This window comes from Giraffa tippelskirchi, chromosome 5, assembly GCF_054371585.1.
Source record: "Giraffa tippelskirchi isolate mGirTip1 chromosome 5, T2T-mGirTip1v1.2.pri, whole genome shotgun sequence".
Classification (NCBI taxonomy): domain Eukaryota; kingdom Metazoa; phylum Chordata; class Mammalia; order Artiodactyla; family Giraffidae; genus Giraffa; species Giraffa tippelskirchi.
Window position 1 is genome coordinate 49379859 of NC_137279.1, and position 71162 is coordinate 49451020.

The 71162-nt window shown below is 46.4% G+C and overlaps 1 protein-coding gene across 4 annotated transcripts; it reads left to right on the forward strand.

Annotated features, from left to right (window-relative positions):
* Positions 1-16487: 16487 nt before the first annotated feature.
* On the forward strand, positions 16488-58082 carry PARP1 (poly(ADP-ribose) polymerase 1). 4 transcript variants are annotated; one of them, XM_081491468.1, is made up of 23 exons: positions 16488-16784; positions 22214-22379; positions 29261-29385; positions 30871-31085; positions 32561-32660; positions 34586-34702; positions 35300-35476; positions 38041-38185; positions 39989-40129; positions 40759-41001; positions 41266-41334; positions 41452-41584; positions 43752-43947; positions 47027-47155; positions 50005-50088; positions 51751-51873; positions 52426-52554; positions 53959-54057; positions 54563-54715; positions 55620-55747; positions 56513-56574; positions 57157-57271; positions 57550-58082. In XM_081491468.1, the coding sequence occupies exons 1-23, from the start codon at positions 16665-16667 to the stop codon at positions 57629-57631; spliced, it is 3051 nt and encodes a 1016-aa protein (XP_081347594.1). In that variant the 5' UTR covers positions 16488-16664; the 3' UTR covers positions 57632-58082. The 4 variants fall into 4 exon arrangements, with proteins under 4 accessions (XP_081347594.1, XP_081347595.1, XP_081347596.1 ...); XM_081491469.1 differs by having other exon boundaries at positions 29270-29385; XM_081491470.1 differs by lacking the exon at positions 16488-16784 and adding an exon at positions 16833-16995.
* Positions 58083-71162: the final 13080 nt, after the last annotated feature.

A 71162-nucleotide genomic window follows, 5' to 3' on the forward strand; every position in this document is an offset into this window, starting at 1 on the left:
TTCTGCTGTCTCCAGGAGGGGTGGGAACTCCTGCAGGCAGAAGACAACCTACCAGCACCCTCATTGCAGGAGCATGCACCCACTCTCACCTCCCTACCCTGCTCCCCACATACTAAATCACCAGTCATGGGCCACGAAAAACAAAACCAGAGATGAACATGTATATAATCTCTAATACACACATCAGCAGATGACCAAGAGCCACTAAAGGTTTGAAGACTGCCAACACTACAAAAGTCACACACAGTAAAACCCAGTGACAGCTCTGGTTCAGAGTTCAGGTAATTGGTTATAGCATGCTTCTTCCCCATGCTCAGTTCTCGAATAAGGGCAAGATAAATTTTATCTTTGGAGGAGATAGAGAGCGGGGCATATATAAAACTCTTTGGAGAAAACATAGGGGAAAATCTTCATGATGCTGGATTTTAACAGTGATTTTGTTTTTTATGTGACCAAAAGCACGGGCAACAAAAGTAAAAACAGATAAGTTAGACTACATCAAAATTAAAAACTTCTGTGGATTAGAGGACATATACAACAGAGTTGGAAATCTATAGAATGGGAGAAATATTTGCAAATCGTATATTTGATAAGGGGGATAATGTTAAAAATATATTTAGAAGTTCTACAACTCAAGAGTAAGAAAACAAACAACTCTACTACAAAATGGGCAAAGGACCTGAGTAGACATTTCTCCAGATGTACAAACACCGACAAGCATATTAAAAGATGCTCAACCTTACTAATCATTTAGAGAAATGCAAATCTAAACCATGTTGATCTCATGCCCATTAGAATGACTACTATAAAAAGAAAAGAAAACCACAGAAAATTACAAATGTTGGGGAATATGTGGAAAAATTGAAATCCTTAAGCAGTGTTGATGAGCATGTAAAATGTTACGGCTGCTATGAAAACCGATATGGTGATTTCTCAAAAATTTTCAAACAGAATTACCATATAATCCTGTAATTCCACTTCTGGGTATATACTCAACATAATTGAACATAGGACCTCAAGCAGAGCTGCATTACTCACAATAGCCAAAAGGAGGAATCAACCAAAGTGTCCATGGACAGATGAGTGGATAAAATGTGGTAGACACAAAAAATGGAATATTATTCAGTATTAAAAACAAAGGAAATTCTGATACATACTACATTATAACATGGTTGAAACTTAAGGACATTATGCTGAGTGAAATAAGCCAGATGCAAAAGGACAAATACTATATGATTCCACACTTACGTGAATACCTAGGACAAACCTCCAATTCATAGAGACAGAAAGCAGCAGGGTAGTTGCCAGGAGTTACAGGAAGAAAGAAATAGGGAGTTGTTTCCTAAGTATAGACTTTGAGTTTTACCAGATGAAGAGTTTTGGAAAGCGGTTGCACAACAGCATGGATGTATTTAACACTACTGTTGAATACATTCTCTTAGAAATGGTTCATACGCTTAAAAATGGTTAAGATTGTAAATGTTATGTGTATTTTATCATAATTAAAATAAAATTTAAAAAACAACTTTCGATTAGTTGATATTTTCTATTTTACTTTCATTCTTACTTCACTGATCACTGATTTCTGCTCTTATTTATTTTATTCTGTCTTTACACTTACTTTGAGTTTATTGTTTTTGTCACTTCCCCTTTTTTACCTATTTTTTTTTAAGTTGGAGTATAGCTGATTTATAATATTGTGTTAGCTTTGGTGTATGGTAAAGTGATTCATATATATATATTCTTTTTTCAATTAATTTCCATTACAGGTTATTATAAAATATTGAACCTAGTACCCTGTGCTATACAGTAAGCCCTTGTTGCTTATTATCACTTCTTTTTTTAAAAAAATTTTATTGGAGTATATTTGATTTACAATGTTGTGTTAGTTTCTGCTGTACAGCAAAGTGAATGAATTATATGTACACAAAACGATAAACCCACTTCTTTTTAGATTCTTTTCTCATATGGGTCATTACAGAGTATTGAGTAGAGTTCCCTGTGCTATACAATAGGTCCTTATTAGTTGTCTATTTTATATATAGTGGTGTGCATATGTCAATCCCAGTCTCCCAATTTATCCCTCCACCACCCACTTTCCCCACTGGTAACCGTAAGTTTGTTTTCTACATCTGTGACTCTATTTTTGTTTTGTAAATATGTTCATTTCCATCATTTTTTATTTTCACATATTAGTGATATCATATATTTTTCTTTGTCTGACATTTCACTTAGTATGATAATCTCTAGGTCCATCCATGTTGCTGCAAATGGCATTATTTCATTCATTTTTTATGGTTAAGTAATATTCCATTGTATATATATACCACATCTTCTTTATCCATTCGTTTGAACATTTATTATCACTTCTTAAATATGGGCATTAACTCATTTTGAAAAATGGACTTTCTTCTTTTTTTAATATAAGTAGTTAAGACTACAAATTGCCCTTAGAGGGCCAATCTTGCTGGATTCCACAACTTAAAAGCAAAATGTTTTCATTATCACTCAGTGCTGGGCATTTTAATTATTTTATTTTGTCCTTTTTAAAAGGAATAACCATTTTTTAAAAATCAAGGTATAATTTACACACAATAAAATACACAGATCTTAAGTATTCAGTTTGGTGAGTTTCAGCAATTGTAAACCCCTAAGTTATTAAAACTCAAAATAACATACAAAACATTTCTATTACCCCGTGCCTCTACCAGTCCATAGTCACCCACCCACACCTGCTGCAATTACTGTTCTGGTTTCTATCACCAGAATCATACAGCGTTAATATTCTGTAGTTGGCTTCTTTTGCTCAATGTGATGTTTTAATATTTATCTTTGTTATCAGTAGTTTATTCCTTTTTATTGCTGAGGCATAGTTCTTTGAAAGAATGTAGTATAATTGGTTATCTCTTATCCTATTGATGGATGTTTGGATTGTTTCTAGAGCTTGGCTATGTAAATAAAGTTGCTATGATTCTTTTCTTTTTACAGAATATGTTTTCATTATTCTTGAGTATCTAGGAATGAAATTCTTGGATCATGGCATAGATGTATACATAATTTTATGAGAAACTGCCAAAGAATTCTCCAAAGTAGTTGTTCCATTTACAATCCCACCAGCAGTGTGAAGGAACTCCACTTCCTCCACATTTTCACCAACACTTGTAATTGTCAGCCTTTTCAACTGTAGCTGTTCCATTGGGTATGAACTAGTATCTCATGGTTTTAATTTGTACTCCTGCTGACTTGCTCTTGAGTTCCTCACATGTGCTTATAAGCCATTTATATGTTTTCTTCCCTGAGATGTCTATTCAAGTCTTTTACATGTCTTTATTAGGTTGCTTTTTTGCTTAATATTAACATATATTGATTTCAAATTTTCTTCAGGTACACCTGTGCAAACGTAGTCTCAAATTCTATAGCTTGCTTATTTAGCATCTTCATAGTGTCACTTGAGAAGCTCAAGTTTTTCATTTTGATGAAGTTCAATTTATCACTGTTTTCTTTCATAGAAGCTCTCTTTGTCGTGGAGACTTATACTCAGCTTTTTAAAAGATAATGCACGTCTTTCTCTGCGTGCTTACGCCTTTGTGTTCAGACGGTCCCCAAACGCCACCTCAGATGTTTCGCCAAGTTGAAGCACTCTAAATTATGAGTGACTCCCTCAAATTGGTGCTTGCTTTACTAGCATGTGGGGTTTTTAATTATAATAGTATTAGCACAAGAGGAGTTCCTTTGTCAGGCCCATCAAGATGTTCAGTTTTCACTTGCGCTGATACCTCAACTTTCTCCCACTCTGTTCTTGCCTCCTCTATTGTATGTGATCAAAATCTGGAAGGCATTCTGAGACCTTGCCTGTTTTCTCTTTTAAGGCCTATTTTGTGTCTTTCTCTCTTAAGACCTAGGGGCCTTCCTGGTAGCTCAGTTGGTAAAGAATCTGGCTGCAATGCAGGACATTGTCTGCAATGCAGGAAACCTAGGTTAGATCCCTGGGTTGGGAAGATCCCCTGGAGAAGGAAATGGCAACCCACTCCAGTATTCTTTGTGTTAATTTGTTAGCTAACCTTGATGTCTTTAGCTTTTCCCATAAAACATATATTTCCCTCTGAAGTCTCTCTGATCAATACTACATGGTTTTGCTGTTGGAAAATCTGGTGGCAAATTGATTCTTGTTCTTTTGTGTGTTCCGTTCTTTCTTTATATAGTTTTTACCATTTTCTCTGTATTTTTGATATCCTTACACTTCTGTATGAGTCTACAGGTGGGTTGTTCCTTTTCTGTCTGGAATTCTATGGATCTTGCAACCAAAGGTTTTTCACGTGTTTTTTTTTTTTAATTTTGGGGAAATACCATCAGTATTTCTTGAAATAGTTCATTCTCCATTTCTATTCTTCTCTTTCTGGGATAGAGAAGAATAAGGATTCCTATTATTCAGATATTAGGATTTCTATTTCTTGTCTTCAGTTTGGTAAGTGGCAATGCCAGTATTCAAAACAATGCATCTTGGAGAAGGATCAGGGTTGTGCAGAAACCAGAAGAGTTTACGGTCTTTATTTTATTTGAAATTAGGTATTTATTTATTTATTTAAAATATATATTTGGCTGCATTGGCTCTTAGTTGCAGTACTTGGGATCTTTAGTTGCAACATGTGAACTCTCAGTTGTGGCATGTGGGATCTAGTTCCCTGACCAGGGATTGAACCAGGGCCCCCTGCACTGGGAGCACAGAGTCCTCACCACTGGCTAGTCAGAGAAGTTCCCTAAAGTATTTATTTTATTCTATTTTATTTTCTTGGCCACATGTGTGGCATGTGGGATCTTAGTTCCCCAATAAGGAATTGCAACCCTGCCCCCTGCATTGAAAACACAGAATCTTAACCACTGGATCGCTGGGGAAGTCTCTGCAATTAAAGTATATGAAAAGTAATAGTATAAACTTTTTCAAAGACAAAGAAAAGCACGATAAACATACAAAACCTGAAGAATATAGAAAAAAACATATTCAGGATAAAGTACATAGTCTTAAAATACATATTGGAAAACAATAAAAATCAGTAACAACTTAGGGAGACAAGAGGTTAGATTATGAAACTGAATTTTCATCTTTTGCCATGTACACATTTGTTTTCTCTAAATCAGCTCTGCCCAAAAGAAATATAATGCAAAACACTTATGTAATTTCAAATTTTAGCCGTTTAAAAAAAAGAAGCATAAAATTAATTTTAACAATATATTTTATTTAACGCAATATTTCAAAACAGTATCATTTCAACATATAATCAATATAAAAAAATTACCAGCGAGATATTTTACTTTAGTTTTTTCATACTAAGTCTCCAAAATCCATTGTGCATTTACACATACGGCACGTCTGAATTCAAACTCACTACATTTCAGGTGTTCTATAGTCACACATGGCAAGTGGTTGCTATATTGAACACAGCCCTCGTAGCTCAGTTGGTAAAGAATCTGTCTGCAGAGCAGGAGACCTGGGTTTGATCCCTGGGTCGGGAAGATCCCCTGGAAAAGGAAATGGCAACCCACTCCAGTATTCTTGCCTGAAGAATTCTGTGGACAGAGGAGCTGAGCAGGCTACAGTCCATATCTCAAGAGTCAGATACAACTTAGCAACTAAACCAGTAAACCTAAATATTTCACAAAATGGATGTGTTTGTGTGTCATGTGTGAAATATGAAAACTCAGTTGAGATAAACATAAATAACATTATCATCCCTCCAAACACACCAACAAAAGTACGATTCATCTATTTTATAAATTTGCAAGCAGCCGTTGAAAGGAATGGTGTCTCTTGGATATTAAAAAATGTAGGATACAATATGTATTCAACTCATACTGTGTGTGTAAAGAATCTCGCAGGTTATAGGCTGAACCATAAACAATGATGAGTAATGATCTCTGAGCTGTGGGAACAGGGAGGGATTGAAAGTAGAAAGGCTTTCATTCTTTATTCTATTTATACCTGTGTTGTTTAATTTATTGTTTGCTTTTGTTGTTGAGTTTTATTAAATATAAACCACAATACATCCCTTAAATTCAGTCTCTCTCACACACATACATCTCTCCCCAAAACAATAATATCTGGACTCTGGGGCTCCTCAGGCATCTCTGGAGGTCCTGAGAGATGGTGAGCAGGTGGGGACACAGTTGCCCCTGCTCGGTTGCCCATCCCCACATACACCAGGAATTGAGGTTACTTTGGAGCTAGCTATACAATAAAAAGAAAATTGAGAGTACTTGAAAAATATGGATTTGATTAAATAAACACTTTCTGAGGGCCAACTAAATGCCAGGCATCAAGCTGTCATACAGAAAAAAAGTTGAGCAAAAGAGAGTTTCTGCCCAAGGAAGAGCTGAAATCTAGTGAGGGGCCAGGTCTGGCCACAGCCGTCTTCAGTACAAGGAAGGGTCTAGGAGACACCGGAGCTTTCATCAGAGAGGGAAGGATGGAGGAGACAGTAGCGTAATCTGTAAACTGAGAGGGAAAGGCAGAGGCTCAGTTCTCTTCCTGGCTTTAATACCAGGTGACCTTGAGCCCGTCCATTCTTCTCTGCTTATCTCATTCTTCTCTGCTTATTTCATTATCTGAAATTAAAACAGCTCCTGGAAAGAATGTAACTTAAAAAGTGAACACAGAGTGTAGAGATTGAGTCTTCCCTGAGAAGAGAGGGCAGCTGCCATGCTGTAAGGGAGTCCAAATCGCAGAGAGGCCGTGTGGAGGGGTTTCAGCCTACAGCCCAGCCAAGAGCCAGCTGCAGCCACCAAAGGAAGCCTTCGAGTTGACTTCAGCCTCATGCCCCTCTGACTGTGACCACCTGAGACCCTCGGTGAGACCCATCTGGCTGAAACCAGCAAACCCCCAGAAACATGGCAGGTAGTGACCATTTGAAAAGATCTTGATGCTGGGAAAGATTGAAGGCAGGAGGAGAAGGGGACAACAGAGGATGAGATGGTTGGATGGCATCACCGACTCAATGGACTTGAGTTTGAGTAAACTCCGGGAGTCGGTGATGGACAGGAAGGCCTGGTGTGCTGCAGTCCATGGTGTTGCAAAGAGTCGGACACTACTGAGCTACTGAACTGACTGAACTGAATAACCATAAGTGACTTTATTGTTTTTCACCTCATAGTTTTGAGTGGTTGATTATGCAGCAATAGATAATAGGGAAGTAGCAAGAGGTAGCAACACCCATTCAGCTCCAGCCAATTTTTGCCACATGAGAATTTGAGGTCCAGGGTTCCCACATTTCAAGTTAAAACAGAAATCCAGGCTTTTATGAGAAACATTCAGGTTTTGAAATGTTAACAAACAGTTCAAAACCATCTTAAGCCTATTTAAGACAATGCTGTGAGACAAATGTGGCCTTCAGGCCACCAGCTGCCTGGGTCTGGTTGGGCAAAGTGAAGTAACTATTGTCTCCCTAGCCCCTTCTTTCTCTGGGGACCCCACCCCCACCCCATCTACACAGCTGCTGTAGAGAAGCTCCATGTTCTTATGTGACCAGACCTCTGAGTCCCTGTTGATTGGTTCAGGAATAGGCATATGACCCATACTGATTTCATCAGAATTCTCACCTGAAATGTCTTATGCAAAACAGAGGGGAAAAGACCCTCCCCCTAATGGTAAAGCACCTGCCTACAATGCAAGAGACCCGGGTTCAATCCCTGGATTGGGAAGATCTCCTGGAGAAGGAAATGGCAACCCACTCCAGTATCCTTGCCTGGAAAATCCCATGGATGGAGGAGCCTGGTAGACTACAGTCCATGGGGTCGCAAAGAGTTGGACACGACTAAGCAACTTCACTTTCACTTTCACCATCTAATGATACAAGCCATTAAAAAAGAGAGGTCAAGAGACATCAGGGGCCTTAATCTCTGCTATACGTAGCAGAAGCCATCTTCTATGAGAAACATGTTCTGGAGAAGTGGAGACAAGAAGCAGAGATAGTCCCAGAGGCATCTCAGTCTCTGGATCCCATCATCTCTACTGCCACCCACATTCAGTCCTTCCCAGGTTTGGTTGATTCTTCCATCTCTTCTTGTGGTTTCCCAGGTGGGAAGATGGTAATCTGCCTGCAATGCAGGAGACCCAGGTTCAATCCCTGGGTTGGGAAGATCCCCTGCAGGAGGAAATGACAACCCGTTATTCCAGTACTCTTGCCTAGAGAATTCCATGGACAGAGGAGCCTAGCAGGCTACAGTCCATGGGGTCACAAGAGTCAAACACAACTGAGCAACTAACTTTGACTTTCCTTCTCTTATACAGCTACTTCAGTATTCTCTCTCTAAATTGACCTTTTGATCCATCTTCTTTCTAGTCAGATTTCTGTCACATATAATCAAAAAGTTTTTTTTTTTTTAATTTCACTATTTATTTTTGGCTGTGTTGGGTCTTCATTGCTGTGCGCAGGCTTTCTCTAGCTGCAGTGCGCCAGCTTCTCATTGCAGTGGCTTCTCTTGTCATGGATCACAGGCTTATCTCCCCTGAGGTCTGTGGGATCTTCCAGGACTAGAGACAGAAACCATGTGCACCTCTTTGGCAGACAGATTCTTAACCACTGGACCACCAGGGAAGTCCTAGAGTAGAAAAAATAATTTTTTCCCTTTTTTTAAAAATGTATTTTTAATTGGAAGATAATTGCTTTACAATATTGTGTTGGCTGTTAACGTTTTGATACAGAAATTCAAGAGAGGGTTTTGAGCAGAGTAGACATCCTGATCAACTTTATTTAAAAAAAAATAACTTTGTTTTAAAAAATAAAAACTTTGGAGGTTGACAGAAAACAGCAAAATTCTGTAAAGCAATTATCCTTCAATAAAAAATAAATAAATTTAAAAAAAAAGAATGACAATCCAAAAAAAAAAAGAGGGAGGGGAGATATGTATAGCTACGGCTGATTCATATTGATGTTTGGCAGAAACCAACACAATTCTGTAAAGCCATTATCCTTCAATTAAAAATAAATCAATTAAAAAAAATAAAAAAGAATACTTTGGCAATGGATGTATTGGAAGAGGGTGGGCAGAATAACACTGAGGGGTGAAGTGGTAAAGATGATGGCAGAGGGAGGGAGAGGAAGGGCCAGGGAGGCAGCTGCTACTGCTGCTAAGTCGCTTCAGTCGTGTCCGACTCTGTGCGACCCCATAGACGGCAGCCCACCAGGCTCCGCCGTCCCTGGGATTCTTCAGGCAAGAATACTGGAGTGGGTTGCCATTTCCTTCTCCAGTGCATGAAAGGGAAAAGTGAAAGTGAAGTCGCTCAGTCATGTCCAACTCCTAGCGACCCCATGGACTGTAGCCTACCAGGCTCCTCCGTCCACGGGATTTTCCAGGCAAGAGTACTGGAGTGGGGTGCCATTGCCTTCTCCGAGGGAGGCAGCAGACAAGGCTTAAATGACCAAGAAATGAGCTGTTACTAGGCCTTTCAGGTTCATGCTCTTCTGTGAAAACTGGGATTCAGAAACACCTGGAGACACTGCTGAGGCAAGTGAGAGCGAGGGGCGCTGAGCAACTCTGTGCTTCCCTGAGGAAAAGTAACTAAACACCGGCAGGGCAGAGGAGGCCCTGAGAAGCCTGAGGTCAAATGTCGTCATAGGCTCTTTGCATAAACTTGCCAGAAGGAGCCCAGGAAAATCCACCCAGATGCCTCAATCATTCTCAAGATATTCTTTAAATGCTCAGAAAGGGGACTTCCCTGGCAGTCAACTGGTTAAGACTTTACATTCCAATGCAGGGGGTACAGGTTCTATCCCTGGTTGGGGAGCTTAAGATCCCACATAACTCATTGCCCAAGAAACATAAAACAGAAGCAATATTGTAACAAATTCAATAAAGATTTTAAAAATAGTCCACACCAAGAAAAAAAAAAATCTAAAAAACAAAATGCTCAGAAAGGTGGAAAGCCTTGTCTGATGAAGAGAAAGGAACATGTCAAGAGTGGACAAGGCCCCTTATAAAACAGATACAAAAACTTTTATTCCTCCCAAAATGGAAACAAAAAGAAGTTCAGGGCTTTCAACCACCCAAAAAGCCTCCTTTGGCTGGTTTTTTGTGTTTGGTGTATCACCCCAAAACCAAAGAAGATCCTGGCCTGTCTATTGGCAATGATGCAAAGAAACTGGCAGAGACGTGAGTGACAGCGCTGCAGATGGCAGGCAGCCTGAAAAGAAGGCTGTTCTGTGGAAGGAAAAGTACCAAAAGGATCTTGCTGCATCCTGAGCCAAAGGAAGGCTGATATGGCAAAAAAAAAAAAAAAAAAGGATGATGTCAAGGCTGATCCAAACAAGAAAAAAAAAAAAGATAGAGGAGAAAGACAAAAAGGGAGAGATAAATGAAGAGGAGGAAGATAAAGACAACAAAGTTGAAGATAATGATTAGTGATAAATGAAGTAGTTCTGCTGCTGCTGCTAAGTCGCTTCAGTAGTGTTCAACTCTGTGCGATCCTATAGACGGCAGCCCACCAGGCTCCCCCGTCCCTGGGATTCTCCAGGCTAGAACACTGGAGTGGGTTGCCATTTCCTTCTCCAATGCATGAAAGTGAAAAGTGAAAGTGAAGTCGCTCAGTCGTGTCCGGACCCCATGGACTGCAACCTACCAGGCTCCTCCATCCATGGGATTTTCCAGGCAAGAGTACTGGAGTGGGTTGCCATTGCCTTCTCCAATGAAGTAGTTCTAGGGCAGCATTTTTTTTTTCTTTCTTTCTTGTCTGTCAAGCATTTAACCTCCCTGGACACAATTCATTCCTTTTAAATGTATAAAAAAAAAACTGAAATGTAAAACTGTGTAAGATTTTCTTTTAAACTGCCCCTTTTGGGGTTGGGGGATTATTGTTAACATGAATTCCCAAATAATTTTTTTAGACAGCCCTGTACTGGTGACATTTTTCACAGCCACCAACCTCACCTGGTATCATTTTTGGTCGTAAATCAGCATGGGAATTCAAAGCAGCTTCATGTTGGCACACAGGACAAATTAATTATATAGGTGCATGGTCGTTTTTTCAGTTCTCTCTCATGCAGCTTATAGGAAATAATTGTTCTGTTACTGAATTGTCCCCTGTAATTGGAGGTAGGGGAAGTTATAACAGTTTCATGACAGTCTAAATGCTTCTAAGTAAATATAATAGTGTATTAGTTTAAAAAAAAAAACTTTTATGGCATTATCAGTTCAGCTCAGCCACTCAGTTGTGTCCGACTCTTTGCAACCCCATGGACTGCAGCACAACAGGCCTCCCTGTCCATTGCCAATTCCTGAAGTTTACTCAAACTCATGCTGGTGATGCCATCCAACCAATTCATCCTCTGTCGCCCCCTTCTCCTCCTGCCTTCAATCTTTCCCAGCATCAGGGTCTTTTCAAATGAGTCAGTTCTTCGCATCAGGTGGCCAATGTATTAGAGTTTCAGCTTTAGCATCAGTCCTTCCAATGAATATTCAGGACTGATTTCCTTTAGGATGGACTGGTTAGATCCCCTTGCAGTCCAAGGGACTCTCAAGAATTTTTTCCAACACTACAGTTCAAAAGCATCAATTCTTCGGTGCTCAGCTTTCTTTATGGTCCAATTCTCACATCCATACATGACTACTGGAAAAACCATAGCTTTGACTAGATGGACCTGAGAGACTCATTTCCTAGGCAGGTTGATAAGAAGTCTAGGGGTCCCCAAGGAGAGAGGGGTCTGGAGTTCTCAAGGAGGAAGAAAGGACAAATTCCTTAGGAGTATATAACAATAATGTATTCTGCCTGAGGACAGTCTCTGGATTAAACTTTCTGGCTAATCCTGTTATCTTAAAATGTAAATTATGGGAGTAGGTCTGTCTTTACAAGGATTATAACAATAATGTATCCTGCCTGAAGGACAGTCTCTGGATTAAACCTTCTGGCTAATCCTGTTATTTTAGAGTATATAACTCCACTGCTAACACTAGCAAGGGGGTACTCTTTTTGCCCCCTTCTGACGCCTATGTTAGAAGCTTTCTCTATCTCCTTTATACTTTAATAAAACTTTATTACACAAAAGCTCTGGGCAATCAAGCCTCGTCTCTGGCCCCGGATTGAATTCTTCTCCTCCGGAGGCCAAGAATCCCGACGTCTTTTCGTGATTCAGCAAACAACCTTTCAGACCTTTGCTGGCAAAGTAATGTCTCTGCTTTTTAATATGCTGTCTAGATTGGTCATAACTTTCCTTCTATGGAGTAAGCGTCTTTTAATTTCATGGCTGCATTCACCATCTGCAGTGATTTTGGAGCCCCCCCCCAAAATAAAGTCTGTCACTGTTTCCCTGTCTATTTGCCATGAAGTGATGGGACCAGATGCCATGATCTTAGTTTTCTGAATGTTGAGTTTTAAGCCAACTTTTTCACTCTCCTCTTTCACTTTCATCAAGAGGCTCTTTAGTTCTTTGCTTTCTGCCAATAAGGGTGGTGTCATCTGCATATCTGAGGTTATTGATATTTCTCCCGGCAATCTTGATTCCAGCTTGTGCTTCATCCAGCCCAGTGTTTCTCATGATGTACTCTGCATATAAGTTAAATAAGCAGGGTGACAATATACAGCCTTGACGTACTCCTTTCTCTATCTGGAACCAGTCTGTTGTTCCATGTCCAGTTCTAACTGTTGCTTCTTGACCTGCATACAGATTTCTCAAAAGGCAGGTGAAGTGGTCTGGTATTCATATCTCTTTAAGAGTATTTCACAGTTTGTTGTGATCCATACAGTCAAAGGCTTTGGCATAGTGAATAAAGCAGAAATAGATGTTTTTCTGGAACTCTCTTGCTTTTTCGATGATCCAGTGGATGTTGGCAATTTGATCTCTGGTTCCTCTGCCTTTTCTAAAACCAGCTTGAACATCTGAAAGTTCACAGTTCATATGGCATTATGATGAGGAGCAAAAAAATTATGTTTGGGAAGATGCTTTGTAAAACATGAAAATCTGTATAGATGTAAAGGAACATTATTATCAAACAGGTGGGCTGTGCAGAGGAAGTACCAAATGTGGATTCATTCATTCACTCAACCAATATTTTGAGTTCTTATCCATTCAGGATATTTCAACAGGCAAAACCCCTGCCCTAGTGGAGCTTATATTTTGGTAAAGGAGACAGACAATAAACATATACATGTATATGAAATATGCTTAGAAATAATAAGTGCAAAGAAGAACATAAGCAGGGCAAGAAGGTGAAGATGGCATACAGATGAAGCATCTTAGCTGGGGTAGTCACAGAGACGTGTGAGCAGAGGCTGAATGAAGAGAGGGAGTGAGGCTTGTGCTCACTGGTAAAGACTATTGGCTGGGTGGGGGGTGTAAATGCAAATCTCCAGGGTGGGAGTGGGCTTGAGGAACATGCAGGAAGCTAATGTGGCTGGGACAGCAGGAGCCCTCAGGAGATGATAGCAGCAAAGTCAGGGAAGCAGCCAGAGCTCAGATTCAGCCATAGGAAGAACTGGATTTTATTCCAAGTGTGATGAAAAGCCTTTAGGTTTTGGATGGGGAAGTAACACAGGTTGAGATCTAAAGTGACCTCACATGCTTTCATGGGGAGAAAAGAATGTAAAAGAGCCAGCATGGAAGGAGACTGTCCCGTAACTGCCAAACATACAGGCAGTCCCGAAACCAGTGCTATGTTAATGGGAAGATACTGAGAGACAGTGGAGGTCAGGAAGTCAGCATTCAGCGATGTATTAGATATGGAATAGAAAAAGAGTCAAGTCTGACTCCAAAGCATTTAGCCTAAGCAATGCAGAGAACCAGGGACCATTTGCTAAGTAGAAAGCACTGGGGGAGGTTTTGGACATTACTGGATGTCCATGTGAGCTATCCAAACAGAAATATCGAGTAGAGGGGTAGAATATACCTGGCTTTCCTTAGTGTTCCAGGGCAGGAATTCCCACCATCTTTTTTTTAATTGACCTATAGTTGATTTACAAGGTTGTGCTAATTTCTGCTGTACAGCAAAGTGATTCAGTTATACAATTTTTTTTCATATTCTTTTCCATTAGGGTTTATTACAGGATATTGAATATTGTTTGCTGAGCTATCGAATAAGATCTTGCTATTTATTCAATTTATATATAACAGTTTGCATTTGCAATCCAACCTCCCACTTGGCTATCACAATCCCCTCTCTATGTCTGTGAGTCTGTTTCACAGATAAGTTCATTTGCGTCATATGTTAAGATCCCACATGTAAGTGATATCATATGGTATTTGTCTCTCACTTCACTTAGTATAATAATCTCTAGGCCCATTCACGTAGCTGCAAATGGCATTATTTCATCCTTTTTTATGGCTTATACTCCATTCCATTCATCTGTCAATGGACATTTGGGTTGTTTCAACATCTTGACTATCATATACAGTTCTGCTATGAACATGGGAGTGCATGGATCTTTTCAAATTATAGTTTCGTTCAGATATATGTAGGGCAGGGATTCTTAACCTTTGTGTGTGCACCCAGGGCCCCTTTGTCAATCCAGTGAAGTCTATGAGCCTCTAATGCAATGGTAGCTTCCAGATATAATATCAGGCAAATTATCTGAGAAGTCACAAAACAGAAAGCTCCACAGACTAAGATGCTTGAATTGCAGGGCTTATTAAATCAATTTGAAACACCTGATTGACATCTCCTGCAGCAAGGAGAACAAAATGGGGTGGATAACATACCCAGGACAAGCTGGAGGAGAGGTGGAGCACAGCATCTAAACCTGGGGTCCTGCAATGTTCATTTGTTCTGTCTCTCTCTGAGACGGACAGTGGGGTTATGAAGACTGGAACTGAGGATGCTCAAAGTTGTTCAACAGAGAGTAAGTACCTGGAGCCAATTCACAGTCACCTATCAGAAAGACACAGGGGCAAGCACAGCTGGCCACAGATGTAGCTCGCCAATAACCTGCTGAACAGACGTGGGTTTTATCTGCAGTTCTTGAGCAGAGCACATGCAAGCCACAATGGGATCACAACATTATCACCAGTGAGTGGCTATTAGGGATGACACAGTTGTCAACCCAGAGGTCAAATGATGATGCCTGTTGATTTGGTTACCCTCCAAGTAAAATTCTTTTATTTGTTGCATCATATATTCCACTTACTCTATTCACATACAACATATCTAACAGGTCACTACTTAAGCTTCTCGCCTAGGTCTGTCTCACAACCTACTAGTCTACTCAACATCCACGTGTCAAAAACTTCTAGTTTTTTCCTTCTCTATGTTTAACAAGTTTTGTTTCATTCATCCTGTTTATTTTTCTTTTCCTCTATAGAATGGAATATTCTCAAATAGAGCATATTCCATTATAATCATGTTTTAGATGAATAAAATAAAATGCATAGAATTTAAAAAGAAACCAGGTATATTCAGTTCTACATTAAATAACAAGACCCAGGGCAGCAGGTCTTTCACTGATCGCAATATAAGTAGTGATGAGCTTAATACTGAGTTCTCCCTGTCGACTAAAAAAAGATGTACAACTTGAGAGTTGTAAGTTAATTTTTATTTGGGGCAAAATGAGGACTGCAGCCCAGTAGGCAGCATCTCAGATAGCTCTGAGAGACTGCTCCAAAGAGGCAGTAGGGGAAACTCAACATAAAAGGTTTTGGTGAAGGGGAGTTCACTGCCATGAAGCACTCATTTTACAACAGGTTTTTGTTAGTCATGAGGATCTGAGGTCACCATGAAGGGATTTAGTGCTTCTCTATATATGGGGAGATGCAAGGATTGAGATCATAAAATCTCTTCCTAAAAACATCCAACTACCTAAAGACGTGTCCCACCAGATTCCCTGGAGCACAGAGTGCCTCACTCCACCCTGAACTCTCTCAGGGATTGTTGAAGGTCAACAGCTATAGCAGCAACGAGTTCAATCTCTGTAGAGGCAGATGGCAAATGCCTTTGTTGTTGTCATTGGCAGTGCTCTTGGTAAGTGCCAATTTGTAGTTTACATCCCCAACAACTGTAAAGTGATATGAAAGTGCTGTGATAACTATTGCTGAGACTCCCAAAATTTGCATCCATGCATTAAAATTCATATGAAGGCGATGCTAGATTTCAGTTAGTATTAGGTCCCAATGGTCCGCGGACTGCAGTCAGAACCCCGGCCGAGGGCCTGCCCAGGTCCTTGGGCAGCCAAAGGACTTTCCCCAGCCAGTCCAGCCCCTTCCAGATCTGGCCGCCCTCAGGCGAGAGGGGACACATGCACTAAAAAGCGACAAGGGTGGAATCAGTTGTGAGAACACTTAAGCCTTCCTGGGGATAAACAGTTAAAGGGGACAAATGGTGAAAGGACTGGCACTCCGTCCTTCCCAGAACTGCAGGCGAGGGGGTCTGCCGGGCCTCTGCCCCCAGCATCCCGGAGGGAGGTCGCGCAGCCGCAGGCGCCGTGGAACTACCGCCCCCACCCCCGGCCGGCAGGGGGCGCGCGCGCGCCGGCGGCTCCGCCCCGTGCGCATGGGCGCCGGGGCGTGCCCGCCGCCAGGCATCAGCAATCTATCGGGAGCGGCGGGTGGCCTACGCGGCGTGTTCGGCGGCGGCGGCGGTTCTAGGCGCTTGGCCGCCTGCGGGTAGCGGATCGGTGCGTGAGGCGGCAGTTGCTGCAGAGGGTCTCCTGGTCGCGGCGTCGGGCTCCCGGAGCTGTAAGCGGCAAGAGAAGGATGGCGGAGTCTTCAGACAAGCTCTACCGGGTCGAATACGCCAAGAGCGGGCGCGCGTCTTGCAAGAAATGCAAAGAGAGCATCCCCAAGGACTCGATCCGGATGGCCTTCATGGTGCAGGTGCGGGCGGAGGGTGCGCTTTGTGCGCGGCCGGGCCTTCGCGCGGCCGAGGAGGGTGGGGGGAGGGCCAGCCCGGAGCCGTGGGCCTGGCCGACCGCTCCCAGCCAGCGCGGGGCCTGCGGGCGCAGCTGCTATCGCGGGACGAGCCCGCCGGGTGGACCCTTCTTCCGTCAGGTTTTGCTGATCTTGCAGGAAAAGCCCGGGAAATACGGTCTGGAGCCGGTGGGGCCTTTTACTTTGTGAAAATAGGGAGCTGCGTCTATCTTAGTTCTGGGTTTATTTTATTCCCATTCGCTTCGGGAAGGAAACTGACTCGTGGTCTTTTGAAGCTAATCTGGTTTTGACCTACCTTGTTTTGGAAGATATTTGTCCTACATTGACGGTAGCGACTGGCAAGTGACGATTTGGATTTTTTTTTTAAATCTATTTTTGGCTATCATTTCAACACCCGCTCACTCTCTCTTTTTTTTTTAATTATGCAAAACTATTCAAGTCGATGTCATTTCAGTACAGTGCTTTCACTTTTGGCTTACAATATGGTTTAACATTTTCCCCCAAACTTTCCAAGTTCACAGAACGTCGTCTTTGCAGCTATCTGGTTTGAGTAAGAGTGGTTCCTGGGGATTCTCATCTGGGCTTCTTAATAGAGTGAAGATTCCCTCCAGTGCCCCTGAGGCTTCCGAGCAGGCCAGAGGGGTGTTGGAGTGAGGTGGTGTGTCTGGAGATCCCTCCCAGGGCAGAGAGATTCCTGCCTCTTTCAGCTTCCAAAAGCTCTTGTCTGTAATTCTAGTTCCCACCTGCCCTGTCCTCCCCACCCCAAGGTAAAGCTTTTGTCCAGGCTTAGTGCTCATGGTCAAGATAGCTTGATTTTCCCTCCACCGGTGAGGTGATAGATATTTTAGGAATGACTAGGTGGTATTGCTGCATTTGCAGTAGTTAGGTGGTAGAGAGGAATGGGTACCAGTGTGTACTTAGGCTATCTCATTTCATAATATTGTTACTGAGTCCCAGCTCAATCTGCTTACTGCCCGACAGGCTAATTGAAGCAAGGAATACTAACGTTATTATTATTATTATTATTATTTTTAACTTTATTATTTGGAAAACCAACTAACCGAGAAAATGGCAGACTGTTGTCTTAAAATCAGCTGTCTTGTTGGGGTCTGGATGCCAGCTTCTTTTATAGGACACAGAGGGGAAGGAGTTGAGAAAATAAAGATCATTTTCTTGCAAATCTCTCCTGAAATGGCCAACCTTAGGGAGGGGAAAGAAAGAAACTGAAGTCGTTTAGTCGTGTCCAACTCTGCAACCCCATGGACTGTATCCTGCCAGGCTCCTCTGTCCATGGATTTTCCAAGCAAGAATACTGGAGTGGGTTGCCATTTCCTTCTCCAGGGGGATCTTCCTGACCCAGGGATGGAACCTGGGTCCCCCGCACTGCAGGGAGACTGCTCAGATTCTTTATCTTCTGAGCCACCAGGGAAGCCCTTAGAGAGGGAATGTGTGTGCTAATCTCTTTAGGCAGAGGGGCAGGGTGCAGGTTATTATATATGATTATAATAACAAGAGCAATGAAAAACAAAGGTTAAAGTCCAATAAACAGATCCTGGTTCATCTGGGAGTTAGAATTAGCAACAGTATATCACTTCTCAGGTGTCAATGCAGGAGACCTGAGAGATGCAGGTTTGATCCCTGGGTCGGGAAGATCCCCTGGAGAAGGAAATGACAACCCACTCCAGTATTCTTGCCTGGAAAATTACGTGGACAGAGGAAGCTGGCAGGCTCCAACAATATGACAGGTATTGGCATTGTCATCTTAGTATCATTCTCAGGGCCACCTAGCTCACTACACAACAGTTATCACTTAGTAAACACTCACTGAGCACCAGTTAGGTTCTAGGCATGGTGTTAGGTTCCAGGGGCACAAGGACAGACTCCATTTCTGGGAGCTCCCAGTTTGGTTAAAGGGGTGATGACTGGTAAACATTGCTGTGCTGGGGTGGGTGCCACCTGATGGAGCTGTGCCCTTGGTATGGTGCGTGCCAGATTGGAGTTCACCACAGAAGTGGCAGAAAGTTGAGGATGGAGGAGTAGACGAGGCCTACTATTTGAGGAGCCTTATCTCCCCCAGAGTGTCTTTTCATTTCATCCTAACGTTTGGGCGGCTGGCTGATCTCTTGAAGTCCCCATTAGTGCAGGGGCTCTTAACCTGGAGTCTGTGGGATGGCATGTAGAACTCAAGAGGTCCGTGAGTTTCAATGAAAAAAGATTCCTGTCTTCACTGGACTTCGGTTACAATTCATTGCTTCCTACGGTTATGAATGTAAGCCACAAAGCAAAGGCACATCAACAGTAACTGCAGTTTTTGTCATCAGCAGTAGTTATTTTCATATCATTTACAGTTGTTGGGGATTTTTTAAAATAACCATTTATACTCATCTCAACAAGATTTTGGGCTTCCCTGGTGGCTCAGACGGTAAAGAATCCACCTGCAGTGCGGGAGACCTGAGTTCGATCCGTGGGTTGGGAAGATCCCCTGGGGGAGGGCATGGCAACCCATTCCAGTATTCTTGCCTGGAGAATCCCCATGGACAGAGGAGCCTGGCAGCCTACAGTCTGGGGGGTCACAAAGAGTCAGACATGACTGAACAACTAAGCATGACATGACATGGCAACACGATTACAGTAGTTGTTAGCAAGAAGATTATAGTAGTTATTAAAGCGGGTACGATATCTTGTTATTGAATGCTTTAAAGTTTGTGGTGAAGGACAGGGAAGCCTGGTGTGCTGGAGTCCATGGGGTCACAAAGAGTCGGACTGAGCAACTTGTAGATTACTGTATCCCAGTAAACTGTTTTCATGTTTTCATAATTATTTCAATATCATTGATTTCCTTTGTGAACTTATGTATTTTATTGTGCATTTTAAAATATTAGTCTGAGAAAGGGACATCCATAGGCTTCACTGGACAATCAGAGAGGACCCAGTTCTACTGGGACACGAGTGAGAAGGGAAGAGGCTGGTTGGCTCTAGTCCAGGCAGTTCCACTGAGGAATCACTTCCTAAACTAAACAAAGTCTAACATTCTGGACTCTCCTTCTGCTTACTTGATAGTGAAGGAAATTTTTGTTATTAAAATTAAGTGTGATTTTTCTCTACTGGTAATTGAGGGTGGAGTTTTAACACAAACGTATTGTGGGTCCTGCAGGCTGAGCTGGTGAAGGCCAGAAAAAAAGAAGCCTTTCTTCCCCCACCCTCTTTGGATTTAAATACCTTCTTTTACATTTGTGTGGGAGGATTGTTCTCGGAGTATGAAATACCTGATACTTTAGCTGGCAGGCACTGGGGCAGCCTGGAGGGGAATGAACCGGACCTTGGGGTTCTTGGGAGGGCCTGCTGGAAACAGCCTCGTGACTTTTCGTGGTGGTAACAGTTGTTCTGCACTCTCTGGGGTAGGCTGGCCCTGGTGTGGCCTCTTTTTATGGCCCATTTCTCAGGAAGCAGCCTGAGAGTGGCCGGGTAAGGACCCTGGTGCATGGTGGGCACTCATGTTTGCTGAGTCTACAGCCAGGATTCTGCTCCTTACTGGAGCCGGGCGGCTACCTGCTGAGGCAGTAGTCTTGTGACCTTGGTCTGGTTACTTTCCTGCCATCTCATCCTCAGTCCTGAGTTCTTAAGTATAAAGCTTTGCGTTGATCAAGGGTTCTTTCCTCTGGAGGAAGACTAGCGGCCTCAACAGTCCGGGAGTTTGTGCTATGAGTATACCCTGGTGGAGGCATTTCATGTTTGGCACTGTGCCCGGTGGCTGGGGACACAGCACTCAGGCCAAAGTTAAAGGAGCAAGTGTGGGGGCCTCAGAGAGCCAGGAAGAAATTGTGGCCGTAGGTTCCGGGGGTGTGGGGCAGAGCCATGAGTCAGGGGCCCCCTCTCTGCACTTAGAGGAGGCTTAGAGAGGGGTTCCAGGGCAGGCAGAGCCAGGTCAAGGCCACTGCAGATGCTGTAACAAGACGTCCGGGTGCTTAAGGATATGTTAGCTGCCTTGGTGAACGTTTGAGAGCCAGGACACAAGTCTATTCTCTGAAATGCCGTTTGTTGTCTGGTTGTGGATGGGGAGGGCTGTCTTGGAGGGAGCACCTTTCCCACAGCAGGAGTTCCTCCATCCTTCCTTTCTTCGTCTTCCCTCCAGGCCTGGGGCACCCCACAAACACTCTGAGTGCCTGCCGAGACTGTGCTGGCAAGACAGGCATCGAGTAGCGCCTCTCTGGCCGCTCCTGACCTGATGCAGGACACAGACCTTGATCAAATAATAACCCAAATGGATCTGAACTCTGGGGAGCTATGGGAAGGGGCATCTGTCATGGGACCCGAGGAAGTGCTGTTGGCTCTGGTTAGAGCTGGGGAGCCCGGGGGACGGCCACTGCTGCTGTAAACCCAAACTGCATGACCCTGAGTCCTTGTGCCCCAGCCGTTAACCCTGTATTTTATTCAGTGCTGTCTATGAAACCCAGAGCGAGGCTGCTCACCTAGTAGGAGAGGGCCGGTTGGGAGAGCTTGTCTCTGCTTTTCCTGAACACTTTCCGTGTCCACATGACTCCATCCTAAACGTTCTGCTTGGCGTTTATTTTTAACGCTGTTTTATGCCATCTGCTTGACATTTAGATTTACGTCCTATCCGGGCAGATGTTTGGGGCCTTCAGTCAGAACCGTTTGTGTATTTTTAAGTACCTCTTCCTGCCGAGCGACGTAGGGCAGTGTAGTGGAAAGAACCGGGGCTGCATCACCTGCTGCCTATCTGACCCCACCCCCATGAGACTGAAATGAGGGTGCTGGTTCCTCAGAAACAGCTGCGGGGTGTCCCATGATGGCTGGTGGGCAGCAGGGTCCCTCCAGCTCCTGGGGTTGGGGTGGCGGCCCTCCCCCCCACCGGTCCCTTTCAGTCTGCCTCATCAAAGTCCTTCATTCCGTGCACATCTGCGTGGCTGCTGCCAGCATGACAATTCTCTGACACGTTTGCTCAGCCCGGCGCTTATCAGGGACTCATTCCCCTTTGTCCTAAGTGCACGGAGCCCTGGGGGCCATGCGGGCCCTGGCGGTGGTGGGGCCTCTTCCGCTTGGGGGGCCATGGGAAGCAGGACTGGCATCTCCTGTGCCCTCACCAAGCTTTGAGCTGAGTCTGCGACTGAAACGCAGTGGCAAGTTTGGTAACCGTGCTTGGAGCTGAACTCTAAGCTGAAGTGCCGGTCAGCCCCATGGGATGTCCTGGTACCTGTCCCCAGGGCAGGCAAGGCAGCTTCCTCAGCTGAGGGGTGGATGCCGATGCTGAGGCTGTCCTCTGTTTATGGATAAGCAAGGGGGTTTGGGATGTCTGGTGCTGAGGGCCGGGCCTGAGGCTCACGCCTCTTTTTCCTCCTCTGATTCTGCCCTTTTAGTCACCCATGTTCGATGGGAAAATCCCGCACTGGCACCACCTCTCCTGCTTCTGGAAGGTTGGCCACTCCATCTGGCACCCTGATGTCGAGGTGGAGGGGTTCTCCGAGCTCCGCTGGGATGACCAGCAGAAGATCAAGAAGATGGCCGAGACTGGAGGAGTGACAGGTGTGTGCACAGCGGGGAAGCGTGGGGGTCACCCCAACCCTGGAGCTTCCTGGGTAGGGGCCCGTTCTGTGAGAGCAAAGAGTAGGTCCTTCAGCTCACTTTCCTGTTACTCCAGCAGCATCTCAGTGACCCAGAGTTGTCCTGTTGGGTGCAGGACAACTTATAGATGCTTGATACGTAGCCTTTAAATTTGCTGTGGTTGTTGTTTTACTAGACCCTCTTTTAGAGTAGTTTCAGGTTCACAGCACAGTTAAGCAAAAAGTATGGAGGCGTGACCTCTGCCACCATCAGCTTCTCCCAGCAGCTGAAGCTGCACTGATACATCGGTTCACCCAAAGTCCAGAGTTTGTATCAGCCATCAGTCGTGGTGGTGTCCATCTTTCCTGTAAGGGTTTGGGCAAATGTATAATGACATATATCCATCATTATAATGTCATTCAGAGTATTTCCATCGCTCTATAGAATTCCTCTGCATTCTACCTGTTCATCCCTCCGTCTTCCAACCCTTGGCAACCACTGATGTGTTTCCTATCTCCATAGTTTCATCTTTTCTAGAATATTGTGTCATTAGAATCACACAGTATGTAACCTTTTCAAATTGGCTTATCTCACTCAGTAATAAACATTTAAGGTTCCTGCGTATCTTGTCACAGGTTGATAACATTTCTTTGGGGCACTAAATAGTCCACTGTCTGGAAGTACCACAGTTTATCCCTTAGTTCTGGCAATTATGAATAAAACTACTATAAATGTTCCTGTGCAGGGTTTTGTGTGAACATGAGTTTTTTAGTTGTTTGGATAAATACTAAATACCAAGGCACACAGTTGCTGAATTGTATGGTTAAGACTATCTTTAGACAGCAAGCTTCTTCCAAAGTGGCCAGACCATCACATTCCTACCAGCAATGAACAAGAGTTCCTATTACTCCATGTCCTTATCAGCGTTTGTTACCAGTGTTTTGGATTTTGGCAAACTAGTAGGTTTGTAGTGGTATCTTGTTTTAATTTGCAATTCCCTAGTACCACATGGGCAAAGCTAACTGGTCATAGCAGACACCCTTTTTCAACAACATAAGAGACACTTGACACATGGGTGACACCAAATAGTCAATACTGAAATCATTGATTTCGTAAATGTAAATTGATTACATTCTTTGTGGCCAAAGATGGAGAAGCTGTATACATCAGCAAAAATGAGACCTGGAGCTGACTGGCTCAGATCATCAGCTCCTTCTAGCAAAATTCAGGGTTAAATTGAAGAAAGCGAGAAAAACCACTAGGCCAGTCCAGTACGATCTAAATCAAATCCCCTATAATTATATAGTGGAAGTGATGAATAGATTCAAGGGATTAGATCTAGTAAACAGAGTGCCTGAAGAACTATGGACAGAGTTTCTTAATATTGTACAGGAGTCAGCGAACAAAACCATCCCAAAGAAAAAGAAATGCAAGAAGGCACAGTGGTTGTTTGAGGAGGCTTTACAAATAGCTGAGGAAAGAAGAGAAGCAAAAAGCAAGGGAGAAGAGGAAAGGTATACCCAACTGAATGTAGAGGTCAAGAGAATAGCAGGGAGAGATAAGGCCTTCAGTGAACAATGCAAAGAAATAGGAAACAACAGAAGGGGAAAGACTAGAGAGCCCCTCGAGAAAATTGGAAGTAGCAGTGAAACATTTCATCCAAAGATGGACATAATAATGGACAGAAACGTAAAGACCTAATAGAAGCACAAGAGATCAAGAAAAGATGGCAAGAATACACAGAAGAATTGTACAAAAAAGATCTTAATGACCTGCATAACCGCAATTGTGTGGTCACTCACCTAGAGCCAGACATTCTGGAGTGTAAAATCAAGTGGGCCTTAGGAAGCACTGCTGCCAGTAAAGCTAGTAGAGGTGATAGAATTCCAGCAGCGCTATTTCAAATCCTAAAAGATGATGCTATTAAAGTGCTGCACCCAATATGTCAGCAAACTTGGAAAACCCGGCAGTGACTGCAGGACTGAAAGAGGTCAGTCTTCACCCCAGTTCCCAAGAAGGGCAGTACTAAAGAATGTTGAAACTACCGGATAATTGCACACATCTCCCATGCTAGTAAGGTTGTGCTCAAAATCCTTCAACCTTCCACATTACGTGAACCGAGAACTTCCAGATGTTCAAGTTGGGTTTAGAAAAGGCAGAGGAACCAGAAATTAAATTGCCAACACTCATGGATCATAGAGAAAGCAAGGGAATTCCAGAAAAACATCCGCCTCTGTTTCACTGGCTATACTAAAGCTGTTGACTTTGTGGTTCATAACTGTGGAAAACTCTTAAAGAGATGGAAATACCATCTTACCTGTCTCCTGAGAAACCGCTATGCGGGTCAAGAAGCAACAGTTAGAACCTTATATGGAACAACTGACTGGTTCAAAATTGAGAAAGCAGTAGGATAAGACTGGTTATTGTCACCCTGTTTGTTTAACTTATATGCAGAGCACATCATGCAAAATGCCAGGGTGAATGAGTTATGAGCTGGAATCAAGATTGCCAGGAGAAATATCAACAACCTCAGATATGTAAATGATACCACTTTAATGGCAAAGCGAAGAGGAACTTAGCCTTTTGAGGGTGAAAGAGCAAAGTGAAAAAGCTGGCTTAAAACTCAACATTCAAAAAACTAAGATCATGGCATCCGGTCCTACCACTTCATGGCAAAGAGAAGGGGCAAGGTGGAAGCAGTGACAGATTTCCTCTTCTTGGGCTCCAAAATCACCGTGGATGGTGACTGCAGCCATGAAATTAGAAGACAGTTGCTTCTTGGAGACAGGAAAGTTACGACAAACCTAGACAGTGTATTAAAAAGCAAGGCATCACTTTGCCAACAAACGTTTGTATTGTCAAGGCTGTAGTCTTTTTCTAGTAGCCATGTGTGGATGTGAGAGTTGGGCCATAAAGAAAGCAGTGCCGAAGAATTGGTGCTTGCAAGTTGGTGCTGGAGAATACTCTTGAGAGTCCCTTGGACAACAGAAAGATCAAACCAATCAATCCTAAAGGAAATCAACCCTGAATACTCATTGGAAGGACTGATGCTGAAGCTGAAGCTCCAGTACTTTGGCTACCTGATGCGAAGAGCCGACTCATTGGGAAAATTCCTGATGCTGGGGAAAATTGAAGGCAGCAGGGAGACAAGGACAGTAGCAGATAAGATGGTTGGATGGCATCACCGCTTCAATGGACATGAACTTGGGAAACCTCCAGGAGATGGTGAGGGACAGGGAGGCCTGGCAGGGAGTCCATGGGAGCCCATGGAGTCACAGAGAGTCAGAAACAACTTGGCGACTGAATAACAAGAAGTACCATATGATTTTGAGCATCTTTTCACTTTGTTTTATTGAGTTCATCCTATAGTTTGGACAACAGTCCTTTATCAGATATGTCTTTTGCAAGTATTTTCTCTCAGTCTGTGGCTTTTATTTTTTATTCTCTTGGTGCTATCTTTCACAGAGTAGACATTTTTGATTTCAATAAAGTCTGACTTATCAATTATTTCTTTTATGTACTGGATCTGGTACCATCTCTAAAATGTTATCACCAGGGGCTTCCCTGGCAGTACAGTGGTTGAGACTCTGCGCCTCCAATGCAGGGGGCACAGATTCAATCCCTGGTCAAAGAACTAAGATCACACATGCTGTAAGGCACAGCCAAAAAATTTTAAAAATAATAATAATTGATAAGTAAATAAAAAGTTATCACCATACCCAGATGGTGCTAGTGGTAAAGAACTCACCTGTCAGTGCAGGAGATCTAAGAAACACAGGTTGAATCCCTGGGTTGGGAAGATCCCCTGGAGGAGGAAATGGCAACCCACTTCAGTATTCTTGCCTGGAGAATCCCATGGACAGAGGAGCCCGGCAGGCTGGCAGTCCATAAGGTCACACAGAGTCAGCCACGACTGAAGCAACTTATCACCATACCCAAGGTCATCTAGATTTTCTCCCATGTTATTTTCTAGAAGTTTTATAGTTTTATGTTTAATCAATACATTTAAGTCTGTGATCCATTTTGAGTTAATATTTGCGACAGGTGTAATCTGTCTAGATTAATTTTTTTTGCACGTATATGTCCTATTGTCCCAGCACTACTTGTTGAAAAAGCTGTCCTCCACTGTGTTGACTTTGCCGCTTTATCAAACATCAAGTGACTGTGTCTGGGTGGGTATGCTTCTGGACTGTGTTCTGGCATGTTTATCAATTTGTGTATTTCACCAGTATCACACTGACTTGATTATATAGCTTTATAGTGAGTCTTGTTGTCAGGCAGTGTCAGTTCCCTGACTTTGTTCCTCTTCAATATTGTGTTGGCTATTCTGGGTCTCCTGCCTCTCCGTATAAGCTGTGGTCAGTTGGTCAGAATCCACAAACTTGACTTGCTGAGATGCCTTTAAATTTAAAATGGTCAATTTTTTTTTTCTTAATCATCTTCTGAAGGTGATCTCCTGAGACTGTATTCTCATTTCTCTGCCTTCCTGTGAACTGACCCAGTTTAACCTATGATTGTGACTCCAGGCTGTTGTTGAGAACAAGAAGTTTAAATTGTCCCAGATTCTGTAATTCAGAAAGAACTATCATTAATATTGCGGGGTGTCTTATTAGAAAATCCTATTCAGATACTGATGCTTGTGTGTTTGTGTTTTTACTTTTGCAGAAAAAGGATTCTACCTCAAGTATAATACTAACTTTTTAAAAAATGTTCAATCACCTTTTCCTTGTGATAGAATATAACACAGGGCTTCCCACTTTAAGTGTACATTTCAGTGGTGTTAAGCGCATTCACACTGCTGTGCAGCCATCAACATCATCCTTCTTCAAAACTTTTTCATCTTCCTAAACTATTACTTCATACCCATTAAACAGTAACTCCTCTTCTCTCCTCCCCCTGCTTTCTGACAACCACTATTTCTGTCTCTGAGTTTGACTACTTGTAAATACCTCATACAAGTGGAGTCGCACAGTATTTATCCTTTTGTGTTTGGCCTGTACTGTATTTGTCCATCTGTGTCTGACTGATTTTGCTCCGCATGATGTCTTCAGGGTTCATTCATGTGGCGTCTGTCAGAATTTCCTTTTAAAGGCCGGATAAGAATTCTGTGATATGGCTGTTCCACATTTCATTTATCTATTCATTCATTGGTGGACATTTGGGTTGTTTTCTACCTTTCGGTAATTGGTGAATATTGGTATGCATTTATCTGATCCAGACCCTGTTTTCTGTTCTCTTACGTATATACTCATAAGTGGAGTTATGAGTGAAATTATCATATCAATACTCTACGTTCAGTTTTTCGTGTAAACTGCAGTACTGTTTGCCACAACAGCTGTGGGATTACTCATCCCCACCAAAAATACACGGGTTTCTGATTTCTCCACATCCTTATCAACACTTTTGTTTTCTGGATTTGTTGGGTTTTCAGGATTTTTTAAAATAATATCCTTCTTAATGTTTTGAAGTGATATTAATCTTGATTTGTATTTCCCTGTGGTCTACCCATTGCATTTTACAGTTTAATATTTACTCTTCTCACGTTAAAAGTTACAGATTTCCATCATTATTTTTTAAGATAATGTTGTATTCATCTATTCAGATCTTGCTAAATTTTGTGCATCATTAAAGTATTTGGCATATATTACAGTAATTTGATTGAATCCTTGCCCCATTGCTTTATCAGTTTTTCCAGTTGAGCTGGGTCACCTGGAGGTTAGTTGAGTGGCCCAAGGTTAGCATGGTGATGAATGCCAGAGGCAAGATTCAAGTCCAGACTCTCTTGCTTTTGAAACTAGGCTGTAAACCATTTAGCTCTGTTACAAACAGAACTGTCACAAATTTCTCATATCCTGGGCATCTGTCCAGTTATTTCTTTAATCTAAGAGGGAGAAATACTGCTGAAAAAGATGAACTTTTTCAAGGTGCGCGTGCCAACCTGCCTTTCAGAAAGATTGTATCAGTTCTACCTGTACCAGCAATGTGTGATGTACTCATTTCTCCACTTCCACACCATCCCTAAGTACTTTCATTAGTTTTCAGTTTGCTGGACACGTGTTTCATCATAATGAAGCTTTATCTTTGAGTCAATGTTCTTGTTGTAATATCTGTTTTCTCACAGTACCTGTTTTTGGTAGTTTGAAATTTTTCATCCAGAATTTTAAAAATAATACACAGTTATATGCACAGACTTTACATGTACAGTTCAGTGACTTTTGACAAGTGCACGCACACATCTAACATTCACCCATCAATAAGTCGCCCCCAGAAAGGTCGCTTATGCCCTTTCCGAGTCATCGTTCCTCTCAGCAAGGTAACCACTGTTCTGATTTCTGTCCCTTTGGATTAATTTTGTGTGATTTAACATTTCAGAGAAAAAGGAATAGTATCTTTTTCTCTTGTAAGCTACTTTTGTTCAGCATGTCTGTGAGACTCATCCAGCTTGTCTGTGTGTCATCAATTCTTTTGTTTTTAATTACTGAAGAGTAGGCTTTTGACTATATCTCAGTTTGTTCATTCATTCTCCTGTTGATTTACTATCACACATCGTAGTAAGCACTTACTAAGTTCTTTTCAAAGTGAGGAAGGGGGGCTGCAGAGGAGGAGCCGGGGGTGGGGGTGGTAAGACCACCACCAGCTAACATTGTGCTGTTTCCAGGAGCCTGAGAAAATTTTTAATTTTATTGCCAGAGAAGAAACTGTTAACCAACCACAGTAGTTAGAAGCAAACATAGATGAGATGGACCAACTGTGGTTGCCCAAAACACAAGGTGTCCTGGTAGAGGAATCCCAAGAGGTAGAGGAGGAGGACAGGGCTCTTTGGAACAACACTGAGGCTGGTGAAATGAGCGTGGCTGTGTTAGATGTTTCAGGCAAAGGCCAAGATGGAGTTGGCAGCAAGACAGAGAAGACGCTGATTGACTTTGGGGCAGGGTACGCCAAGTCCAACAGAAGCACGTGCAAGAGCTGCATGGAGAAGATAGAAAAGGTGAGAGCTTGGGACTTTCTGGATTTCTTGCATTGGATGTCATTGGATATCTCAAAAGAAAAAAGTAAATAGGGCTTTAGGTGCTGGGTAAAAATAAAGTGAATCATCTTAGTAGAGACAGGAGATAACAATGACTTTTCTTGTGGGCACATCTAGCCCTGATTATTCACAGTGCTGTCCTTGTGTGTGTCACTGAACCTGCTCTTAGGAAACCTGGGAGAGTTTGGAAAACATACACAGTGGGTCTCTTCTGGACCCCCAAAGGGCTGCAGGAAGCTGTTGGTTGTGTTTTATGGTAGACTCAGTTTAAGGCGTGCGTTTGTCCCCTAGGTCGGCCTCCAGGCTTTCTTCCACTTAGTCAGGAACTTTGTCCACCCTCCTTCCATTCCAGCTCTCACCCCTGTAGAATGACAGCTGGTCGGGTGGAGTGACGGCTGTCTGAGTAGCTCAGACACAGGTCGAGGGGGTCGGCCTGTGCCCTTTAGCCTCGTTACCTGAGATCCTCTCATCTTAGGCAAACATTCTGGTTGATTAATTCAAGGCACTGATGAAAAGTTTCTACCTCCTCAGTATTGTACAGGAAATTGAGGCGAGTCAGTGAGTGTTCAGAAAGGAAAAACATGAAATTGCTAGATCTCCTCCAGCTGCCTTCTACCGCAAGAATTTGAGGCAAAAGTTAAAAGTTTCAAAGGGAGCGGCCAAGGCCATGTGTCACGGAGTGTGGCCAGGCCTGAGGTAGAGTTGTGTCAGTGCCACTTGGTCCAAATTTCCCCATCTGGGGCTCACGGGCCGGAAACTCACTAGGGATGTCAGACCTGAGCAGGATGGCAGGACTGGATGCTAGCTTACGGGTCTGCTACTGCATTTTAGGGAGCCTTCATCTGCATAAAGAGACTGAGGAGGCTGGGTAGGAGGTTGCAGAAGATCCCTGCTAGGGTTGGGGCCTGCTCTGTGTCCCTCAGGGGGCTTCCCTGGTGGCTTAGATGATAAAGAATCTGCCTGCAATACAGGAGACCTAGGTTGGGAAGATCCCCTGGAGGAGGAAATGGGAACCCGCTCCAGTATTCTTGCCTGGAGAATTCCTTGGACAGAGGAGCCTGGCAGGCTACAGTCAATGGGATTGCAGAATCAGACCCAACTGAGCGACTAACAGTTCCACTTCTGGCTCCCTCGAGCCTACAGTGTAGCATCCCAGGCATTGTTCTTACCTCTGCACCGGGTCTGCAGAGCGTCCTCCGAGTGATGTTACCACTTTATCACTTGCCTAGGCAGCTGGGTGGGTAGGTAGCTAGTTGGACTTAACCTTATTTAAAGATGGGGAGCAGAGTCTTCAGGGTAACACAATCCTTAATGGCATAAAAGAGCCAAAACCTTCCAGCAGCCCTCCCATCACCCTCAGTGTGGACCTGGTCGCCCCTGGGCCACCCCGATGTTTGACCACCCTTCCTTGTCTCTCTTTGGTAACACATGTGGATTCTCCTACAGGGCCAGGTGCGCCTGTCCAAGAAGGTGGTGTACCCCGATAAGCCCCAGCTGGGCATGGTTGACTGCTGGTACCACCCAAAGTGTTTTGTTCAAAAACGGGAGGAGCTGGGCTTCCGTCCTGAGTTCAGCGCAAGCCAGTTCATGGGCTTCAGCTGCCTCACTGCAGAGGACCAAGAAGCCCTCAAGAAGCAGCTCCCGGCCATCAAGGGTGAAAGGTGGGTAGAGGGCTAGGGGTGGGGGGTGTCCATGGGGCTTCAGGGAAGGGCTTCACGCAGGCCCAGAGTCTGTATCAGACTGCTGCATCCTCCTGACTGCCCCATCTGAGCATTCCCCTGGCTGGAGTCTACCTTTCCTCTCACTGCTCCATGACCCACTCTCACATCCCTGTGGCATCCTCGAGTGTAGAGGCAGCCTTCAAGCACTGTCTCAGTTCTAAATGGACACGTTTAGGAATAACCTGGTGGTCCAGTGGATGAGAATCTGCCTTGCAACGCTGGAGACACAGGTTCAATCCCTGGTCCAGGAAGATCCAACATGCCACGGGGCAGCTAAGCCCTTGTGCCACAGCTACTGAAGCCCATGTGCCCTAGAGCCCATGCTCCATAACAAGAGAATCCACCACAATAAAGAAGTCCTCTCACTGCAACTAGAGAATAGCCTCCTGGTCACCACAACTAGGGAAAGCCCGCACGCAGCAACGAAGACCCAGAGGAGCCATAAGCAAATAGTAAATTTTAAAAATAAGTGTACAAGTTTATTGTAGAGCACATGTGGCTCTGTAATGTGTAAGAAAATTAGAAAGTCAGAAGCATGGATGTTAAAGTCCTCAGGGCGCTTTGACACTCGGTATAGGTGTTAAGAAGAATGTATAAACTTCCATTTATGCTGTAACCACCAGAATTGGTTGAGCACTTCTGGTGTGCTGGGCACTATGCTAAGCCTTTTACAGGATAATTCATTTAACCATCACCATTATCCTACAAGGTAGAGGGTATTCTTTTCCCCACTTTAATGAATGAGGGAAAATGCAGGAGTTCGATCTCAGGCTAGTGTGAGAGCTGAAAGCATTAACCACCATGGCTGACCTGCCCTGTTTCTAGGGGTTACTGATGACCCTTGATGCCCTCTCTCAAGTCGGGGGTGATGCTCCTGGACTTGGTCAGCACTGTTTGCTGACGGGGCTGAGGCAGACCGGCTGGCAGCACCTAGACTACTGCTTCTTGGTGGGCTTGAAATGAAAACACTGCCTCCCGCGTCTGAGAACAGCCTCTTGGCCTCAGGAGCAGCCCCATGTCTTAGCTTGAAGACCCCGTGCCTGGCACTGGTGCTTTGTCTTCTGCGGTCCCTGCCCTCAGCCGTGGCCTTAACCTCTAGCGTAGTCCCTGCCAGAACCTTCCAGGCCATCTTGTCTATGCCAAGAGATGGGTGGCATTTTGATGTCAGGTGGGGCCTAAGCCCGGGGTGCTGCGCCGGGTCATTCCAAGGCTCTGGAGCAACCGCTGGCCCATCCTTGCAGCGGAGTATGTCGTGAAGTGGCTGCCGCAGACCTGAGCAGACAGTGAGCTCCTGAGTGGGCAGCGCCTGGCTGAGTGGCGTTAGCGTGGCATGAGGACGCTGTGTCACCCGAGGCGTTGGCTTTCAGGGTTTCAGTGGTTCTGGTTCTTTCTCTCACATCCTTTGTCTCTTTCAGAAAGAGAAAAGGCGATGAGGTGGATGGAATAGATGAAGTGACCAAGAAGAAGTCTAAAAAAGAGAAAGACAAGGAGATTAAACTTGAAAAGGCCCTCAAGGTGAGTCCTGAGCTGCGTGTCTCCTCTCGCCATTCAGTGTAATTCTCTTCCTCATTCTGGAGAGACCTCATTCTGGAGAGAAAGGAGGTGCGGGTGTCCTGCTTTATAAGAGCTTTTAAAACTCCCAAATTGATAGCTGTTGTTCAGTAGTCTGGCTTTCCCCCCAGGCTTTCTTCCCTCTTCCCAAAGCAATGTGAAAGCATCCACAATGGGCTCTCAGTGTCAGACCAGTGGCCAGCTTGGTGGGAGCCAAGCTGTTGCTTCCCACTCAGCAGCCTTGTGCTGGGATGGGCGTGTCGTGCCTCAGCCACACAGTACATCACTGTATCCCAGACCTGGAGCACGCTGGAAACTGGGTATTGAATTCAAGGATGCTGAAGGTTCTTGGCACAGAGAATGGCTGAAAGAGATAAAATTTGATTTTTTTTTTTTTTTTAATGAAAATCTCTTCTTGGGGGAAAAAAAATAGAAGACATATAGTAAAAGGAGAAAACTGCCCATTAGATCAGTGGTCATTGACCAGAGACATTCATCACCGTGTTGGTAAACGTGTGTGGAAGCAAAGTAAAAATTATCAACCAGAAAATGGTGAGTGTTTGGGAAACTAGCAGAGAGCAGTCAGTCTCTTTCTGGGGACATGATTTCCATGAGGCTTCTGCTGGGCTGTCTTAACATGAGTATTCCGTTTTTGCCTGTGGTATAAAAATTAGAGGCCAGTTCCAGTTCCAGCTGCTTACTACGAATCACAGATTCGGTGTGAGTTGTCCTTCAACTTAAAACGTGTCTGTTTTGTGCCAGCCCTGGCTGCAGGGGAGCTGCCATGGGTTTGGTGTTCTTCCTTCCGTGCTCCACAGGCTCCCCAACCTGGCACATCAGTTTGTGCTGGCTTCCCATCCTTGGTCACGTAGGTGACATCCTTCTGCTGCTTCCATCTCACCTTGCGCCTTTAGACGTCTTCCTCGTCCTCCCTTGTTCATTATGCTGTCTCGTTCCAGGCTCACCACGTGGTCCTTCAGGGGTAGATTTTTTTTTAGTTGTATATTTTATTTTTAAAAAATGATGCTTACTTATATTCTTACTTACTTTTTTTTTTTGATCACACCACGCAGCATGTGGGATCTTAGCTCCCCAACCAGGCATCGAACCTGTGCCCCTTGCAGTGGAGGCACGGATTCGTAGCCACTGTACCACCAGGGAAGTCCCAGGGGTTAGTATTACTGAGAGGCCCTTACGGAGTGTGTGTGATGCAGCTTTGTCACGTTAAAGTCCTTCTCACCCGGTGCTGAGAGGGCTGGCATTTCCATCTGCCTTGCAGAGGTGGGGTCTCAGGCCTAACTGGGCATGACCCACCCAGTCCCCTAGAGCGGGAGGAAGCACTCCTCTACCCTGGCTCTGCCCTGGGGAGGCCACTGCCTTCCTAAGCAAAGCAGATGTGAGAATAAGTGCAGTGATAGGAAAAGTGCCTACGAAGAGTAAGCACAGCATAAATATTACCACAGAGATTTACAGTTCTGTTTTCAGAACGGCCGAAGTCTGTTCACAACAGTAAGCATAACGCATGATCGAGGAGGTCGGGGTGTTTGGGGCTTGTCCCCGCTCGCTCGCAGGTAGTTGGGGGACTGCCCCTCCCCCCTTCGGTGCTGGACAGATAAACCCGGTGCCTTCCTGCGTGTGTGTCCTAGAATTTGTCTCTGAGGGGCTGGTTCCAGGGACTTCGGTGCCCGAGTGCCCACACCCCCGGCTGACTCAGACACGGCGCCCCATGCTGGGAGCAGAGTCCTGGGGTTGTGGCAGCTCCTCTCAGTGCAGGGCTGTGAAGCAGGGCTATGATGGGAGCCAAAGCAGGGCCAGGGTGGACCCTTCCTCTGGCTGGGCTTCTTTCTCTGAAAAGAGCCAATCTCTCAGCTGCTGACTGTCGCACACAGGCCCAGAACGACCTGATCTGGAACGTCAAGGACGAGCTAAAGAAAGCATGCTCAACGAACGACCTGAAAGAGCTGCTCATCTTCAACAAGCAGCAAGTGCCCTCGGGGGAGTCGGCGGTGAGCTGCCCTTGTGTTACGGGAGCCGCGAGCCAGGCGGCCAGGCTGTGTGCGGTGACTGTCCCAGTGGAGTGTGGGAGGCCCTCCGGTTGAACACCTGCCGGTATTAATTGGGAGCGACATTCCACAGTCGTGCTGCATGGTCATCGCCATTGAGGTCGCCATTTGCGGGGGCAGGAGGGGGCAGGCGCTCAAGCACTGAGGTGGGCCGCACGTCTGCCTCGTGTGCTCATGCCATGCACTTGGGCCCGAGGAGCTCTCTCTGCCGCCTTCCTCCCGGACTCCCCGGGGGCCACGAGGGCTATTTCCCCAGCAGGCCCTGCCGTCACTCCGGTGCACTCAGAAGCAGTGGATGCTCTGGGCTCTCCCTCTATTTCTAAGTCACCGAGGGAAGGGGTAGCTGCAGGAACACTTCATGCGTGGACATAAGATCCAAGCTGCAACGATGAACTGCATCCCCTGGGGATGTTAGGGAGCCTCAGGGCACTCCCTTTTTTTAGCAAGTGAAGTCTATGCAGATTCTTCATCCCACATTGGCATATGTCCTCTCACAGTCCCCCTCCTTTCTTTCCTGACGTGTTTCTTCACTGGCTTCAGATCTTGGACCGAGTGGCTGACGGTATGGTGTTCGGTGCCCTCCTTCCCTGCGAGGAATGCTCGGGCCAGCTGGTCTTCAAGGGTGATGCCTATTACTGTACCGGGGACGTGACTGCCTGGACCAAGTGTATGGTCAAGACACAGACGCCCAACCGGAAGGAGTGGGTGACCCCAAAGGTAAGTGAGGTGGGAGGTAGGAGCAATCCTGGGATCTATTTACAGAAAAACCTGGTCCCACCTTCCGTGCTTGTCCATACTCGAGGCCACCACGACTGCAGAGTAGAGTGTCTCAGACCTCTACGTTGGGGCCTTCCTCATAATCAGAATGTAAAATTATGTCACTGGTTCAGTACATTTGCAAACTACACAGATGGAGAACCAATGCACTTCCAGCTGGAGCACAGGTTTGTCCAGCTGGTGTAAAATGCGAAGACTGTGAGTTTTTAATTTCTGTTTCTCGAGTGCCTACCGTCTGCCAGGCACTGTTCTAGGCGCAAGGGACGCAGTGGTGAACCAGTGGTGGTTCCTGCCTTTATGACAGGAGGGTGCTTCTCAAGGACATTTCCTTGCCTAGGTGCTGGAGGAGGAGGAGGACCCAGGGTTCACGTGTCCCCTGTCACCTCTCTGCTGAGTTCTCAGAATGCAAAAAGCCTCAGTTGGGGCACCTTGTTAGGAGCTGTGCTGGTGGGGAGCCAGCAGTGTCAGGGGGCTGGCTGCTGGAAGGACCCAGCACCGCCTGGGACGGTTGTGGCCCTGCCGCTTACTGGGCTTTGTTTGGGGTTGGTGTCTGTCAAGTTCCCTCACTGTCTGTGTCTTCTGGGGGTGGAGCGTTTGGACCAGCAGTGTATGTAACTGTCACCTGTGTCGGGGGCGAATGCCGCTTTCCCACGTTTCCCCCCTTTTGCACTTGTTCTTTTCCTGCCTTCTCTGTCCCCCACCGTAATTAACTGAATACCTCCTGTGCAGCTGCTCTGAAACAAACCTGACTTTGTCGCTGCCCCACCCTTAAAACCTCACAGTGATTCTCCATTTCTTCTAGAAATATTTTCCCAGTTCTTCTGAGAATGCCAGTGTTATGAGCCTATTTGTGGTATTTGTATCCCTTTCAGTATCTTAGGTTGGGGAAAAAATAAGATTGTTACATGAACTATTTTGTGCTTGATACGTCAGTTGCTCTGCATCCATGTGTAGTTTTCTAAGGGTTGTTATAAAAGGATACCTGGATGTGCAAGATATTTTGTCAGATCAACAAAGTTTGCTGCCCAGACGAACTCACAGACTTAACAGGCCCTGTATAGGGACTGTGCTGCCACCAGGGGCTTGGATCACAGAATCAAGGGTGTCTCCTTAGCTTGAACCCCCTTTTCCAAAGCCCTCCATGATCTGACTCCAGCTGCCTTCTGCAGCCCCTCTTTTGGCTCTTTTATTCCTCTTCACATACTACTCTCACCACTTGACACACACGTTCTCTCTGTCTCCGTCTCACCCCTTCCCCAGTCCATCCACATCTGTATCTCTTTCATTACACACTCAGCAGTGTGAACCAACTGTAGAACACTCAGAACCAACTATAGTTGTGTGTTCCCAGTACATCACAATACCCGTCCGATGCATTTACTTAACTGCCTGCTTTTCAGCTTACAGCCAGCTGAGCAGGTCACTGCCTCTGAGGAGCCCTCCCATTGTTCCCAGTGTTGCATAACTTTAGCACGCCTCTGGTTTAGAAGCTAGCTCCTATATGGAAGTTGCCTTCTTACATCTGACCCTCAGTCAAGGCTGAGTTTGTTTCTCAAAGGCCAAAACTCTTATAAACCCACTGCGATGTGTGGCACATGTTAGATGCCCAGCATAGGTTTTATCCACTGGACAGTCACTGATCATGGATCTAGCAGGGAAGGGCTGTTTCTTTTTTTAACTTTTTATTTTGTATTGGAGTATAGCCTGGTTAACAATGTTAATAAACAGTGAAGGGACTCAGCCATACATATATGTACATATCCATTCTACTCCAAACTCCCCTCCCATCCAGGCTGCCACATAACATTGAGCAGAGGTCCGTGTGCTATACTGTGAGGAAGGACTATTTGTTGATGGAATGAAGACTTAGGAGAGTAGGGACCTGGTACCCCTGAGCCTCGTGCATGTGATGTTTATTGCGTGACTACTTAGAGCAGAGCCCACGGGGAGTCACCTGGGGTGCAGGTGGGCTGTGCTGGACACTGACCATTGTCGGGCCACCTGTATCCACGGTCACTTCTTCTAGGAAGGGAAGAGAATTGCCTTGATTTCCTTCCAGGTAATAACCTCTCTCCCAGGATGTGGAGAGTCTAGGGGGCCTTTGGTCATGGAAAGGACATAAGACCCCAGGACAACGCCTCTTGACCCTCAGGATTACAACTCAGGCGTGAGGCCCGAGGGTTGTAATCAGGTTCCAGCAGGGGTCCCCTGACCAGATAATCAACGGGTTTTTTTCTTTTTTTTTAAGGAAAATATTTTTCCTCTTAAAGCGTCACAGTACCAGCTCTATTATAAATGTAGAAGCGCTGGTAATAAGTACTATATCAACAGTATTTCAACTGTTGTTGAAATACTCTATCAACCGTATTTCATACCAAAAGCCTCCAGTTTTCCTATTTTGTTACTCTTCATTATAAGAAGAAAAAGATTCTCAGATTCTTTGCTCTATCAGTTGGTTATTTCGAGGGAGAACTGGTTTCTTAACTACAACTTACGTTCTTTAGGAATTCCGAGAAATCTCGTACCTCAAGAAACTGAAGATCAAAAAGCAGGACCGTATATTCCCCCCAGAGAGCAGCGCTCCGGTGGGGGCGGCACCCCCGCCCTCCGCAGCTTCAGCGCCTGCCGCTGTGCACTCCGGCCCCCCAGGTACATCTCTGGGCCCAGCCTGGGTGGAGAGGGCTGGGGCCCTGAGCTTAGCAGGGAGAGGGGATCCGGCTGGGTTCTCCTCCTGTTGGCTGATCCCATAGGGAAACTCTGCCCTTGTTCTGCCCACCCCACCCCCAGCAGAAGGAGGAAGGCTGGGGAGGGGCTTCTGAGAAGGATCAGGGAGACGGTTACCTGTGGGGACGTTGTCCTGCCTGCCTGAGTCTGCACTGCTGAGCAGAGTCAGTCCAGGTCTCACCTTTGCGCCCCCGGGCAGCCCTCCCCACCTCCACCCCCACCATTCATCCCGAGCCTAATGTGACGCTGGGGCTCTGTCCCCTCAGAGACCTGCTGTACATACTGTGATCCACATGAGAGGTGTTCCACACCAGCAAAGACAGTGAGATCAGTCTGTGTTTTCCTGGCAGAAAGGGGCCACTGTCTTTGTTTACTCAGAGACACGTGGCATAGTTGTGGCCACCATGTGGCAGGTGGAAGGTGAGGATTCATCTGTGAATGTGAGCCCAGCAGTGCCCTCCCTCCATCCCCTGTGGAGAGGTCGTGTGGTCATCCCGAGTCACCCTGCTGTTTGCAGCTGGGTTCAGGAGCCCACATACTGTGGGCTGGGCGGAGTCGGCATCCGCGCCCTGCCCTGAGGGTCCCCTCTGCTTTCCCCTCACTTGCAGTTCACAGCTCAGTGGTTCTGTTCCCTGTGGAGACCTCGGCCAGCTTTCAGTTAAACCCTGTGGGTGTCCCTGGTGGGTCCCCACTCACAGTTCAGTCACTCCGTTGTGTCCGACTCTTTGCGACCCCACAGACTGCCACATGCCAGGCCTCCCTGTCCTTCACCAACTGCCGAAGCTTGCTTAAACTCATGTGCATTGAGTCAGTGATGCCATCCAACCATCTCATCCTCTGTTGTCCCCCTCTCTTCCTGCCTTCAATCTTTCCCAGCATCAGGGTATTTTCCAATGAGTCAGTTCTTCACATCTAGTAGCCAAAGTATTAGAGCTTCAGCTTCAGCTTCCAATGAATATTCAGGACTGATTTCCTTTAGGATTGACTCGTTTGATCTTGCGATCCAAGGGACTCTCACAGGGATGGCTTAAAGGATTCCACAGCATCACTTATGGAAATGTGTTACTAGCTCTATATGTCTCTATTTGCAACAAATAGAAGGCACACTCCTGATCCAGGTCTTCCTGGCCTGGGGTTAGTGCTGAACACCTGAAATGCCAGGGTTCTTGGTGCCTGAATCCATCTCAACTCAGTGTAGTCCTGCTGACCAGAGCTTCCAGTGGTTGTCGTGGACGAGACTGATTTTTTAAATGGGATTGATTAATAAGTATCCTGTGAGGGTTGTAGTTTGTTTTTAGTTGTGGAATGGGAAAAGAAAATAACAGAAGGAATGGCAAGTTAATATGATGACTCTAGCTGCCCACCACTGCCCAGACCCCTGGTCCTTCCTTGTCTGTGGTGCAGAACTGGGCACACCCAGACATCCCTGCTCATGGCCTAATTGTAGAACAATGTCAGTGCATGGCTTGTCCCCAGCTGGCCTCTTCTGTGCCGAGGACTGGATGCGGTTTGCTGTCCTGTCCTCTGCTTTCCTGTTACTCTAGCTCGTTGCTGTTTATGTGGCCTTTTCCCTAAGGAGACCCATTTCTCCCTGATACAGAGAAGGTGCTGAGGCCGTTCAGGGGCCTTGCAGCCTGTCTGACTTTTCCCTGGGAGCTACTGCCTAGTTTTCTGCTCCTCCCCACCGCCAGCAGAAGCCCTGTCTCATGATCCTGTTCTCCATTCCAGAGAAGCCGTTATCCAACATGAAGATCCTGACTCTTGGGAAACTCTCCCAGAACAAGGATGAAGTGAAGGCCGCGATCGAGAAACTCGGGGGGAAATTGACAGGGACAGCCAACAAGGCCTCCCTGTGCATCAGCACCAAAAGTAAGTCTCACTGGACTGAGAACCAGGGGGACCCTGTCTGTCTCTCGTGATTGTGTTGAGCCCAGTGTCCGACACACAGGGACCCTAGAAGTGTGTCTCTTATTGAGGGCATGGTTCAGGCTCTGTGAAGGGGCATGGGCTCTCATAACTTGGCCTTGCTCCCTGTTGTGGTCTGTGCTCACGTGTCTGAAGACCAGCCCACTCTTCTTGTCGCTTAGCACTATTCACAAGATGTTGGTAGATTTTCCACCAGAAAAAAAGTTCACAGCTTAAGCAGGCTTGAAATGCAGAGTTCAAGATCCACAGATTTCTTTGCAGGCTTATTACACTGATGACCATCTTAAGTCTCCAAGAGCGGAAAGCACTACACTTTTCCCATACAAACCTGACTTGCCTTCTCTGTGAAATCCTTGTTGACATCTTGTTCTGTAGAAGGGTTTGGAGAAAGCAGCTCTCATTCATCACACCTTAGAAAAGGAAGGTTACTGCAGACGATTGCCGAAGTGAGCAAAGTTCCTGAGCGCTAGATTTTGAAGGAAAAGAAAACTGAGTGGTGAGGAAAGTATAGAGTAAGTAACGACACTGGAGTAATTTGAGATTTCGCTTTTTGTTCCTTCCAATTTGAACAGAGGAGGTGGACAAGATGAATAAAAAGATGGAGGAAGTAAAAGAAGCCAACATCCGCGTTGTGTCTGAGGACTTCCTCCAGGACATCTCTGCCTCCACCAAGAGCCTTCAGGAGTTGCTCTCCACCCACCTCTTGTCCCCCTGGGGGGCCGAGGTGAAGGTGGAGCCTGTTGAAGCAGTGGCCCCAAGAGGGAAGTCTGGGGCCGTGCCCTCCAAGAAGAGCAAGGGCCCCGTCAAGGAGGAAGGTGAGGCCCTGCGTGGCCCCACTGGGTCCACCCGTGCAGAGCCTCTCCCTTTGTGCCCTGATGGTCTGATGAGTGCTGCCCACACCGGCTTTCTCAGTTCGTTTTCCCTGGACACAGAATGGCAGCAACTTCAGGTGGTGGGAGGCAACACACACCATCCCCTGTTGACTCGGATACAGGCAAAGATGACTCACTTGCCCTGCCTGCCACTTTCCCGTTTCTGGTTTATTTTTAACGTTTGCATTACTCTTGTTTCCTTCCAAGGTACCAACAAATCTGAAAAGAGGATGAAATTAACTCTTAAAGGAGGAGCAGCCGTCGACCCTGATTCAGGTGAGGAAATGGGATTGAACAGAGTGGGCTGCAGGGCTCCCTGGTCCTGGAGAACAAGCAGGGTCCCCTCCCTCCCCCCACTGTGGGGGCGGACTCCCAGGAGCTCTGTCCTGACAGGTCTGGAACACAACGCACATGTCCTCGAGAAGGGCGGGAAGGTCTTCAGCGCCACCCTTGGGCTCGTGGACATCGTCAAAGGGACCAACTCGTATTACAAGCTGCAGCTCCTGGAGGATGACAAAGAGAGCAGGTGCGCCAGGGGTTGGGGAGGTGTCCAGAGGAGTGCGCTCCTGAGAGCAAGGCCTCTCGGCGCTGGGCTGTCCGCACATCTGGGGACCAGCCGCCTCTCGAGGATTGATAGGTGTGTGGTGAGGTCTTCGGTGAGGGAGGGAAGAGGCTGTGACCCCCGGATAGCCTTGCTGTCCTCAGTCATCAGTATGACCTCAGACTCCCTGGTTACCAAAGGCGTTAGGGTTTGCTTCTTTATTTTTTATTTTCAACATAATGGAGCCAGTTAAGAGCCGGTCCTGGGGTGCCGAGAGACTGGGCCGGCTTGACTGCCCGTACTTATCTAGTCGGAGTGGTCCTCCGCCGAGCGGATGGCTCCTCGTTACAGCCACTGTGGAACAGGAGCTACGTGTAAGCGGGAGACGTGTGTGAAAGGAACTCTTGCTAAACCCTATTGGTGGCAGAAACGCACTTCGTATTTTGAACTTGACCTTTTCTTCTTAGCAAATGGAAACAGTTTACCCGTTGACGTCCAAGAGATTCAAAGAGCTTTACTCATTGAAAGGCAGACCCCTGAGAGAGTGGCAACCCCAGGGAGAGACATCAGCACCTGGCGAATCTCGGCAGCTGCAAGTTGTAGGCACTGGCAGGCTCAGGCTCTTCCCATTTCTTCAGCTTCTCACAAACCTCTCATTTAAAATGTGAACCTCAGGGACTTCCCTGGTGGTCCAGCCATTAAGACTCCATGCTTCCAATGCAGGGGGTGTAGGGTCGATCCCCGATCGAGGAACTAAGATCCCACATGCCACACAGCACAACCAAAAGGCAAAAGACTGCCAGGTCTATCCACATGAATGAAACAAGGTTTTAAAATGTGAACCTCAAAAGTGACCTTACAAGGGCACATAACATCTGTGTGGCTATTTAAAATTTGTAAAGAAATAAAATCCTACATCATTTAGTTTACTGCCGACTCTCGTTGGAGATTTGAAGGTCAAGATAGGATTTCTTGCTTGTAAAACATAACCTTCCAAAAGCCAGCTGTGTATTGGAGTGCAAGAAGAGGAGTAGGGTTTTTGTAAAAACACACTGAGTGCTCTAGTTTGTTAACCACAGGCAATGAAAACGGAACTGTCTACTACCAACACACAAGAAGTTATCTGGAGGTTTCAAATGTGTGGCTTATCCTGGTAGCCTCAATTTCTTGGTTTTTATAGGGAAGGGACATCATGAGCTGTTAGAAGATTTTTTTCAAGCTAGGTCCATGTGGTATCTTTCAAACATTTCCAGAGGGGAAAAAAACCAACAGAGAATGAACTTATATGCCTCTGGGCAGTAGCCCAGAAACCCAGCAGGAAGCACCAGCTTTTCTTTGAAATCTCTGATTTTACTGCTATATCTGTACTTATTGTGGTATGAGATTTAACTTCTGCATGATTTTCACTAAGAAAAATGGGCTCCCCCAAAGCTAGACAACGCTGCCCCTAGAGTACCTGGGACTTAGCTCTAGCTTGAGATGGAAACTGAGGATATGAGCCTAGATCTGTAGGTGACTGACCCTGTGGACCACTCTCCTGTGCCCTCCCATTTCATCATCTCAGCCTCTGCTCTGAGCCAAAGGTTCTTCCTTCTTTTTAGTACCTGTTGTTAATGAATGTGTGACTTCCAGGTGGTACTTGCTGTGTTTATTTGGGAAAAGGAATTGGATGTTTTTATGTAAAGGCCTCTGGAGAAGGAAATGGCAACCCACTCCCGTATTCTTGCCTGGAGAATCCCATGGGCAGAGGAGCCTGGCTAGCTATGGTCCATGGGGTCGCAAGAGTCGGACATGACTTAGTGACTAAACCACCACCACCACCATGTAAAGGCCTCAGGATTTACTCCTCAAGTTCAGCTGCCAGATCCAAGGTTAAATTGTTCTTTGGTACTTCTTATAGCTCACTTGCCAGTATGATAAGGAAGGGCATTTTTAAATTACTTTAAAATTAACAACTCTCAGTTTAATAGAAATTAAAATAAAGGTGGTTTAATACTGTTTCCTTTTGTTCCTCTTTGTCAGTCACTATCGTTTTGGGGTGTTTGCAACTCTTTTCTCCCTCAAGGGAAATAGCAAAGAAAGGAAGCTCATCCTGAAATATGACCAGCTGACCCGCGAAACTGTATCTGATGCTCCTCTTCTCTTACCACAGGTACTGGATATTCAGGTCCTGGGGCCGTGTGGGCACGGTGATTGGTAGTAACAAACTGGAGCAGATGCCATCCAAGGAGGATGCCATTGAGCATTTTATGAAATTATATGAAGAGAAAACCGGAAATGCCTGGCACTCCAAAAACTTTACGAAGCATCCCAAAAAGTTCTACCCTCTGGAGATTGACTATGGCCAGGTAATCATGCTCTGACACTTGCTAGTGCTAATAAAAGGTTTTCTTATAAGAACCTGCCATGAATCAGATGACACCATTGATGAATTCCACCAAATATTTAAAGAATTAATACTGGTCCTTTGTAAATTCTTCCAAAAAACAGAAGAAGGAGGAACACTTTTTAACTTATTATACAAGGCCAGTATTATCCTGATAACCAAAGACGGATAAAGACATCACAGGAAAACTACAGACCAATATAGTTATGAATATAAATGCAGAACCTTCGACAAAATACTAACAAACTGAATCTAGCAGCACACGAGGATTCAGACACCATGATTGAGTAGGATTTATCCCAGGAATGCAAGGTTGGTTCAACATGCAAAAATCAAATCAGTGTAATATAACATGAGTAGAATAAAGGATAGAAGCCACACAGTCATCCTAATGAACACAGAAAAAGCATTTAATAAAATCCATGCCCTTTCATGAATAAAATTATTCCATGAAGTGTAAGGTGAAGCTTGTAAAAACAGCATGAGCACTTTTAAGACTGTCACAAAGGAGCAGTCTTTGAAGTTGCTCCCTAAACACAGGGGAGGAGTTCATAATTTCTTGGTGAGGTTTCTTATATGAAGATCATGTGACTTGCTTTATCATCAAGATAGAATTATAGTGACTACATGATCCACTGGGTCACAGTTTTTAGTCCTAAATTATTTCCTGATAATTTCCCATTTTTATTTGTAGCTTGATCGTCACCCTATATATTACCAGGCAGCCTTCCAGTGTCTCTTGACTGATATTGTTGAGGCCATTTGTTTAGACAAAATTCTTACATTGTTTCTATGTGAAAACCTGTTGCTTTCTTAATGAGTGATGGTGCGTATTTTTTATGCAGAGGGAAAGAGATTTATTGTGGTACAGGTTTTAACCCAAATCTTTGAGGTCTAACATGTCTCAAAGGGGGATTTGAAGAAGTTATAAACTATAAGTTCTCTAGTTTATAGAGTGTCATGAACTTTACCATTAAAAACAGAAATTAACTCTTGTTTAATGTTGGGGTAGAGAACTTGGACTTGAGTGTTGGACATACTTGGTCTAACTCAGCAGTGCTCCCTACTGAGTTTATTTTTTGCATTTCAAAAAGATGTACAGTTGAACAACACAAGTTTGAATTACATGGGTCCACTTACATATGGAAGTTTTTCATTGTAAATACTGCGGTTCCATACAATCCATGGTTGGTTGAATCCACGGATGTGCTGAGGATAGAGAGAAACCCTGTAAATTATATGCACATTTTCAACTGCAAGGAAGGGTAGCTAGCACCTGGGTTGTACAAAGGTACAAAAAAAATTAAGCTCAAGATATGTGTCTTTATATTCTTCTTTTCAGTTCACAGGTACTTTCAGCCATCATAGCCCTAGAGTCCTTTCCTTATGCACTGTGTCACCACCACCCACTTTTTACCTTAATGTTCTAGGAGTGTTTCCCCTAGAAGTATTTCCCCATGTCCTCTAGAGCAATGCTGTCCAACAGAGAGATGCAGCCACTTATGCAATTTTAAATATTCTAGTGGCTACATTTTATGAAGTAAGAACAGTGAAAATAATACTAGTTATTTAACCCAGTATGTCCAGAATATTATTTTGATATGTTGATATCGAAATATCTTTCCTTTTTTTTAACTCAGTCTTATCGAAATATCTTTCCTTTTTTTTAACTCAGTCTTTGATAGCTGATGTATTTCTAGATCTTGAAACATATCTCAATTCAGAATGACCACATGTCCGAACCAGGGGCTACTCTGTTAAATGGTACTGAACTAGAGCATCATTTCTTACGTCTGTATAGAATTCCATCCTCTGGTAGTAGTAATAGTGTTAGATGCTCAGTCATGTCTGACTCTTTGCGACCCCATGGACTTTAGCCCACCAGGCTCCTCTGTCCATGGGACTCTCCAGGCAAGAATACTGGAGTGGGTTGCCATGCCCTCCTCCAGGGGATCTTCCCAACACAAGGATCAAAACCCAGGTCTCATGGGTGGCTATAGTTTTTAATTTACCAAACAACACTCTCCCATCCCCCAGTTAGATATTTAGATTATTTCCAGATACTCGCTATAATGATGCTGATGTACTTATCTGTATGCCTTTTTGCTTACTATCCTTAGAGTTATTGGTTACAGTATATGCATATAAATAAGGCTTTTTAATGTATTAATAGTTTGTCTTCAAGTAAAGTTACAGCTAGAAGATAAGAATGTATGTAAAGGCTTGTGTTTCAGCATTGAGAGTAGATCCACTGTGACACTAACAGCAGCAGCCCTGAGCACTAGCACACGGGTTCTTCTCTGCGGCTTCATTAAGCGAAGCAGATTCCAGGAGCAAAGCCCAATCCAGTTACCTTCATTCAAGCAGGGTCTTGGCTCAGCCTGGGATCCCCAGCTGGCAGGAGTAAAGTTCTATGTTAGTATATTAGGAAGAGCAATCCCAGGGAGCAGGAGTGAGGGGTAGGGAAGATGCTAGTGTGTGCTTTAACACTGTCAAGCTGCCTGGCAGGAAGTGGGACTGGTTGCTTGATCCTTTTTCACTATAGAGAAGGCTGTGTGAATTCAGCCTTGGGTGAGGCAGTGCAAGAGAAGAAAGGAGGCAGAATTTGTCCATCAGTCCAGTGTCCCTTGGGTGCAAGGTTTGCCCTTGCAGCTGCCAGCATTTCCATGTTGGGCATGAATGGGCACTGGGCAGGTTCCCAGGCAGAGGGCACGGCAACCCCAGTGTGGGAGGCAGTGCAGGCATGAAGGGAGTGTGGGTGCCTGCAGGTCTGCCTGTACAGAACTGGATGCTTCAGCAGTGTCTGAAATAAGAATCGGGAGCAGCCAAGAGGATCCAGGGTGCACAGGCAGTCTCATCCTGTCCATCCTCACACATGTTCCTCCTGGCAACTAATGCCAAACCTTTTTGATGAACACACAGCCTTTTTTTTTTCCTTTTCTGCTGGTGGCATTCCATCCTATATCCTTTCTCTGCCAGACAACACTACCACAACTTTGCTTGGGCTGTTTAATTGAGTCTCTTCCTGATTTTCCCTACAGGATGAAGAGGCGGTGAAGAAGTTGACAGTAAACCCTGGCACCAAGTCCAAGCTCCCCAAGCCAGTGCAGAACCTCATTAAGATGATCTTTGATGTGGAAAGTATGAAGAAAGCCATGGTGGAGTACGAGGTTATTGCACTTTTGTTATATTTGTGAGCATTTGCTGGGGTGGATGATTGGAGTGCTGAGTTGGCAACAAGTTCAGTGGCTGGTCTTCAGCCTGAGACATACAGGAGCACTGAGGCCTGGGGTACCTACACTTTCACAGAGAATCATTGGCCTGTTGTGAAATAGATGGCATGTTGTCCCCATTGCACTTTTTCCCTTGAAGTTGCCATAATGGAGTGTGGTGCATGGTTCTTATGTGGTTTAACCAAATAGGCCACTCAGAGTTGTCATGGGAAGTCCAAGGTAGAGCTCATTTACAGTGAAAGAACTGCTGTCACCAGCAGAGAGCTTCTGACACTTGCTTCATCAGATAAAATTCATACCAGCCAATCAACGGGTGGAGGGGAGGGGGAAGTGATGAGTGGATCAGTCATATTTCTGTCTAAGGAAAAGTAGGGGGACCACCAGCCAGGGCCAAGTGTTCTCTGTTTGTTCCCTTGGGAGATGACTGTTCTTGCTGCCTCGAAGCTTTGGGCCGCTTTGAAAAAGAAGCAGGGACCAGCAAAGTGCAAGAGTTGCAGATTAGCCTTGACCATTCCGCCCCTTCACCAGCTTGCTTCCTCTCTGCTTCTTCCCAGGGCCTTCCTAGAGGCTACCAGCCAGCCTTGGAGAAGGCAAGACAAATCTGAGTTGGAGAGACCACTAGCAGCTTCTCTTCCTCAGCCCTGCATCTCCGTGTCTTAAGCCCAGCCTGGCAGGACTGCTCAGGCTCTGCTGTTGTTACAGTGTTGGGTCATGGCTTAGACAACCCCTAACAGGTGTGGAGATAGCTAGGGCTTGTGCAGATATCTTATTCAAGTAGATATACAACCAGGCTTCTGGCTGGGAGGTCTGACAAGTTTGAACAGCTTATGGGCAGGTTCAGCAAGAATGCCTAGAGAAGAGGTGTGCTGGGGTGGGCAGGGGCATCTTCATTCCATGAATCTTCCCAAAGAAAGGTCTCACATACCCTTTCTGACTTTCTGTACTTTGGCTTCTCTGTGATTCATAGAATTTCTCAGCTGTCATCAGACCCAGTTTCTTCCTGTGAAATGACTTTTTTTTTTTTTTAAAGATTGTTTTACACTCTAAAGTAGGCTTTCCCTGGTGGCTCAGGCAGTAAAGAATCCGCCTGCAATACGGGAGACCTGGGTTCAATCCCTGGGTTGGGAAGATCCCCCGGAGGAAGGCATAGCAACCCCACTCCAGGATTCTTGCCTTGGAGAACCCCCATGCACAATGGAGCCTGGCGGGCTGTAGTCCATGGGGTTGCAAAGGGTCAGACACGACTGAGCAACTAAGCACACACATACTCTGAAACAACCTAGAGACAGGGGACTAAGTGGGTGGAGCATGTGGAGAGTGGGGCACCCACCCCCACTCCACGTGGGATGGGGTGGCCAGGTCGATAAGGAAACGTGGGAACCAAGGCCCCTGGGCGCTCCGCGAGAGGCACGTGAGTCCTGAGCCCAGAGCAGAGTCCTAGCCGGGGCGGGGAGGGTGTGCGCTGAGTCCAGAGCCCACCCTCCAGCTGTGAAGCCTCCTTCCCCACCACAGCCCACAGTCAGGAGTGGAGGTGGCTTGTGCTGCTTGAGTCCTTCTCTTGTTCTTGTGGGCTGTGTCTGTGCATTAAGGGTATAGGTTAGAGAAACCAGGTCTTTTTAAAATAAGCACCAGAATTACCCAGCTCAGGGAAACGCTTTCCTCAGAGTCTCTGCTCTCACTCTCGCCACACTGCTCTTGGAGCATCTTCTGGAGTTCCCTCTTTAGAATTGCTTTAGAGCCAACTCACAGTCCATGCTTAGGTCACACTGCTGTGTCCTTGGCTCAGAATACATTATCCACCCTCTTCCCTGGACCGCACTCCAACTGTTTGACTCTTCCCAGAAACCAGCTCTCCCTGGGGCTGGATGGATGGATGATACTGAGAATGCAGACGCTGTCACCACTGGTCCCTGATTGGTGCCTGTTGGGCTGTGAGCACATGCACATCCTCTTAATATTTCATCTAATCAGATAGCATTTCCACTTCTTGAGTGCTTGTCCAGCTCCATCTTTGTTGCAGGCCCCGCAGGTGCTGGAGACGCAAAGATGGGCTAAGTGCAGTCCCAGGGCCAGGAGCTCAGGGGGTCTGCTGGGAACAACCCTAGAGACAGCAGCTCAGGATTCAGAGAAAGGGGCCCTGGCCAGCATTCAGCCAGGTCACTCCCATAGGGAGTGGGTGCCTCGCTCGATAGCTGTTGAGCAGACCCCTGGCCACAGAGTTCACGCTTCTCCCACTGCAGCAAGCTCCCTGCCTTCCTGCTGGTTCCCAGGGTGTTGTGAGAAGCACTGTTGTAGGGACAGATGTTTAACCTTCAGGGTGACTGATTTGAGGGGTCCATTGTTAGCTTGATGTCAGTATGTATGTTCAGGAGCATGTCCTTTTAAAAATAATTTTCACCACTTTATGGTTATTTTCTGGCTGGGGATGGCCTTGGCTCTGAGACCCCAGAGAGGGCCTCACTTGGGGATTGGATGAGAGTCCTGCTGTGTTTTCTTCCAGAAGTGTGGGACTATTTCAAACCCAATGCAGGGGTGAGGGGCTTGGCTTATCTCTGCCATAAATGAAATGAATAAGAGTCTTCTGTACAGACTCCCATCCACTGCACTGGGGGCGGGGCTGCAGAGCCTGTGGAGTTGGGTCACCAGGTCTCCCTAGGAGGACCAGACAGACTGGCTGCTTTTTTCAGAGCCCAGGAGGCCTGGGGTGATGTTCGGTCCGGCTCTCTCATCATCGCGCCAGACAGTGCCCAACTTTCAAAGGGAAAAAAATCCCCCTGTCTCCTCAGATTGATCTTCAGAAGATGCCCTTGGGGAAGCTGAGCAAAAGGCAGATCCAGGCTGCCTACTCCATCCTCAGTGAGGTTCAGCAGGTAAGACACCAATCTCTCCTCCAGCTGCCCCGTTGAGGGGGGGGCAGGGGCGTCTCCTGGGCTGCCTCTCATCCTCTGGTGGGGAATGCAGCAGTACATTTATTCAAAGTTAAGGAAATAAACATACTGATTCCTGCTGATTTAGATGGTTTTCAATTCACCAAATATGACAGAGAAAGTAAGATGATCACAGTCCTAATGAATTAGCAGTGTTTTCAGTTGTCAGATATGAAGTAAACAATATATGCCTGATGAGGAATTTCATTCTCCTGCCTCGTAAAAATGTTCTGATTTTATTTTGTGTGTCCTTAAGAGAGGCTGAGTTTATTTTGCAGTTACTAGGAAATCATCAAGTAGCAAGTTAAATATCGCGTTGCTCTTGTTCGTGTTCATTCCACGTCAACTTGCTGAGCATCTCCCAAGGTCCCCCAGTCCCCAGTGCCTTCCAGCCTCTGCCCTGGAGGGGCTGGAGGGTTCCACTTGTGTTTGGGAGTGGCACATGAAGGAAGAAAACCACACAGGACACTGAAGTCGGACCAGGGCGGTGGGCTCTGGCTGATGCTGGAAAGGAGGCCCTGAAATGTAGCAGTTAAATCCAGTTACAGCCAGTCCTGAGCAGTTGACCTCTTTCCTTGTTACCCACTGCCGGAGATCTGAAAAGCTTTCCTCAGCCCGAGCTCTTTGCTTTCCAGAATGTCCAGGTGGAGGGGCTGGGGTGGTGTCCTTTGCGTGTTGCACAGGCAGAGGTTTACAACGAGGACAAGCCTGTGTCACCTTGAGAAGCCAACCTAGGGCTTCAGGTGCTAACTCGTTGCCCCTTTACCCTCCTGTAGGCACTGAGAGTGTCTGCCAAGCATGCACTGACTAGTGGTCCAGCTCCTCCGTCTCTTTGTGCATTTACTGAGCATCTTCTGCATGGAGCACTAAGTAGGACTGCAGCATGGGGAGGGGCTCACCTTTCTGTGCCTGACCCTGGCCCTCTAGGTGGCACAAAAGACAAATTCCTCCCCACCACCACTGAAAGATGAAGGTCAATGGCCAGGGAGCCTGATTGAATTTTATAGCGAAGGGGTTTTTTTCTCCCCCTCAACTTGTTTTTTTTTTGACTGTGTCAGGTCTTAGTTGTGACATGCAGGTTCTTTGTGGCAGTGCACAAGCTTCTCTGTAGTTGGTGATGCTTGGGCTTAGTTGCCCCACGGCATGTGGGATGTTAGTTGCCCAAACGGGGATCGAACCCATGTTCCCTGCATTAGAAAGCAGATTCTTAACCACTGGGCCACCATGGAAGTCCCCAACAGTTTTTTGTGAAATCTTTTCAAACATGAAGAAAGTTGAAAGACTTCTGCAGCAACAGCCAACATGCCCACCATCAAGATGCCCCAGTGAATGTTTTGCATAGTGGTACGGGGTTTATGGGTGTATAAATGCACAACTATCTGTACAAGTGAAGTCGTGTACGGGCAGCCCGTGTCCTGAGCCACCCAGTTTGAGGATGGGATCCTGCCGCTGCCCAGCTGAGTGACAGACACTGCAGGAAGGTGGTTTCCTGGCCTGGCCGCACAGACTTGGCGGCAGCACCCAGCTTCCAGAGGAGAAAGTCCGGCCAGGTGCTGGGAGCTCAGCGGTGCCTCAGGCTGTTCCCTCTGTCCCCTCCCCGCAAAGGCACTGTCTGAGGGCAACAGCGACTCTCACATCCTGGATCTCTCCAACCGCTTCTACACCCTGATCCCCCATGACTTCGGGATGAAGAAGCCGCCGCTCCTGAACAATGCAGACAGCGTGCAGGTAGCACCGCAGTCCATGGGTAGCCACTGCTCTGGGCTGTGCAGAGCTGGGTGTCACTCCCTCATCACTGCCCCTCTGTGTTGTGATCCCCGAGGGCAGCAGCCCAGCCCACTGCTGGGCTCTCATTTCGAAGTAGGGTTTCTCCCCATATTAGGAGCCTAATGTTCTACATGGGTAGAACAGTTGGGTTTTCCTACCCTTGCTGAACCACATCAGTCTAGAGAAAAGGAAGAATAGGAGAGGGGGGAGCATCTTCGTTCCCGCTTTCCCTCTCTCCTTCATTAGGGAGCCAGTGAGAGGTCCCCACCTGTCACCAGTGTGTGGGAGAGAAACCCCACACAGACGGCCGTGTGGTTTCTGCCTCTTCTGCCCCGGAGAGCGAGCCTTCTTAGCATTCCAGAAATCCTTAGGTGTGTTCCTGTGAACAGAGAACGGGCTGTCCCTGGACACCTGGGAGGGACCGCATCACTGTCTGTGTTGGACATGGTCTGGATTCTGGGTGAGTCTTTCTCTCTCACCTTGTACTTAGCTCAAGGTTTTCCTTTCCTACAGGCCAAGGTGGAAATGCTGGACAACCTGCTGGACATTGAGGTGGCCTACAGTCTGCTCAGGGGTGGTTCTGATGACAGCAGCAAGGACCCCATTGATGTCAACTATGAGAAGCTCAAAACTGACATTAAGGTAACAGGGCCCACCCTTTCTGAAGCATCAGACCCTCTGTCCCAAGAACAGTGGTCCCCAAACTTAAACATGCATCAGGGTCTCTTAGAGAGCTTGTTAAAACAGATTGCTGGGGTCCAAGGATTGACCGTCCTGATAAGGTTCCTAGGTGTTTCTGCTTGTGTTCCTCCAAGGACGTCAGAGCCTTCACCTGTAAAGAAGCACCTTGTTTGGGAGGCAGGCTTCCAAGTCAAGGCAAGCGCCTGATGGCAGCCATAATAAAGCTGTAGTGCCTGGATTCATGTTCTACCCTGCCTTGGCCAACTGGAGAAATTTTTGCCTTAGCTGTGAGATTGCCCTGGCTTTGAGCCTGGTCTCACATCTCACATATTCCTCATGTCACAGCCCATGTCCTGCTCTGCAGTGTGAGGAGGTTCAAGTACACTGGGATCTGTTCAGCCTGGTGTCCTGTGTTTACATAACTAAAAAGAGCCTTTGCTCCATGCTTAGGACAAAGTATAGGTTTTGTGTGGTGTGTGGGTGTATGTAGGGTAGGATACCAAACAGCCTGGTTCTTCATGAAGGGGTTTGTTAATGTCTCCATTAATGATTGTGAAGCCATTTAAGAGGCAATGAGGAGAACTAGAATTTATGCATTCTCTGAACTTTGGATTAGACTGTGAAAATACAAGTCCCATCACACACTCATTGATTTAGGCAGAGATTCCATTATTTGATGGTTAATTAGTGCACATTTGCTCTGAGCCACAATGTGCCTGTCCCTGAGTATTCAAATGGAGCACCCATCACCACTGTCAAAACCCCTAGAGTCTGTCATATCCTGGCTGCTTTTGGTTGCAAGTCTTGGCTGCAGGGTGTCTCCTGCCCTGGGGCTTTAAGTCATGGTTCAGTTCCGTACACACAAGCAAAGTCGTTTCCGACTCTTTGTGACCCCATAACGGTAGCCCGCCAGGCTCCTCTGTCCATGGAATTCTCCAGGCAAGAATACTGGAGTAGGTTGTCATTCCCTTCTCCAAGGTATCTTCCTGATCCAAGGATTGAACCCAGCATCTCCTGCTTAAGTTATGGTTAGGGGGACTATTACCTGAGAGCCAGCTAGCTCCTCATCGTAGAGGGTTCCCTGCTCCCAGACGGTGAGCCTCATGTTCCTAGCTCGCCTCATGTTCCTAGCTCTCGTGATGTCCCAAAGCATGGGGTTCTAAGGCAGGAGGGAGGCTGGGATCGTGCAGGCAGGTGAAGAGGCTGATGCCCGAGGAGGTGGGAGGGCCTGGAACACAGGCTGGCTCTCTCCCACCCGGGCTCCACGTGAGCCATGTATTACCTGTGCATCAGCTGAGCCTGTCGTTGTTCTCCCTGCCTCTGTGTGGCTCTCCTTGCTCTGATTCCAAGACGCTTTATTTCTAGGTTGTCGACAAAGATTCCGAAGAAGCCGAGATCATTAGGAAGTATGTGAAGAACACTCACGCAACCACCCACAACACGTATGACTTGGAAGTCATCGACGTAAGGCTCGCTCCTCCCTCTGCCCACTCTTGTGTTTTCCCAGCTCTTCCTTACCCATTCCTCCGATCTGGGCCTGGGTAGAAAAGAGTGGTTGGCTTTGCTTTAAATAACCAGAGGAAGTGACACAGTTGTTTGTGGGACATAAAAGTCCATAGTCTTGTGGTTTGGGGTTGGCTTTTTATTCTGTTTTAAAGGACATGTCCTACCTACCATTCCAAAAATCTAGTTCTAACCTAGTTTTGGAATCAGAACTGTTATGAGAGATCCAAAATAAAGTGCCTCAGGTGTGCCTCTGCTGCACACAGTACGGATTTTAGCTGCTGGTCCCTGCTGGACGAGACCTTGACTGGCCTGTTGCTGCATCCCAGCCTGATTGGAACACCTTACGTGCTGCAGAAGGCCTCACGTGTCCCAGCTCTGTCCCTGTGTCTCATCGGATCTTCCAGTTCCCCATAGTAACCAGTGGCTCCTTCCACCTCTCTCCTTTATGTAATACTCCGACCAGATCTTCAAGATAGAGCGCGAAGGGGAGAGCCAGCGTTACAAGCCATTTAAGCAGCTACATAACCAGAGGCTGCTGTGGCACGGGTCAAGGACCACCAACTTCGCGGGCATCCTGTCCCAGGGTCTCCGGATAGCCCCACCTGAAGCACCTGTGGTACGTGCCTGGCCTGGGAGCTATAGCAGGAGAAGGGTGGGCTCTGCCCATCTCTGCAGCCATCTCCACTTAAGCCCTCTGGGTACTTGTGTGGAAAGCACGTATGCCTCTGTGACCATGCGGCTTTGTTTAAAGATGTCGGTGCAGTCGTAGTGGATAAGGTGAGCATTGCTGCATGGCCCTCTCCTGGCCTCACTACCAAGCTGCACACAGTTTCTGGAACAGAGGAAGTGAAGTGTTTTCCAGACCCTGCTGTGAATGCTAATTGGGTGTGTTGACTGGCAGAGAGCACAGACTTTGGCCACGGGCCAGGCTGAGTCCCGACCTGCCTCTCCCACCTCCCAGCCAGGGACCTCCAGTCTGTTTCAGTAGAGCCCGACCAGACCCAAGTCAGACTGCTGTGTCAGCTGCTCGATTATAGATGTGACCCACCAGGCAGGAACTTAGAAAGGGTCTGTCAGGCCCCTTGTTCTGTACTTGCAGAAAGCGAGGAGCTTAATGACTAGACTCATTAGTGTGGCAGCAAACACTCTAACATCTCTTAACCCCATTTTCCCTTAAAGGAATAAAAAGTATAGCCATGTTTACCGGGTGTTCACATGTGCACACCCTGGTCTAAGAAGCCGTTAGTAGCTCATTTAATTTTTACAGCAGTCCCATAGGGTTCTTTTCTCCAGTTCAGCGAAGAAAGTGGGGTTCAGAGAGATCGAGTGACTTCTCACAGCCCCTGGGCAGCAGGCAGAGCTGGGATCTGAGCAGCCTGCTCCTAAGCACAGGCCTCTGCCCCCTGTAGGGAGCGCTGTGGGGGCCGCTAGTAACCTGTCACAACTGTTTTCTTGGCGCCTGGCTCACAGTCAGTGCTCCCATGAGAAGGTTTTCAGCTGTCCCTTTTCCATCCCTCCAGACGGGCTACATGTTTGGTAAGGGGATCTATTTCGCCGACATGGTCTCCAAGAGTGCCAACTACTGCCACACGTCCCAGGGAGACCCAATAGGCTTGATCCTGTTGGGAGAAGTTGCCCTTGGAAACATGTGAGTAACCCCAGCTCTGGGGCTGGTGGCACTTGATGGGGATGGATGGGGTGAGCTGCAGGAAGGAGTGTCCCCTAGCTAGGGGTGATCCTGGAAATACCCCACCACAGTTAAGAGGACCCACCAGTTTGGCAGTGGGTGAGTGTCAGACACCAGTGCAAGTTAAGTGAATGAGGGAGGCACAGAAATGCCTTACGAAACCAAGACAGGAAGACAGCCTGGCCTCAGGAACTGGCAGTTCTGTTCTTCCTGTGGACTGGGAAGCAGAGGGTGGTCACCTCATAGCCCCTGTCCCCCTACTGATATTTAGACTTCCTGTCTGAGACCAACTCAGGTTGAATTGGAATCTTAATCCCAGTTGCAGATTCCTAGCAGAGAAAATCTGATAGGCCCAACTTGAATTGGCTGCCCACCTTGGTCTTATCAACCATAACCCAAAGAGAGCAGGGTTATGTAATAGACCAGGAGAGGTCTCAGGGTCATGGACTGGACAGAAAGTTCCAGAATGGCAGCTACACCATAGCTCTAATCAGGCCCTTTCCTGGAAGTGGCCTTCTGGCAGTGATCGTTGGCACCAACTGTTCAAAGGGGGCTGTACCTTCCATGTCTAGAACCAGAGCAGAGGGGAGCTCCTAGCGGGAAATGTGGACTGGGCTCTCTGAGTGTTGGTCTCAGCAGCTTCTGTGGCCTTGCTCTGCTGTTCGTACTGTTGGTCTGAGAGCCCAGTGACCTTAGAGGCTCTTCTGAAACTACCTTCTCTTATAGGTATGAACTGAAACACGCTTCGCATATCAGCAAGTTACCCAAGGGCAAGCACAGTGTCAAAGGTAATGTGTTTCAGAAGCTGCTGCTGCAGATACCCTGGATGGCACAGGGAGGAGGCTGTCTTTCCCCCAAAGTCATAGTTTCTGTGGGTAGCTATTACAAGTTCTTTTTTTTTTTTTAACGTTTGACTCTGGCCACAAATGACCCTGGTTTTACAAATGCCATAGAAGAGTCCTGGTTCCAGCTCCCAATAACCAGGTGCACTGGCTTTGGGTTCTAACCTGACTCTTAGCTTCAGTATTGAGGGCCGTCTGGTGGCATAGTGGTACCTGGACCTTCTTGAATTGCTATAGCTCATAGCCCGTAATGATTTAGGATTTCCTTCTGCCTAGTTGAAGCAAGGGCTTTGGAATTCTACTTAACAGAAAGCAGGGTGGGGGCATTACTATGCTGATGAAAATCAGTTAGGCTGGAACTTGGTATATACCTACAGCTTTATGTATGGAAGAAGGACACAATATTGGGTTTTGCATGTCTTTTAAATGTATACACAGGTCTTTTAAATGTGTACACAGATCTCATCTCTCTGGAGCATTTTCGGCATGTTTCCACAAATCATATCACGTCTGCCTTCTGTCTTGCAGGTTTAGGCAAAACTACCCCTGACCCATCAGCTAGTATTACTGTGGATGGTGTGGAGGTGCCTCTTGGGACAGGGATTTCATCTGGTGTTAACGACACCTGTCTGCTGTATAACGAGTATCCTTTTACAAGTGTGCTGTGCACGCCTCAAGCAATGGTCTGGGGCTGTGGAGTCACTTACATGCAGCCAGTTCACCCAGGGGCGGGCTGACTCAAGACTGTCCCGTGGTGTGTCTCATGGGGAATAGTTCACCTCAGTGGTCTCCCCAGTCAGGATGAGAGACCCAACCCTTGACCTGGGAGGGTTTGTGGGGTGTGGCCACAGGCCGGCTTAGGGGCAGCAAGCACACCCTCCGTTGTGGAAGCGTTTGTACCTTGACACACTTCCTTTCCAGGTACATTGTCTATGACATTGCTCAGGTCCATCTGAAGTACCTGCTGAAGCTGAAGTTCAACTTTAAGACATCCCTGTGGTGAGCTGTGAGGTGTGCAGGCTGGTGACTGACGTGCTTTGCACTCATTGACCAGGCAGAAACCTCAGCTGAGTTGCTGAGGCATAGTAGCTTCACTCAATCTCCTTAGGATTTTATATGAACACTTGGTCACCTTTCAACGATTTTCCCCACTTTTCAAATCCCTTGATTGTGTTGGGCGGGGGAGCGGGTGGGGGGTTGTTTTGGGGTTTTTCTCCTGCCAGCCATAACCCTGGTAGGTACAACTGACAATAGAGGAAAGTTGGGGAGGGTCTTACTGTGTCTAGATTAGTCCAATGAAAGCCTTGCAAGCCACGTTAGAACATCTGCCTTACTGGTTTTCCCAGGGAAGGAAAAAAATAATCTTCTACCTTTGTTTCTAAGTATTCATCTTTAGTTTTGGAAAAATGTTAAGTGTTTATTTTGAGGTCAAAATAAAAACTAATTTCATACTATTTAAATTTCCTCTTTTTTTTAAAAAAATTTTGTATTTGTTGCCACCCTTTCAGCCTCTTGTTTTTCGGTGAGAAGTGTTGGGAGACCACAGGGAGGAGCTTTAACAATTTCTCTTACTGAGAAACAAAAGGCACTTTCCTTTTCTAGAGACTGTCAAATGTGGAAGCTCTTGGAATACATAGTAGTTTTAGGTTGCATTTGAAATTCTCAGTTTACCTCTGAGCAATTTTGTCTTCTAAATTAAGACTAGCATCACCAAAATACCAAAGGGCTAATAGTAATTCTGGATTAAAATGGAAATGGCCTCTGTCCTTATGTGTGTTTGGTCTCATTCTGACCGCCGATCTATTAATCTTCACAGTGCAAGGTCCACAGAGACTGTAGGGGGGTTATTTGCACCTGTATCCATGAAACCCTGGAATGTGCCAGGCAACACACAGCAGTGCCCAGTAGGAAAGCCCCGTCTGAGTAACAGAAAGCCAAGCATAGGAGACCATGATGCTTTCTCTTCAGTTTATCAGATAGTTAGCGGTGATAAAACCCGTGTCAGCATGCTCTTCCTTTCTGTGGAGTGTTATCTTATGTATACTATATTGCCTCCTACCACTACTGTGTGTTTGAGCATGGTGCTTATTAAATATTTACATTTAAGTTCCCTGAAAGCCAGGATGGTATCTATGACACTTTTAACCTTCTACAGAAAAAGAAGGGGAAGTGAGGGCTAGAAGGTAGAGTCACAGGCAAGAGAAGGCCTCAGAATGAGCTGTTGTCGCAGCCCCAGACTTACACAGGTGTTCTGGGTCAGACAGAGAACAGACGTCATTCCGGACAGGAAAGAAGAAAAACACATTTTCTGAGTTGAGTTACATTGAAGTGATGATAGCAGCAGGTGCAGCTTATGAACTGTGGCTGTGTGTCATGGTAGCCATGTTTGAGGCTTTCTGCAGTTAATAAAATTTGAGGGCCATACAAACCCAAGTTAGGGTGTCAGATTTCAGAAACGGGCAAACCAGCTTCATAACAGAGTCTTTATCCTTTATTTGGTGTCCTTAACTTTTGATGAAAATCCTTAGCACAGTCAACCTGAGGCCCCTCTCCTGGTTAGCTGGCCACTCAGTAATGCTCTCAGGCTCCCTAGATCCTGAATATTCTGTATTCTTCACCATTTTTTATCAGCACAGAGAAGGGCAATTACCAGCCCCCACCCCTCCCTGCACCACAGTACCTGATTAAACAATATTTTTAGGTCGGAGTGATTGCTTAATGGGTTTTCTATAGTCAGAACTGATTTCTTTCTTAAAGAGAGATTCTGATTCCATACTTTTCTGCTAAAAGAGGGAACCTGCCGTGTTATATTTCAGTATTCATATTTTTATTTTCTTTCTTCACTTTACAAAAATTCAGGTTAGCAGCTAAAATATGTGTAGTTAGTTTAAAATGTAAATCATACAGAAGCACAAGGTGCCTAGTGAGCCAAGGTGCAGCCCTGGGCCTCTGCTCTGAGCTGCCTGCCCTCCTGCCTTTGCCTGGAAATGCCCTTGGACGGCAGCAGCTGCCGGAGACAGCATTTGGCTCACGTTTCAGTCCACACTGTTCTGCACAGCGTGGCGCACGCCCATGGTTTAAATGTTCTGAGCAGAAGCACCACCCATCACTCCAATGTGTTAACCAACAGGTTTTGTATTGGCAGTTCTCTCTTGCTGCCCTCTTTTGGAGGCTGAGAACAGCTCCTCGAACAACCCTGTGACAGCACGCCTGTGAAGCTGCTATAGTGATGTGATGACTGGAGCTTTGCACTGGGGTGAACCCCAAAACACTGTGCTTTTAGGGTCCCCTGAGTTAAGCCCAATGGCAGCCTGGCCCCTGGCACATGCAGAGTGTGTATTCAGTGTTCACACTGAAAGCCCTATGACCTGCTCCAGACACCTTGTGTCTTCTCTCCATGAGGATCTGAATATCAGGGATAGGTTTATCTCCGACCTATTCAGCTGATTTTAATTACTCTTCTTGTCACCCAGCTACTTTAAGGGTTTCATATTTCCAAAGTATCATCAGTTCCTCTTCAATTCCCCAAATATTAGGAGTTGTTTTTTTAAAGGAACGATGTTTTAAGTAAGTAGACAGTGCTGGTGATGGGGACACCTGGGCATTAGCCCTATTCCGCCACTGTGCCTTTCTGAGCAGGGGGTCTCACCTTGCAGCAGTGGGCTTATGCCCATAAGTCAACTGGTTTTGCCACATGTCTCTTCACCCAGAAGTGGCCTCATTGAAGGTGGAATGGCTCCTAAAGCTGAGCCAGTGCCCCAAACGGGGTGAGGCTGCACCATAGGGCCTGTGAGATCTTAGTTCCCCAATGGGATCAAACCCTCACCCCCTGCATTAGAAGCATATTCTTAACCACTGGACTGCCAGGGAAGTCCCCCAGAATATGCTTTAGATCAGATTTCAACCTGTGGTCCTGGAAGCAAGGGCTGGAGTGGGCATAGCTCCTGTCTCTTGCCACGTGTGACTTCCCCTGGAGCTCTGCTGGTTTGGAAGTCCAAGGCCTGAGGGAGACATGCTTCCCTAGGGGCCACAAGAGTGGCTCCAAGTTGGAAGATTAGGCTGCCACTTTAGGGCTCTAAAAACCACCATCCCTACAACCAGAGAAAGGGGTTACTCTACTGGCTAGTGTGACTGATTACCCGGTGGGAGATTGGGACGCTGGACCTTGGAGGTGGAAGGACAGACAGTCTGCAGCCCAGGGGCTTCTCAGCATCACCTTGTCCATGGTGTAGTTGGTGGGGGGGGTCGGGGGTGGGCGGGGAGCTGCAGTCAGTGGAAGTCAGCAGCTGATGACAGTGGTGGGGCTGTTGAGGACCTGACCCTCAGGAACGATGGTTTGGGCACTTCACCAGGTCAAAAACATCAGCTAAGGTTCAGACTGAGGCCAGAAGAAATAAGAAAGAAGCTATAGGTAACAACTGTGGTTTTATGACCCGAGTATAAACAACTGAAACAACCAGGTAGGGGCCTAAACAACTGGCCTAAGTGGCCTGAGCCTAGGATTTGAGATGATGGGTTAGAATGGCTATAAATGTAAAATTGTTTATAAAGTGTCTATAAATGTCAATATGGGGCTTCCCTGGTAGCTCAGCTGGTAAAGAATCCGCTTGCAATGCAGGAGACCCCAGTTCGATTCCTGTGTCAGGAAGTTCCCCTGGAAAAGGGATAGGCTGCCCACTCCAGTATTCTTGGGCTTCCCTGGTGGCTCAGATGGTAAAAAATCCACCTGCAATGTGGGAGGCCTGGGTTCAATCCCTGGGTTGGGAAGATCCCCTGGAGGAGGGCATGGCAACCCACTAGTATTCTTGCCTGGAGAATCCCCATGGACAGAGGAGCCTGGTGGGCTACAGTCCATGGGGTCACAAAGAGTCAGACACGACTGAGCGACTAAGCACAGCACAGATGTCAATATGGGTGACACTTGTACCCCCAGGCCCCCCACCCCATACATAATTCAGTAGATCCTGAACTCAAGGGTACTGATGCCTGAGAACTGGTGGTGGGTTCAGCTTGGGGGAAGCAAGGTTTCAGGGCCCAAAGGAGAGAACCCCTGACTTTCCAGGGTCATCTGAGCCCCTCCAATCAGGGCTTTTTCTCTTGACTGCAGAAAGATGAATCAGGGCTTTGCTGGTGGCTCAGTGGTAAAGAATCCACCCACCAATGCAGGAGACACGGGGGCAGTCCCTGGTCTGCGAAGATTCTGCATGCCACAGGACAACTAAACCCGTGAGCCACAACTACTGAAGCTTGCACACCAAGAGCCTGTGTTCCGCAACAAGAGAAGCCACCGCCATGAAAAGCCAGTGCACTACAACTAGACAGTAGCCTCCACTCACCACGACTGCAGAAGGCCTGTGTGCAGAAACCAAGACCCAATGCAGCCATAAATAAATAAATTTTAAAAAGAGAATGAGAGAATGTCAAAAGAAAAATCTAGCCATTCTGAATGCCTGAAATTTGTTGGTACCAACCTCTGAGTTGCTCTGAGAATGTGTGTGCTAATTCCTATAAAGTATTTGGCGTGGTTCCTGACCTTGATATGCCCTCAGTAAACCTCAGCCATTATCGCTGAAATCCTAACAGATACCTTTGCCTGAGGTGTGAGTTGAAACAGGAAGCTCCAGTTTAAGAAAAAAAAATGAGAAACTGGGGCTTCCCTAGTGGTCCAGTGGTTAAGACTCCACGCTTCCACTATAGGGAGGCATGGGTTTGATTCCAGGTGGGGAAGTTTCTCATGCTACGAAGCGCAACCAAAAAAAGAAAAAAAGGAGAAACCAAGGAACAAGACTGAGGAATAAATCCTATGCTCGTTGGGAGCCATTGGACAGTCAGGAGGAAGTGAGAGAAATGTGAAAGTTAGTCACAAAGTTGTGTCTAACTCTTTGTGATCCCATGGACTGTAACTCTCCAGGCTCCTCTGGCCATGGGATTCTTCAGGCAAGAAAGTAGAGTGGGTTGCCATTCCCTTCTCCAGAGGATCTTCACCCAGGCATCAGGAAGAAAAGCCCAAGGTTATAAAGGTGACCTTATGCCCACCTCCTGAAACCTCACAGTGACACTGGCCTCCCCTTAGTGTGCCTTCCTCCTCCCTCCCTCCCTGTTACCCCCTCAACTGTAAAGGGACAGACGGCTCCTACAGTGCTCCCCCAGGCCCAGCCCTGCTTCCAGCCAGGCCTACTGGGGCTCAGAATAGCCCAGCTGCTGTCTCAGCAGATGGCCAGTCTAATTTTAGCCATGTGGTGCTCACCCAGAGACCAGGCTGGGCTGTTTAGATTTGAATAAGCCAGTGTGCAACTTTGGTTTGGAGCCAATAACAAAACTTTGAGTTGTTGTGATCTGTGTCTGCTCGTGCTTTACAGGCATTCCAGAAATATAATTTTTGAAGTATTTTGTTTTTCTAAACCAACAAGAGCCCAAACTGTAAAAAGCCAGCAGGCAGTCAAGCCTGTGGTGTGGTGGGAACCAGCCAGGAGACTGAGTGAGGATGGAGGGAGGTGAGAAGCAGACGGTGGTGCAGGCTCCTGCCCTGCTCCCCCAACGACAGGCAGGTGGCTAGGCCTCGGTATCCGGGGCACACCTACCCCTCAGTGCTGTCTTTGTCAAAACACAAAAAGAAAGCCTTAGCTTCCCAGCTCATCTCCTGGACCACTTCTGGTTGATGGGCTGTATTTTGATGCTGTGGAAGGACTGTGATCAGGAAGAAATTAACCACAGATGTAAACAAGAATGGGCTTCCCAGGTGGCGCTAGTAAAGAACCCGCTTTCCAATACAGGAGACATAAGAGACTTGGATTTGATCCCTGGGTAAGGAAGGTCCTCTGGAAGAGGGCATGGCAACCTACTCCGGTATTCTTGCCAGGAAAATCTAATGGACAGAGGAGTCTGGCGGGCTACAGTCCATGGCATCACAAAGAGTCAAATGTGACAAGCAACTTAGCACGCACACACATACAGTCCCTTAAGACAAGGTAGTGTGAAGTGGCAGATGTGGAAACTGAGTCTTGGAGAGGTGAGACTGTCCAAGTTCCCACCACAGATTGGAATTGAGCAGGTTGAGAACCTGTGTTTCCCAGCATGATGTTTCTTACACATCATCCCCCATATATGAAGACTGCTTTGCATACAAATTCTCTCAGAAAGTTAAGACAGCCCAGCATGGCTTGGAGACCCCTGATGTAGCCTGCCTTTGCCTTTCTGTGGGCTGATAGTTGAGGAAGTTGAGGACCCAAGAAGACAATCGCTAGAATGAGGAGACCAGGCTCTAGTTCACAGCTTCCAGTGCTGGGTCTGTGAACTCTTAGAAGGTGATGGATGGTCATCAGGGAATCCATTGAGTCAGCAATTGCTTTCAGCAGTAAGAAAAGGAAAGCAGGAACTTCCCTGGTGGTCCAGTGGTTAAGACTTTGCCTTCCAATACAGGGGGCATGGGTTTGATCCCTGGTCAGGGAGCTAAGATCCTACATGCCTTTTAGACAAAAAAAACTAAAACATAGAACAGAAGCAATATTGTAACAAATTCAATAAAGACTTTTAAAATGGTCTACATCAAAAAAAAAATCTTGAAAAGGAAAGCAGTTCCAACAATAATAATACATGTCATCTCTCCGGTCCCATCTCTTCAAGGCAAATAGATGGGGAAACAGTGGAAACAATGGCTGACTTTATTTTCAGGGGCTCCAAAATCACTGCAGATGGCGATTTCAGCCATGAAATTAAAAGACACTTACTCCTTGGAAGGAAAGTTACGACCAACCTAGACAGCATATTAAAAAGCAGAGACATTACTTTGCCAACAAAGGTCCATCTAGTCAAGGCTATGGTTTTTCCAGTAGTCATGTATGGATGTGAGAGTTGGACTATAAAGAAAGCTGAGCACAGAAGAATTGATGCTTTTGAACTGTGGTGTTAGAGAAGACTCTTGAGAGTCCTTTGGACTGCAAGGAGATCCAACCAGTCCATCCTAAAGGAGATCAGTCCTGTGTATTCATTGGAAGGACTGATGTTGAAGCTGAAACTCCAATACTTTGGCCACTTGATGCAAGAGCTGACTCATTGGAAAAGACCCTGATGCTGGGAAGGATTGGGGGCAGGAGGAGAAGGGGACGACAGAGGATGAGATGGTTGGATGGACGGCATCACCGACTCAATGGACATGAATTTGGGTGAAGTCTGGGAGTTGGTGATGGACAGGGAGGCCTGGCATGCTGCTATTCATGGGGTCGCAAAGAGTCAGACACGGCTGAGCGACTGAACTGAACTGTCCAGAAGTGGACAGTGGCAGGATTGCTTAATTCAGCTCTCTATTTTTCTTGACGGTGACACAGTGGCAGCTGGACTTCTAGCATCAACATCTACAGGAGGAGAGAGTTGCCCGGTCATCCTTCTCTTTTTACTAAAAAGATTTTTCACTTTTTTATATATTGATTTACTTCTGTGCTGGGTCTTTGTTTCTGCTCCCGGGCTTTCTCTAGTTTCAGTGAGTGGGGGCTACTCTTCTTAGTTTAGGTGTGCTGGATTCTCACTTGGTAGCTTCTTTTGTTATAGAGCACGGCCTCTAAGTGTGCAGGCTCAGTAGTTATGGTGCATGGGCTTAGTTGCCCCGTAGCATGTGGGATCTTCCCGGATGAAGGATCAAACCTGTGTCCCTTGCATTAGCAGGCAAATTCTTATCCACTGTACCACCAGAGAAGTCCCAAGACAGACTTTTCTCCATTACTCCTAGTAGACCTGGTCTCACTGGCCAAGGCTGGGACACAGCTGTGAGGGAAGTTAGACCCAGAATATCTGGTGTTTTCAGCCTGTTTAGAGGGAAGTGGGCTCTACCAGCAAGGACCAAGGGGGTCAAGAATGGTGGTCAAGTGCCTGTCAGTCCCTGGGAAGTGGATGGGAAGGAAGGTGAGGCCCAGGCACACTTTTTTCTGGGCAATGGGTCGATAGAACCCATCAGATTCTCAGCAGTCCATGTATGCAAGGCCTTCCCAGAACCACAGCTATGGAGAATCACTACACCTCACTCAGCTACTCTGACATTCTGTGGTGTTCCTGAAGAAAGATACAAACCATCATAGAAATAGAAACAGTTGCCCGGGATAGTTTAAATGGCAGTACTTAGTGCTCATCTTGGACTTCCCTGGTGGCTCAGATGGTAAAGACTCAGCTTGCAATGCAGGAGATCTGGGTTTGATCCCTGGGTTGGGAAGATACCCTGGAGGAGGGCACAGCAACCCACTTCAGTATTCTTACCTAGAGAATGGATGGAGGAGCCTAGCGGGCTACAGTCCACGGGGTTGCAAAGAGTGGACACGATGGAGTGACTAAGCACAGCACAGTGCTCATCTCCCAGACAAAGTCAGGCTTCGCTGACACTGTCAAGGTCATGGTCAGCAACCCATGGAGACGCCAGGCTCTTCTTTTCCTTTTTAGCTTTATTTTTTTGCTGTGAACCCCAGGGTCCTTGCCCAGAAGATGATCACGCTGTGCTTGTCTGGAGCTGAACTCCTTTGTCTGAGTGGGCACTGGATTCCAATTGGACTGGTGGTGATTTCATTCCTGCTTGGGTTGGGGAAGCCACTGTGGTGCCCAGGACACCAGGAAACAGCTCCAACTGGCTGGGCCAATCTGAGGAGATCTTGCTGCACTGGGTTAGTGACTCCCTAGGGACAAGGGCCAGTGGATCACAGGCACGGAGAGCTGCCTTGAACCTGGTGAACTGCAGCCTGGTCATCTCAGCTACCACCCCTCACTAACCCTGGTGCAGGGGATCACTTCTCCTGGAAAGCTTGACTTATGGCAACAACTGTGGAAACACACCTAACACCCCTGCCAAACAAAACACATCTTATCTATATTATGTTGAACAAGCACAACTTGTGATCAAAACCATTTAGCGTAAGTCTATATACAAATGAGTTCTGGTCCAAGAATGCGTTCATAAGTTTAATTTGTTCATAAGTCAGAGTTAGCCTAGGTACCCAACTAACACAATCAGTCATATAGTACTGTAGTATGTTTTAGTCACTCAGTTGGCTCCAACTCTTTGTGACCCCATGAACTGTAACTCACCAGGCTCCTCTGTCCATGGGATTCTCCAGACAAGAATACTGGAATGTGTTGCCATTCCCTTCTCCAGGGGATCTTCCTGATCCAGGAATTAAACCCAGGTCTCCTGCATTGCAGGCAAATTGTTTACTGTCTGAGCCACCAGGCTAACCACTGTAGTATAATAGGTTTATAATACTTTTCTGAAAAATAATATATAAAAAGCAAAAAATAAAACAGTTTTAATCTTAGAGTATGCTGCTAAGTCGCCTCAGTCGTGTCCGACTATGTGCGACCCCATAGACGCAGCCCACCAGGCTCCCCCGTCCTTGGGATTCTCCAGGCAAGAACACTGGAGTGGGTTGCCATTTACTTCTCCAATCTTAGAGTATAGTACTCTGAGATCAAGGAGATCAAACTAGTCAATCCTAAAAGAAATCAACCCTGAATATTCATTGGAAAGACAGATGCTGAAGCTGAAGCTCCAATACTTTGGCCACCTGATATGAAGAGCCAACTTATTAGAAAAGACCCTGATGCTGGGAAAGATTGAAGGCAGGGAGAGAAAGGGCCAACAGAGAGTGAGATGGTTGGGTGGCATCACCAACCCAATGGACAGGAGTTTGAGCAAGCTCTGGGAGGTGGTGATGGACAGGGAAGCCTGGTGTGCTGCAGTCCATGGGGTCAAAGTCGGGACACGACTGAGCGACTCAACAACAACAACAATAGTACCCTGAAAAGTGCAGTGGTACAGTACAACAGTTGGCATACAGGGAACGGCATCCAGTGAACAGGCAAGAAGCGTTACTGACTGGAGGAAGGAGAGGAGGTGGGAGCCAGTAGAGTGGAAGGATCATCAGCAATAGAAGACGGAGGGCAAGCTGCAATGTCACCCATGCCTGATGTTGATGAAACACTTGTTCACGTCTTTGAAATTTCGAAACTTGAAAGTTTGTTTGCAGGGGACTTACTGTATTTTTCTCCCACCACCCTTTTAAAATTGTTCAGTGAAGGAACTTTTCTGCTGCCACTGGAGGAAAAAAAACTCTGCAGGGAGGCCCTTGACTTCCCTTCTATAAAGGCAGACGGTCTTTTACACCCCATAGTGACTCTAAGATTCAACCATTTCAACTCAGCCCAATCCAAGATGACAATCAAATCTCCAGACTTGGTTTTAACGTTACCATTTCTCCCTCCTTTGGCTCCACTGGGCAGGCTTCAGGCTGGAGGCTGAGATGGGAAAGGGACACAATGGTTCTTTGTCAGGCACTCCTCTTCCTGCCTGAGTTTCTGGCCAGTTTCAAGGTCCCGGAGAGGAGAAGGAAGGGAAGCAAAGGCTGGAGGCTGGGACAGGTCCCCCATGCACAGGCATCTGGCTGATCTGTCTCTGGCAGGTAAGTGACACTGACTTTCTTAGGGTGCTTTCGTCGGCTCTCAGGGAGTGCCTTCTGGGCACCTCGAGCCTGGCAGATGTGTCTATTGTGGTTTCATGGGGCAGGTCTTAAAGTCAGACATTTGCCTCCAGCTTCATGCTGCCAGGCTCCCCCAAAACACAGGCAGCTTCACTGGACAGGCCACGAGAGGACTGCTCACTACTCCTGCTGGTCACCCCTGGGCCCCCCCACCCCCACCCTGACTCTCTAGAAGCTTGGCCAGTTCCAGCACAGTGACCCTCTCCAACCTCCTCTCTCCAGCCTCTCCTCTTCAACCTCTCCTGCAAAGCACTCGGTCTGTTCTATATTCCCCGGTGGGAGACAGACTCTAGTCCAGCATGCCCCAGGCAGAGGGCTTCCAGACAAGCCTTCCAAGAAAGTCACCCACTTCCCCTTCCTGGAAGAGAAAGATGGGCTCTCAGCACGGCTTCTTATAAGATGGTCCCCCACTACATGCTGACTTCCTTTATAACCCCGACCTGATTGAGGGTTCTAAGATTCTTAAAACTCTTCTCAGACTGTTTCCTGTTCACGTCAATTATATTTCGGAGTCTCCATCAGAACTGCAGTCCGAGTACCCTCTTGCACACTATTTACAACCCTGTGAGGTAGACATTATTATCTTTACTCTCCTGATAGGAAATAGGCACAATGAGGCTAAGTGACTTGTCCCAGGTCCTACAGCTAATGGATGACTGTTTTCAACATACCTGTTTTTGCCTGTCATGCCATTCCTGCGTGCTTAGTCGTATCCGACTCTTTGCGGCCCTTTAGACTATAGTCCGCCAGGCTCCTCTGTCCATGGGGTTTTCCAGCAAGAACACTGGAGCTGGTTCCCATTTCCTTCTCCAGGGGATCTTCCCAACCCAGGAATCGAATCTGCGTTTCCTGTGTCTCCTGCATTGCAAGCAGATTCTTTACTCACTGAGCCATCTTGGAAGCCCTGGCCGTTACACAAATTCTGCTGAATGGATGGATCACATGACAGTCCCCTTCGCCTAACCCAAGGCCAGCAACTGACGATCAATATGTTCAGTAATCTGTACAAAGGAAAAAAAAAAAAGATTGCTCCCTCATGGAATGCTTTGGGGGTGATGGAAAGGTTATATGTCTTGATTGCGAGGTCAAAGTCATTTACACACTTTAAACAGATGCATTATTAAGTTATACCTCACTGAAGTTGATTTTGAAATACCAATCAATTAAATAATAATAATAACCTCTGGTCCCTCAGTGATGAGGGACTAGAGGTGAGATGTCATTATGCAGACATGGGGCTGGGGACCAACTTGGACTCTACATGAAGAGCTAGTGGAAGTCATCAAAGGGAAGGGAGGTGCCCAGCAGAGTTCCAGAGAAGTCACTCGGCTCCCACCTCAAAGGCAAGAGAAGACTTTAGCTCCTTACTTTCTACTTCCCTCTTCCTTCTATTTCCTTCCTTTGGACTCCAAGGCCTCTGTAGCTTTATCGTAAGGCTTCCCCTTTTCTTGAGCCAGACCAAGTGGACGGCTGCTCTCCAGCCCAGTGTGCACAGCAAAGGGACCCCAGTGCAGGTTCTTGGGCCCGAAGTCCCTGTCTGAGTTTCCAACTGTCACGTTTCTGCTGGGCTGGCCCTCTCCTTCTGGGGACTGCATACTCATCCAGGTACCCTGACATCTGATGAGCTCACACTCACATCCCCACAGAGTGCCTCCAGGGCCTCTCTGGGAAAAGGGATGATGAGCAGGGAAATGTATGATGGCTGTCTGAGGCCAGACCCAGTCTGCTGTCTGCTGGTGTGGCTCCTGCTTGGAGGAATGAGGCAGGGAGAAGCCATAGAAACTAACCAAGCAGGTTAGTCAAAGGGAGCATCTGAGCCCACTCTCTGCATGAGGGGGACAAGAAGGACAGAGCCACTGATGCCTGAAATGAAGAAAGCACTGTATTTACCCAAATGAAGGAGGTTGGTGTGACTGCTCTGAACCCTTGTAGCTTGAAGGGAAGGGGGCCTGGTGTGATGAGCCCACAGCCAAAGCCCAGGGCAGGAGAGCATGGTCTCCAGATACACTGCCTGGGCTTCAGTCCTGGCTTTACCTGTTGTGAGACCTTGGACAGGTTAGTAAACCTCTCTTTGCCTCATATTCCTCATCTGTAGGTGAGGATCACAGCACCTACTCATGGAGTTGTTCTGAAGGCTTGGGACAATTTTTGTTTCTTTAGTTTCCATGAGTTAGAATGTGAAGTACTTAGATCAGTGCCTGATACAGTGTGATTTTGTGGCCACAGCAGCAAAGACCACATGGCTTCAGAAAGTACCTTGACAGTCAATACCAAGCTCTTCTCATCCACCCCTAGCCCCAAACACCCCCCTCCTCTCAGCCACCTCTGTCAATTTTAGACATTTCAACTTGCTTAAAGACATGAAAGTCTTGCTGAAAGATCTTAAAACACACTTGTTTTTACATTTCACTTGCTTATCCCACTATCTACGTACATTCATCTCATTAAAGTTGAAATTAGATTCAAAATTTAGTTAACAAATTAAATTTTTGAAAGTTATATTCTACAACATGAAGCAATTCTATAAGAAAAATTGAAAATATACATGCATAGAAAAAAAAAAGATTGAGAAGAAACCCCAAAAATGTAAAAGTAGCAATCTTTATGTGGTAGCCTTATAGGTACTTTTTATGTTCGGGTTTTTCACATTTTCCCACAATAAGCCTTAATAATCAGAAAATAAAAATAATCAGCTTCCCCAGTGGCTCAGTGGTAAAGAATCTGCCTGCAGTGCAGGAGATCCAAGAGACATGGATTCAATTCCTGGGTCAGGAAGATCCCCTGGGAAGGGTATGGCAACCCACTCCAGTATTCTTGCTTGGAGAATCCCATGGGCAGAGAAGCCTGGTGGGCTACAGTCCATGGGGTCACAGAGAGTTGGACACAACTGAAGCAACTAAGCATGCATGCATGCAATAAAAACAATACATCTTTTTTAATATAGTTGGAAAGTCAATTTTCCTGTCACACTCTCATTATCCCTGCTCTTTACTACAGATAAGCACTGGTCTGGTGTCCCCTAAG

Excerpts from the sequence above, each read along its gene's own strand:
- PARP1 (XM_081491468.1), top strand. The coding sequence starts at position 16,665 with ATGGCGGAGTCTTCAGACAAGCTCTACCGGGTCGAATACGCCAAGAGC. Across the intron at positions 41,335-41,451 it reads AGCCGTCGACCCTGATTCAG|GTCTGGAACACAACGCACAT; the intron begins GTGAGGAAATGG and ends CTGTCCTGACAG. Across the intron at positions 43,948-47,026 it reads TGGAGATTGACTATGGCCAG|GATGAAGAGGCGGTGAAGAA; the intron begins GTAATCATGCTC and ends TTTTCCCTACAG.